General features: G+C 40.5%; 6 protein-coding genes across 8 annotated transcripts in view; 4 read left to right on the top strand and 2 right to left on the bottom strand.

Annotated features, from left to right (window-relative positions):
- Nucleotides 1-3,216: 3,216 nt before the first annotated feature.
- Nucleotides 3,217-17,577, top strand: kdm2ab (lysine (K)-specific demethylase 2Ab). Of its 2 annotated transcripts, XM_008283615.1 has the most exons (23): nt 3,217-3,404; nt 3,835-3,875; nt 5,304-5,442; nt 5,694-5,772; nt 5,906-5,952; nt 6,474-6,652; nt 6,953-7,059; nt 7,213-7,306; nt 7,935-8,088; nt 8,217-8,332; nt 10,199-10,325; nt 10,455-10,729; nt 10,844-10,921; nt 11,264-11,524; nt 11,652-11,780; nt 11,925-12,011; nt 12,162-12,386; nt 12,822-12,851; nt 13,119-14,167; nt 14,886-15,049; nt 15,272-15,418; nt 15,636-15,851; nt 15,978-17,577. In XM_008283615.1, exons 2-23 carry the CDS (start codon nt 3,840-3,842, stop codon nt 16,157-16,159), a joined length of 3,921 nt encoding a protein of 1,306 aa, XP_008281837.1. In that variant the 5' UTR covers nt 3,217-3,404; nt 3,835-3,839; the 3' UTR covers nt 16,160-17,577. The 2 variants fall into 2 exon arrangements, with proteins under 2 accessions (XP_008281837.1, XP_008281838.1); XM_008283616.1 differs by lacking the exons at nt 3,217-3,404; nt 3,835-3,875; nt 5,304-5,442; nt 5,694-5,772 and adding an exon at nt 3,641-3,646 and having other exon boundaries at nt 5,927-5,952.
- A 423-nt stretch (nt 17,578-18,000) lies between these two features.
- Nucleotides 18,001-26,661, top strand: ankrd13d (ankyrin repeat domain 13 family, member D). Its single transcript, XM_008283614.1, has 16 exons — nt 18,001-18,633; nt 18,736-18,871; nt 18,966-19,090; nt 19,362-19,407; nt 20,130-20,273; nt 20,591-20,780; nt 21,093-21,159; nt 21,599-21,680; nt 21,975-22,036; nt 22,151-22,281; nt 22,436-22,593; nt 23,151-23,264; nt 23,530-23,702; nt 24,086-24,165; nt 24,587-24,820; nt 26,122-26,661. The coding sequence occupies exons 1-16, from the start codon at nt 18,550-18,552 to the stop codon at nt 26,183-26,185; spliced, it is 1,890 nt and encodes a 629-aa protein (XP_008281836.1). The 5' UTR covers nt 18,001-18,549; the 3' UTR covers nt 26,186-26,661.
- A 1,503-nt stretch (nt 26,662-28,164) lies between these two features.
- LOC103358615 (signal-transducing adaptor protein 1) lies at nt 28,165-34,570 on the bottom strand. The gene is made up of 10 exons (XM_008283644.1): nt 34,349-34,570; nt 33,806-33,877; nt 32,403-32,519; nt 32,227-32,283; nt 30,902-31,101; nt 30,592-30,723; nt 30,246-30,315; nt 28,611-28,713; nt 28,368-28,535; nt 28,165-28,274 (listed from the first exon to the last, which is right to left on the bottom strand). Exons 1-10 carry the CDS (start codon nt 34,448-34,450, stop codon nt 28,165-28,167), a joined length of 1,131 nt encoding a protein of 376 aa, XP_008281866.1. The 5' UTR covers nt 34,451-34,570.
- A 3,801-nt stretch (nt 34,571-38,371) lies between these two features.
- On the bottom strand, nt 38,372-42,301 carry LOC103358614 (paired box protein Pax-5-like). The gene is made up of 8 exons (XM_008283643.1): nt 42,259-42,301; nt 41,938-42,103; nt 40,584-40,781; nt 40,458-40,498; nt 40,266-40,373; nt 38,877-39,020; nt 38,778-38,790; nt 38,372-38,480 (listed from the first exon to the last, which is right to left on the bottom strand). Exons 1-8 carry the CDS (start codon nt 42,299-42,301, stop codon nt 38,372-38,374), a joined length of 822 nt encoding a protein of 273 aa, XP_008281865.1.
- Nucleotides 42,302-43,687: 1,386 nt separating this feature from the next.
- LOC103358589 (zinc finger CCHC domain-containing protein 7-like) lies at nt 43,688-49,920 on the top strand. 2 transcript variants are annotated; one of them, XM_008283613.1, is made up of 8 exons: nt 43,688-44,482; nt 45,803-45,855; nt 46,142-46,249; nt 46,448-46,618; nt 46,865-46,900; nt 47,199-47,303; nt 47,654-47,771; nt 49,020-49,920. In XM_008283613.1, exons 1-8 carry the CDS (start codon nt 44,095-44,097, stop codon nt 49,511-49,513), a joined length of 1,473 nt encoding a protein of 490 aa, XP_008281835.1. In that variant the 5' UTR covers nt 43,688-44,094; the 3' UTR covers nt 49,514-49,920. The 2 variants fall into 2 exon arrangements, with proteins under 2 accessions (XP_008281835.1, XP_008281834.1); XM_008283612.1 differs by having other exon boundaries at nt 46,445-46,618.
- Nucleotides 49,921-50,497: 577 nt separating this feature from the next.
- The window catches only part of LOC103358588 (E3 ubiquitin-protein ligase RNF38-like), a 13,538-nt gene continuing 3,087 nt past the window's right edge, over nt 50,498-60,948 (top strand). Inside the window, exons 1-8 of the mRNA XM_008283611.1 lie at nt 50,498-51,877; nt 55,906-55,958; nt 56,145-56,326; nt 57,137-57,569; nt 58,726-58,866; nt 59,033-59,221; nt 60,487-60,648; nt 60,769-60,869. Coding sequence (XP_008281833.1) covers nt 51,592-51,877; nt 55,906-55,958; nt 56,145-56,326; nt 57,137-57,569; nt 58,726-58,866; nt 59,033-59,221; nt 60,487-60,648; nt 60,769-60,869 — 1,547 coding nt within the window. The 5' untranslated portion in view covers nt 50,498-51,591. The remainder of the gene's footprint in view (nt 51,878-55,905; nt 55,959-56,144; nt 56,327-57,136; nt 57,570-58,725; nt 58,867-59,032; nt 59,222-60,486; nt 60,649-60,768; nt 60,870-60,948) is intronic.

The raw sequence follows: 60,948 nt of genomic DNA, 5'->3' as shown, positions 1-60,948 counted from the left end.
CCAACCTCTGTGCCCCTGTGTTCTCCTTTTGCTTAATCATTTCCTCAAACCAGTGTCCGTAAATGTGAACAAATGTTTTGTGTTGGCTCCTTAAAGGCCTAATTTCTCTGACTGTTGTGTTGATTAATGTGCATTTTGGATTAAATCTCCAGAAAAAGATGATGATTACGTTGTGCTGTGCCATCATTGGGATCGTTGGGTTCTCCTATCTCTACAGCTTCTTCTCGTAAAAGGTTTTACACAGGTGAATACCTGCACCAGCCTTTTAACACTACTATACATGCTCTGCTTCCACACATATCTAAAAATTGTCCTTTTTTTTGTTGTCTATGTTGTTTCTAGAGATGCAGATTTCTCCAAGATGAAGACCATGTCCTGAGGTGCTCCCCTACATCTGTCCTGTGCACTTTCCCTTATATTAACTATTTGAATTCCATTTATTTTCTTGCTGTATGAAGTGTTCGAAAACGTGTTATAAATGTGTAGATTTTTCTCAGTTTGCTTGTTGGCAGCCAGATGGCTTTGACATGTGACTTCTAATCAGACTGAGCCGCTCTGGTTGACTGTGCTGCACCGCCTCCTGGTGGCGCATTTAAGAAACTGTCACATTTAGAGAAATACTAACTATCGGGACATTATTTCTAAGGATTCGTTTAAACTTATTAAAAATGAATGAGCTTTTTTTTTTTTCTTTTTTGTGCTATCCAGCTTTTAAAATGATTTGCTGGAAAAAAAAATCCAATCAAGTAGTGTTTTGTTTGTTGTCATCATTTTACTAAAACGTGTGTGCTTTTGTTGTGTGTGATCTGTGTGTATGCTGCTGGGACGCTCGCATCGATGGTCTTTTCTGCACCAGCGGCTGTCACTCGCTCACTGGCTGTCTGTCAAATCAGTAAAGCCTGTTATGTAATAAAAGATTTCTGTGTACCAACGCGTTGTGTCTGCTTCGCTTCCTGTGTGCCTGGAGGAACCCGCAGCCTCCTGATGTTGCTCTCTCAGCATCGACCGTGTTGAGCCTTTAACTCCTCTTGTGTCAAAACTGCAGTTTAACGTGTGACGATGCACGACAGAGCATCTCTGAGTGAGAAGCTTTCCTGACCTGGTTTCATCCCCCATCTCCTGTTCCTCCTCACCAGAGGCAGGCCCGGCCCAGCAGCGCTGCGAGGGGCGGAGTTTGCACAAGGGTGCGTTCGCTTTCTTGCTGCGGGTTTGGAGGATAATCAGGATTGGGAAGCATTAAGATAATAAAACTTTATTGAGCAGCACAGGAACAGACAATCTAGTGAGGATGCGGGTTAGAAAAAAAAAAAAAGGCTTATATGAATATTAAATCTAGAAAAGCTGTATACAGTAGGATGGATCAGTGTGGGTAAATGAAATGCATGCAAGAAAACATATTTATACAATTTTTTAAAAATATTTTTTATTTTAATTTTTTTTGCTTTTATACCAAATTAATATAATCAAGACTTATATAATATTGTTTATATGAAACCATAATAAATGCATTACAATAAAAAGCACAACATTACAATTTTGGCTTTTTAGTATGTCAACATTTTGATAGTTTGATTTATTTTAGGTAATGTTTCATAATTTATTTTTTTTATTGATGGCACTACATTTGTCACAATCAAAAGTTTTGTACGATTCCCTTGTATTGGTGTAAATTAACATCCTCATTTATTTTTTTTTGTTACCATCCTCTGTTTTTTCACTGGCTTGTAAAACACTTTTAACCTCGACTTGATTCGAGGAATGCAATATGATTAAAGATAAGACAAAATAAAATAATGCTCATTTTCAAAAATGAAGGGACATTGGTTGGAAAAATAAAAAATGAACAAGAAATATGCATGAGCACTGTTAATATTGTACAGTCTTCCATATGCAGAACTTCAAGTGTTGCACAGTTTCCACTGAATGTGGAAAGTAAAGATATTGTGTAAGACTATTTTATATAGGAAATTATTGATGTTGCAGAGAGTGCTATTGCATAGACTCCTCCATGAGTAGAACATACTGACAATACACATATTCATGTGTTTGGGGAAAAAATGCAAAGTTTGATTGACTGGTATGACAATACATTGGCAACACAGGAATAACAGTCGGAATGTAATGTTACACTGTCAGGTAAGCTGTATATTAAAATAATGCAACGTATGGCTTTAGAGGTGTAAGAATGAAAAGTTACGACATTTGTCCATGTCTCTATTTTAATTTGATTTCTTCAAGAAAAGATATAGTCAAGGATAACTTGAAAGCAATTATATAAAACAAATGTAAATTAAGCATAGTATAAGTATATAAGTATACTCATTTTATTATTGAGTTTATCACTTTTTCATGTTTTTATTTCATTGACATTTTATAATTCATTTATTATACAAAATAACCATCAAATATAATGTTTTATTCCATTGTTTTGGTAAACATTATTCCAGAAGGTGAAGGTTATTTTGTGGAACCTTCAGGAAACAAAACCTGAGATGGTTAATCTTTTTTTTTTTTTTTTTTTGGTTTGTTTTTCAGAAGACTCTCTGGGAACATTTCCTAAACTTGAATAGAATAGAATAGAATAGAATAGAATAGAATAGAATAGATCTTTATTGTCATTGTTAAACAACAACGAAAGGCAGTTTCGCAGCTCTTTAGGTTAGCAGCATACAATAAACCGAAATATAATATAATAAAATAAAAAATATTTAATAAAATGAAAATAAAATTGCACTGTGTACGTACAAAAATAAGAAAAAATTACTTTGTGTCAAAAATACTGCACTACTATTAAAATAGTTGTGCTGTAGTTGTTTAATTCCATTATTTCAATATTAAAACGTTATTACATACAAATACAAATACAACATAGGCAATTCTGCATAGGGAGTACTTTTGTTTCTTTTTTTTTCAAATGTTTTTGTACTTTGTAGTTTAGAATATTTATCCTTTGGGGATTTTATTGTTTACATGATATGAATATTTCTTGCACTACTGAAATAAAACTGAAGAAGAAGAACTCCACACTTCAGCCGTCACACAGGGCAAGACAAACCAAGTACACTTGTATGTTAATATATTCTAATCTTGTTTAAATAGCACATGATGTGTCCAATGAGAGCGGCTGTATGCTGATTTTTCCGGAGCAGTGGGGTAAGTGGGGGGTGGGTCACTGGCTTTTTCCTTTTTTTCGGTTTGTGTGTATGTGTGTGTGTTTTCAGACCAGCTGAAAATGGCGGCTCGGAGCGTCGAATCGTTCTAACTTTATCGCACAATAATAAACATAACAGTATACACAGCTGTTATCACATAACATGGGGAGAAACTTTACTGAGAGGCTCCAGACGCTGTAGTTGGGGAACGTTACTTTGACCACTACGTCTAAAAGGAGTTAAAACGCAGAGGTAATGATAAAGAAGCTTACAACTGCCGTATACAGGCTAACGCCAGCTAGCTAGCTAGCGTCAACGATAGCCGACGACTCATGAAAGGGATTGTGAACTGAGCTAGTTTACTGTAGCTGTTAAATCGCGTTACTGGATAGACGCATTGGTCGTGAATATTCCTGTTAAAATGCAGTCGCTCTTATCGGCACTTGTCTTCGTGCAATGACGCCGTAGCAACGTATATGTCTGTAATTTTGTGTGTGATGCTAACCTTAGCTTGCTGGCTAAAGCAACACTGTTGGCTAACGTTAGCGGGGCTATTTCGGTAGGCTCTGCTCTGAGAGAGGTGTGTTTCTGTCAGACAGGATTTAAAACACACCGAAACATTTCAGCAGACACTGGGTTATTGGTTAGTGCAACTTAACGCGAAACTTTGCTTCTCTTGTAGAGATTATGGATGATCCTCATACGCGATACAGCAAACGCCTGGTAAGTAACTTAACCAAACTGTTACCTCCAAGAACCACTTGTTTTATGTTTACAGTGCGACTGAGGGGAGATTTTCATCCTACTTGTGTGTTTGCATTTTAACCAACGCGAGGCAGTTTAATGTAAATGGTGGTGTTTGACTGGAAAGGCCCGCTTTCCTTTAGCACACTGTGTCACGGCAGTGGTCCTCTCTGTTTTGTGTGCCACAATAATAACGGCAATGAACCTGTCTAAAGACTGGGTTCAAGAGAGGGTCAAGTCCACTGTCTAACGTGACAGCATTTGTGCTGTGACCTTGCTTCACCTCCTTACAATCGTTTCCTCCTTGCTGTAAAGTAATAAAGCTTCCAGACTACAGTGTTTACTCAAAACAGTATCGATACCAGTGGTTTGTGGAGGCAGTGGATCATAAAATTAGTATAAAATGTGTTGTGATTTATTTAATAAGGATTTTTTTCCATTGTTGATTAAACTAAATTAATGGACTCGCCATAACTTAATTAAAACATACATTAAATGGTTGTATTTGTAGCTTAGAAAGTCTATTTTATGGCTTTATTGCTTTATATGAAAGCAACAGCATAGACTTCTTTAATATTGTTAAATTGGCTTGGTTGCAAATTAAAGGGTATGGTGCAGCCCCGTATTAGAAAAGTAGGAAGAGTTTAGATAATACTACATTTGTGATAAAGGGATGGGGGTGGGGTGATCCTGAGAGCAGGGGTGTTGTGCTTTATCCATCTGTCTGCTGCATAGGGTGAATGGCTGGAGGGGGGGTAAAAGGGGGCGGGGGGCAATGTGTAGAAGATTAACCCCCTACTATTGTTTGTTTCCCCACATTAACTTATTAGCATGCTTGGTGACTGATCAGTTTGGGGTTGATTTATTGTGAGTGTTATCCATGTCTAAGGTGAAAACATTAATTCTGTCACTGATGCCAGTTTTAGTTCCTTTAACTGCTGAGATATACGGGACATCTCCCACGGGTGGTACCGCCTGTCTAAGCCATTAGACTCCAGTAACACTTTAAAAATACATTAAGCAATGTTGCAAAGGCTTCTTGAATTTTTGCGTTTACATATGTTAAATTCAAAAGCTTGGTTGTGTTTCAAGGTCAGGCCCTGTGTGGTATTTGTATTTCTTCATATCAGGGTTAATTGTCCAAAAAAATTATGGATGATACTTGTTTTTTTCTTAGTTGTTAATGAATTATAGCACTCTTTTGAGAATTAAGAACTTTATTGGGTTTTCCTGTACGTCTGTTTAATAGTGTGATTGTGACATTAGCATTGCTGTCTGGCTGAGAAACTGCTATAACCCAACTTTTTATGACACTGAAGTACTATCAGTGTAGTAAAATTTCCAGTGTCTCTCCCTGCTCTTTACAAATCATATTGCTCATATCTAAAAACCTTCTTATGTCTTCAGCGTACAGGTACGCGGCGCCGCTACCAGGATGATGGAATCTCAGATGATGAAATTGAAGGGAAACGAATGTTTGACCTGGATGAGAAGTTGGAATGTGGGAGGTTTGGCTCTGACTTGGTCAAACACATGGATGGAAAAGGTAAGATTTCAGCTTGTATATAAAGAGATTTCTTTAATATTATTTCAACAAAGCTATACTTGACAGTGTCTAATGCCATGTATGATAAGACAAACTACTTTTACTCTGTGCTTCGTTGCATGATTCTAAGAATTTTAACACTGTGTTAATGAGATGAAAGTGCCTCTAATTAAGTTTAGTTGTTTCACTCTGAGGTTGTCTTCCCAAGTTGTTTTGTTTCTAACTGCATCATCATGTGTGTCTTCTTCTAGATTTTACCTTTGAATACATACAGAGGGAAGGGCTCAGGGACCCCATCATCTTTGAGAGAGCTGATGGCCTTGGCATACAGTAAGACATTTATTTTTATTGTTTATTCTCATAGCACATTTTAAAATCATGACAGATGCCATTGAACATGTTTGAATGTGTATGTACAGAAAAGAAAAGGAGAAAAATACAAAGAATTACCTCTCTCTTGCAGAATGCCAGACTCTGATTTTAGTGTGAGTGATGTCAAGTTGTTTGTTGGTAAGTTCCTATTTTATGCCTTTTCAAGTTAAATGGCTTTACTGTTTGTACACAAAATGTGACATGCCAGCAGTCTGCCGCTGGTAGAGTAGGACCAATGACTCAGTTGGATCGGTTGGCCTATTCACCATATTGGTGACTTTATCAGCTGATAATTTAGAAGAAATTGCAGAACAGAAATCCTAATCCGTGGGGATTTAGAAACAATAACACCATTACATACTTTGTCCACAAAAAACGATAAATAAATTAAGATTAATAAGTCTAAGATATCTGTGCCAGGATTGTTTATTCCTGTGTTTTATGTTAAATATAGTTATTGTCAGCTGGTATGTTGTCATCATTGTTTTTTTCTTAACTCCCAGATATCAGAAATTTGTATCAGGCTCAGTCAGACCACAGTTCATAGGCATATTGATTAGACATAGTGATAATTACACAGATTAACTATTTTTTAGGGCATTGAATTTAGATTTGGTTCAGTGATCTCAGTTTTTCAACACTTTATAATTGTCCTACAGGTAGTCGACGCATTGTAGATGTTATGGATGTGAACACCCAGAAGGGAATTGAGATGTCAATGGCTCAGTGGCGACGCTACTATGAGACTCCTCCATCAGAAAGAGAAAAACTCTACAATGTCATCAGCCTGGAGTTCAGCCACACGAGGCTCGAGAATCTAGTCAAGCGGCCGGCTTCGGTGAGAATGCATGCAACTACACAAGTCGAAGCTTTACAGCAACCAATGTGTAAATGTAGATAATGTCCTTTTAGAACTTTTACAGGCACTAGTACATGTTACAGAACATGTAAATCACAAAAAAAAAGCAAATAACTAGAAAATCCTAGTTTGCGTAATGCGGAAAGACCAGCTAGTTTTGTGTTTGCTGCTGTGATGACTTTAGAGCATTGGCTTGTTTGGAGTAATAACATTTTGTCTACATACAGAAAGTGGTAGCAGTTATCAGAAATAATCCTGTGTTTTATGTGTGTTTCACAGGTGGATCTTATTGACTGGGTGGACAACATGTGGCCCCGCCATCTCAAGGAGAGACAGAGAGACTCAACTAATGCCATTATAGACATGCATTACCCCAAAGTACAAAAGTGAGTGAACTAGACATCTCAGTAACATGTAACATTTGCTTTGCTATAGTTAAGATTCAATACTGAAACCATCATCTATATCATTTGCAAAGTCTCTTCATGTTTATATCTAAAATTCATACTTTATTTTCCCAACGTCCCAACCTCTCCCAGGTACTGTCTCATGAGTGTGCAGGGCTGCTTCACAGATTTCCACATTGACTTTGGAGGCACTTCAGTCTGGTACCACATTCTGCGAGGAGGAAAGGTCAGTCTCAGTGTCACGCCACATAAGAGCCAGTTTCCACCTGGCCATTACAAGCACCCAAGGTGGAAAGTGAGGAACAACCATTTATTTCAGTGCAGCTGTCAGAATAAATCTAAGTGTGGTCTTAGGCTAACACTCCATCGTACTTTTTCACTTCCTCTAAACATCCCTTAAATGCAAATGCAAATTAGTGCCTTGAGCATTTTTATGGTTACATTCCAGTTCCTTTTTATTGCTTGCACGTTTCCCTCAGTTGTGCTATTTGGAGGAGGGAATTGAGGAAACGCGTCTTTAGAAAATATAGATTTTCTTTTTGATGTTAGCCAAGATGTTTTAGGACAATTCTAAAATATGTCACATACAACATTAGTTTCAATGCATGACAATTTTCAGGTTTACCTGTCATGGAATGGAAATGATAACAGACAGTGTGAATGTGTTCACCTTTGAGATACATCAGGCTTCTCTCCTCTCTCTCTGACTGTATTATTATTCATGATACAATTACATGTAAAATAACTGATCGTGAAGAGAATAATCACTCTGATGAATCAGAACGTTTACGTATGGTGTTTTGGGTTAATCAGACCTCGAGTCGACATAAACTTACTCTCTGTGTGCCCTGCAGGTGTTCTGGCTGATTCCACCCACACCACAGAACCTGGAGATGTATGAGAACTGGGTTTTATCAGGAAAACAGGGCGACATCTTCTTGGGGGACAAGTGTCATGACTGTCAGAGGATAGAGCTGAAGCAGGGATATACCTTCATAATCCCATCAGGTCTGTTGCTTTAATATAGCAGTGACACTTTCACACACAGTTAAATGCACTCTCTACCCTTACCTATGAACCCTTCCACACACTTGACCATTACATTCCTCTAGCATCCTGTGTCTCATGTGTTGTAGGGTGGATCCATGCTGTGTACACCCCGGAGGACACATTGGTGTTTGGGGGGAACTTTCTCCATAGCTTTAACATCCCTATGCAGCTCAACATCTACAACATTGAGGATCGCACACGGGTGAGCAGCACCTTCATTCACTATTAACATTTTGTGTTACTACTGTATAAGCCCACCTGACACACATTGATGATTGTTTCAGATTTTATGCAAGGGAAAATTCCGTCATGTGGAAATGACTTACGATGGAAAGACTGTGATGACAGAAATATTTCTCAAAAGTCTGACTTTTAAATTTAAGAATGTTTAACCCCTGGTAGTTATTTTGTTTCTAATACCAAATCCACTGAAAACTAAGGATAATAAAAAAAAAGACAATCTGATTCCGGTGCTCTCTTTTTTTTCTTGATTTAAAAAAAAAACAACAACAACAACAACAAACAAAAAAAAACTCACAGAGGTTCTACTTACAGAGTAGGACCTGTTAGGCTAAGTTTTATGTAAGGTAACAAGAGACTAGAAGTTGTTGGGGCACTGAAAACTGAATCACACCCTACTGTAACTAGATTATTCACAGCTAATGACAACACCAAAATTTTCAAACAATTTTAGACACACAAAGAAAGGCTGCACGATTACACCTGAGTAATTATATAATGCAGTTTGTGTCTGAGTAGATTCTTAGCCATTCAGGTCATTGTAATCATGGTAGCTTCAGTACAAAAGCAACTGAACTTCTCTATTTCATCCAAGAGACTTCTTCAATTACACTTGTCTAGTCACCTACAGCTCACATGACTAATGGCTCATTATTGACCCAGGACTCAAGGTTTACGTGGTTGTAAAACTAAGTATCCCAACAACAATGACAATAAATGTGGAGCAGCCAATTTACACAACAATGGATAGAAAGCTGCCCAGTCAGGGGTGACTCAAGATATTCATGGTGGTGAAACTCTTTGAAGAGAGATCTCAGCACTACATTCTGGTGTTGTAGATCCCCCTACTCTGTTTAGAGATAGCTAGACCAGGGTCGTCAATGGGCTGTTGACCATGTAGCTGAAGGGGACTTTAAATGTCTGAAGCTCCTCATCAGACAGTTATAGCTAAATGCGCCTCTTGGATGAGAGGTGAAATGTATTCAAGAAGTTGAGAGAAAAGTCCAGTTGCTTTTTGCTCAAACTCCAAGAATAAGGGAGTTTAAGTAGTCCTGGTATAATGTATATCTCCTGTTTCTTTGGTGTGACAGCTGGAGTTTTTAGTCAGACCTAAGACCAATTCATGGTTTCTGCGTCCACATACACAGGCCATTTGGCAGATTGTAGACACGGCTCTGTTCGTACTTCAATTCAGACTTTGGGCTTCCTCTGATGAAAGCATGTACAAACAAAGCTCTCTCGAAGTCCAGCAGTCACTACTTTAATTATAGCTATTTTCATGATGAATTATAAAAGTGTGGATGACCAACAATCTCCTCATACAGTCTCCTCATAACAAACATTTTTTTTAAAATGTTTTTTTTACAGTCAGCACACTTGAAATGCAGTTGATCTGTGCAGTCACAAAATTTGGACTGCATGTGAATAACGACATTTATGTCAGGTGGAGTCTTGCGGAAAGCAGAAATTACCTGCTAAGCAGTAACACAAAATCAAGCCATTTCCAGAAAATACAACAGTCGTTTGAGACAACTCTGTTTATTTTTTTTAATTTAATTTAATTAAAAAAAAAAATTTTGCTGACACATGTCTAGCTGTGCTTGACAACAACACAGGCAAGTGTTTAACTTGCAACTGAGCTCACACCATGTTATCACCACTTCTTCCTGTGCAAGTTGTGACACATGCTTCTTATGGAGAAGAATTCCTGGGAAGCAGAAACACATGTATTTATGTGTAAAAGCCATAAAATAACTGCGGACACAGTATATACTTTAAACAGCAATACATCATTATTAAACAGTCTTTTTTTGTGCTTCTCCTCTAGGTGCCAGCAAAGTTCCGCTACCCATTTTACTATGAGATGTGCTGGTATGTCCTGGAAAGATACCTCTACTGTCTTACCAACATCTCCCACCTCACCCCTGAGTTCCAAAAATACTCTCTTGGCATAGGTAAGAATGAATCAGCAGGAGGCAACGTTGCTATCATCATTTTTTTTTTTTTAAACTATTTCTCACACAGACAAATGAATCAGTTGACACCGACATGAACATCAACCACTACACTTTTTTTCTTTTCAGGGCTGACTAGGGCTGACCTTGAAACCAGTGAGAACAACGGGAATGGCACCTCCAACGGATTTGAGAGTGACGCTGAAAATGAGGAGATCAAAGTAAAGGAAGAAGAAGTGAAAGAAGAACAGGCAGATCAAGTTCTCACACCTCAGCACGTGCTGACCCCCTTTGAGCTGGAGGGACTGTGGAACCTCATAGGGAAGCTGGAGGAGCTGCCGTCCCACAAAAAGTGTGTCCCTGTGGGGATTAGGAATGCTGCAGCACTGCTTGAGGACATGAAGGTAGGTGTTGCCAACATTCCTTATACAGAACTCTCACCGGTTACACTTTACTGAAACAGATATTTTACTTTTTTGTCTTCCTGCTTTCTGCCCCCCTCTCAACTTTTTCTTCAGGCTGTTCTGAAGGAGCGTGCCAGTGACAACCACAAGCTAGCCTACACTGGAGAGCCTATTGTCAAATGGCCTAAAAGGGTGAGCAGAGAGTAACTTCTAGCTTATTTTCAGCTATGTGGGAGTACCTAAGGACATAGCCCTGTGCAGATGTGATGATATCTGTTTGTAAGCAGATGTAGTGCATTTAGAATAAGTGCTTCAGTTAACTTTAACCTTATTTCTTGTTGTATTATTCTTGTAGTACACTGACTGTTAGTCAGATGGAATATATGGTATTGTTTGTAATGTTTAAATACCATATATTATTGAAGTAAATCGTTGTAAATGGTTAAGCATATTCATGGCTATAATGTGTTTGCAGGACAGGATCCTAACAATCTTTCTCTCTCTCTCTCCTGCTGATCTCCTTTTTTTTTACAGCCATCATGGTACCAGCCACCCACACCCCCTCCACCTGTTCTTTACCGTCCTCGCTTGGCCCCACCCCTCCACAAGCCTGTGGGTCAGAGGCCCAACAAACACACTTCCATCTCTGCCCTGAGGCGCAGACGAGTGAGATGCAAGCGCTGTGCTGCTTGCTGCAGGAAGGAGTGTGGCAACTGCCAATACTGCTATGACATGAGGAAGTTTGGTGGGCCTGGACGCATGAAGAAGGGCTGTATGATGAGACAGTGTCTAGCGGTAAGACATCATAACCATGACCGTATTTATATATGTAGCACCAAATAATGCTATCCATCTTTATCTGACCATTTTCTGTATCGACATTAGATCTAAAAATGTCCATACTGTTTTGTCCCTCCTCCAGCCTGCCCTGCCGAACACAGCACGATGTGCCATATGTGGAGAGGGAGAATTGGATGAATCAAATCCCAGTACTTACTCCCTCATGGAGTGCACTGTCTGTTCGCAGATAACCCATCGTCAGTGCGTTAAGGTGTGCCTGCCTTAGGTGTCATGAGAGTGTGATTTAAATATATTACACAGTTACTGCATTGGTTGTTTTGCTGTCGGCAAAGTTGTATTTGTAGGTCAGATTTGGTCACTGCTATTTCAGACTTCTAACTGTTCTCTGTTTCAGGAACCTGGTGAGGGGAAGATCAATCAGGACTTACCCAGCTGCTGGGAATGTCCTAAATGTTGCCAAGGCAAAGACTCAGGATCAGAGGTACTAAATGACAAATCTTCTTATTGCCTCAGTTTCTGTCTGTTGTTGTTCTCAGGACACGTTTTTCCTCGCACAGTTTCGTAATCACTGACTTGCAGTTGCGCTGTGGGTAATGTTAAAACCCAAATTAACATTACACCCATTTATCAGTCTTCCAGCGATGAGGAAAGTGGAGAGTCAGAGAGCTCAGCCTCATTGCCACAGTCCAAACTTGCATACCGGGAAGGCATCGGTGTAGTTGACGGAGCCAGAGGAGGGCGACGTAGCAGATCCCCAGTCAGACCCACAGCACCACCACCTTCCCAGAAACTACTACTGCAGCATCAACAGAACCGCAAAAGAGCAAGTGCACTGGAGCTCAGACTTAAAAAGAGGGTAAACTGGAGATGCTTTGAGTGTTTTGAATTTTCTAGTGTTTTTAATGACCCAGAGCACGTAGTGACAAAATGTTTGTTGGCTTGTGGGGAAAAAGATATTGATTTGTAGTTTTTCAACAATTCATCATGCATGTTTGTCCTAACAAGTAAAAGAAATCTAAATATTCTAAAATTCAGCCAGCACAACTGTACAATATCTATACAGAGTGCCCTTTTTTCCATATATACATTTATTTTTAGCTGTTTAAGTCACTAAAGATTTTAAAATTTTAGCATTACCTTGATGAAACTTATCGTCACCTGTAACGTGATTTGGCAGGTGCTACACAAAGTAATTGGCACCTACTCAGTCAACAGTAGATAAAAACTTATCTACGCTTGACTTTTCTTTATTTCATGTTTAATTTTTTGTCCCCTTTTGTGTCTATTGCAGATAAAACTGGAGCGGAGCAAAATCTTAGCAGTAAGCACTACACTTATTACCAATGTAATTCTGTATTGCATTTAAATAATTCCACGATTGATATGTAGTATTACTCCATGCACCTTGATTTGTCATATTTGCATTTCAATGAGATTGGAGTTTATAAAACATACATTTAGCACTGTGTATTTAAGATCAATGTATTTGTGATACAACTTTAAGCTGTAAAACGCAAGCTAATAGTAATTAGCACTGGATTTTATGTTTGAAACACGTGTTTTTTTTTTTCCTTTTTCCTTGAAATAGAAACAGTGTTCTCTAGACCGTTCCACCAGGCTGCTGGGCTCCAGGATGCTATCCAGGCTGCGCTCTCCAACGAGCAGACTACCTCAGGGCAGAGGCCGGGGCTCCACCTGGCCGAGTGGCGCTCCTTATCACAACACTCCAAGAGGGACTGGATCCTTCGAGCAGCAGCAGTCTTCCCTTGGTCTGGTACTTGAGCCCAAAGGAGAGCCTCGCAGAGGGAGAGGTAGAGGTGTGAGGCTGCGGGGAGGAGGAGCAGGAAGGGGCATCAGAGGTGGTAGAAGCCATGCAGAGTTGGAGGAGGAGAGTGAGGACAGCAGCAGCAGCAGCACCAACAGCAGCAGCAGTGACGATGACGAGGAAGAGGAGAGTGTGCAGAACAGTGGGAGGGGAGGGGATAAAGAGAACCAGCCGCAGTCGAGGCGAGGAGGACAAGCAGCCAAAGAAAGAGCAGAAGAAGGGAGCGAGGTGTCCAACCAAAACGGTGCAGAGGAGGAAGAGGAAGAGGAGGAGGAGGAGCTGGAGCAGGACAGTCAAACAGGGGACAAAGATGGAACATATCTTAAAGTGACACTCCAAAGGCCAACCAGGGCCAGGCGGGACCCATCAGCCATTGTTCCCAAATTAGAGGCTATCGCCCCTCAAACTGCCACTTCCACAATACACAACCAGACCAGAGCCCTTGTCAGACCCCCCATTAGAAATCGAGGCCCCTGTCCTGATCAGCACTCAAATAGGCACACACCACCACACACCCGCAGCGGACACACTGACTCTCGTGCTTCTCACCCAGAAAGACTGGAGGCCTCTAAAAGAACGAGACTGAGCAGGCCGGCTAAACTGAGCAATGGCGCTTCCTCTTCTTCAACATCGGAGCTTCCCCATCTCCGCATCCCTCTTTCTGCCCTGCAGGAAGGAGGGGGTGAGGCAGACAGGGAGAGCGTTGGAAATGGCCCGGGCTGCGAGAGGGAGGTGTGGGTGTCTGTCTTCCGCTACCTAAGTAGAGCAGATCTCTGCGTTTGCATGGCCGTCTGCAAGAACTGGTACAAATGGTAAGACCTCTGAACTGGTGTGTTTATTCAAAAAGGTCTGATGCTGAAAAATCTCTCATTAAGCCTTTAATCTCTCCTCATTCACAAGTGCTATGGAAAACATGCAAACAGGATTATCATTTCTGTCCCTTCTGCCCTGTAAAGTAACAAACATCACTGGCAGGGGATCACACCAACTGTAGCTAATTCACATTAATTCTATAAAGGCTGAAATATTACAACTTGGTTGTTCCCCTGCTAATGTATCCTCTGCAGCTGTTGTCTGTTTTCAGCCAAAGATTGTTTGTGAGCGAAAGGACACATCATGTCTTAACATCAGTGGACTGTATGCTTTGTAGTTTAGCTGATTGGTGGCAGTTCTCCAGTGAAATTATGGAGCTGATTGCTTTATCATATCAACATTTTAATATGATCAACTTAATAGCCCTGAATCAGTTCCTTTTGAGTAAGTACTTTAGACATTTTTGAACTAGATACTTTTACCTGTAAAAAGGTGTAAAAAGGTAGTATTCTCCAAATTACTCCAAATTATTTTAATTTGACTAATTGATTTAATACCGGATTTGAATGTATTAATATGCAATCAAACTCCCAGTCCCTAACTTTAAATGGTTTATTGATATACAGTAGTGTGTAGTGTCAGTGGGTTATATCTGTGAAAATAGATAACTAGATGAAAGGCTGTGTCCTTGATGTGCTTGATGTACTGTGTATACAGGTGTTTAGACAAGCGGCTTTGGGCGCGGATTGACCTGAGCATCAAGCGCACCGTTACTCCTCAGGCCCTGACAGGCATCATAAAGAGACAGCCAGTCACACTTGATCTCTCCTGGACCAACATCTCCAAAAAACAGCTCAACTGGCTTGTTGGCCGCCTGCCTGGTACACACACACACACACACGCACACACACGCACACACACAATCACTCACTTACTTCAACATGATTTTTATTCAATTTCAAAATGGCCAATATTCTACTTGGAAATAAATGCCACAGCATTAATACACAGTGAATCCTATAAGCTGATGCAATCAAAAGGTACATTTCTTTTATAAAAACGTATTTATGACATTAAACTCTGTATTCAAATTCATTTTGCAGGGCTGAAGGATCTGATGCTGGCAGGTTGCTCCTGGTCGTCTATTTCAGCTCTTTGCTCCTCTGGTTGCCCTCTCCTCCGTTCTCTGGACCTGCGGTATGCAGACGGGGTCAAAGACTCTCAGATCAGGGATCTTGTCACCCCTCCAGGTTAGGAAATCGTGAACTCAGATGGTTCAGATCGATGGCAAGATATGCATATTGTCATTTGTTAGTTTATACAGTAATTAAATGAATTCATGTTATTTTTCTCTGCTTTCTACTTCTTGCTTTTCTTTTTCTTTTTCTCATGTTTTACCCTTTCCTCATCAAACTCCTGCTAATTCTTTGCATTTGTTTTCTTTCATCAATGATACCTCTGGTCCAGGCTGTGACAATCGCAGCCAGTTAAGGACCATGCAGTGTTTGCGACTAGCAGGCCTGGACATCAGTGACTCCACTCTGCGTCTGGTGATCCGCCATATGCCCCATTTAACAAAACTGGATCTCTCCCACTGCAACAGCCTCACCGACAACTCCATCAATCTGCTTACTGCAGTGGGCTCGTCCACCCGAAACACACTTGCAGAACTCAACCTGGGAGGTGAGAGATTGTTGGAAACAGCTAATGGGCGAGACACTCATTTTCAGAAACGAAGAACATGCACATGCACACACACTGCATAAGTTAATTTTCACCAGAATGTAAGTGTCTGTGTTTCTTTCCCAGGCTGCAGTAAACTAACAGACGTGTGTCTGAAGTATCTCCGCCGCCTCTCTTGCATCTCGCTGCTCGACCTGCGAGGCTGTAAAGGCGTCTCCCGCAAGGCCTGTGAGGCCTTCATCTCCGAGCTGTCAGTCAACACGCTCTACTGCCTATCAGATGAAAAACTGATCCAGCGGATATCCTAAGCGCCTGCCTTCTCCCACTGCTGAGGCAAATCGAGATGCAAAAGCAATGGAGAGTGGATCCTGATGAGAATCTGGGCGACTCAATGGACACAGAGGCAGAGAAGCTCACATGCACCTGTGTCATGTAAAAGGAGGGGTGGGGTCTAAACTGGGGGGGCTTACTCACTCACTGGTGTTGGGAAAGGGTTGTCACAGCTGGAACAATGCTTCTTTTCAATTCATTTTTTTCCCATGTATCCAAAAAAAAAAAAAAAAGGACTCAGGAGCTTTTATGCTGTTTTTTTTTTTGACTTATTTTTTTTTTGTGGAAAAAGCACGTCTTTTGTTTTTATGTCGGGAGCGGGAAAACATGGGCAATTAATAAGCTGTATTAGACTGCACATCCTGGGGAAAACAAAAGTCCTCAACTCGTTTTTGGACAGATGCCAGGCTTGACTCCCATCACAAGCTCCTCCATCGAGCGAGAGATAAGCAAAGACTTTGAGTTTCATCCTTGGGATATAACTGCATTGTTCTATTTGGCTGATACCCCTTAAATTCTTATTTATCGTGTTACGCATTTGAACTTGCTTGATTTCAGCTGCATTTGGGTGCTTCAAGTAGATGGATTTTTTTTTTTTTTGTCAGGGAGAAAGTATTGTTTGATAATTTATGCTTCGTGCACAACAGCTATGCGTTGAGATTTCTTAAGACAACTGAAGGTGAAAGAACTTTCGCCGCAGACGAGCTACTGGAATGGCCTGTGTCACTGGCTTCGTAAGTCACTGGATGCATCAGAGGTCCAGTGGGTTACTTGGTAAGTATACATGAACATTGATGGCGTAGGAAGGTTAACGGACTGTGAGTAGGCAATCAACATGGCAACAAGACCTCACCCCAATAAAGGGCAGGTTGCATTAGGTGTAGGGGATAAACCAAGGATGAAGTGTCAGATAAATGGTGCATTTTCAAACAACAGTTAGACTTCAGGTGCTATTATTTCCAAACTCCTCTTGCTTTGTTTTTGTACAGAGACAACATTTAGAGCAAAAATATTCTAGGTGAAACTGCTCCCCACCCCCTCTTTGATACACTTTTTCTTTTCATGGATGAAAATGTGATTACTTTTCACTTGACTTTGTCAGATCCATTGTAGAGATGTATAATTTTGTTCGGGGGTTTGCTCAGTTCTTTGTTCCCTTACAGTGTTATGGCTCTGTTTTAAAGGTCTCCTCCCAGACTGCTGTCCTGGCCATATCCCTTAAAATGAATATAAGTATATAAATATATACTTTTGTGTAAATGTGTTGTTTTTGTTTTTTTCCTCTTTTAGATTATTAAAACGGGAATCCTGTAGCATTGTAATTATTTTCAGAAGCCTTTTTTTCACTATGTTATTTGTGTTATTTTTAAAGAAAAATAAAAAATGTTAAACAATGGGTAGCTGTCATGCATTTAGTTAACGTCCTCTCTGCTCCAATTGCATTGTTAGTATTGCCTTATTTTCCTGTTTATTTGCACCGTAAGACTACATCCAACATCGCTCCTCCCCGGCTCCACCCAGCGTGTCTCCATAACCTGGAAATAAAGCGAGACTAAATAAATAAATAACGGTGCTGCAGCTGTAAATACACTTGATTGTGGCAAAGCTGGAATTAGCCCCGGATCACAGCAGGCTGACAGATGTGCTCCGCTGCAGGAGTAGTTGGACAGGACCCGAGTGCTGTCGCCTGCAGCTGTCAGCATCGTGTCGGACGCCCTCAACTCGATTGACCTGGATGTGAAACTGGAATAAAGGCCGAGTCTTGCTTTATTTTGACAGACGGTTACAACCCAGCGATAGAAACAGGGGATGGTTGCTGCAGCAGCGGGGAAGCTAGCTAACTTTCACAGCCGGCGATTTCACCCATTTGTTTTCCTCCAAGAACGAATTAATTGTAAAAGAGAAAAAAACAAAACGATGAACAGACACTGAGATGCGTTTTTGGCCGGCTAAATTAGCTGTCTTCAATTGAGCAGAATGGAAAACAGGTGCCAAGAGGAGCGGGGAACAATGTTGTTATTAGCCAGTTAGCTAACGTTAGCCCTGCTAGCTGCTAGTTAACTACATCAAATTAGTGGGCTGAGTTAGCCTGGCTAACTCAGCCCACTAATTTCAATAAGCGACCACTATATTCTAGTTTGTTTGCTGTGTAACGTTAACTACTTCCGTAGATTTACTTAGTGGCAGGTTTCTCCAGTGACACGCCTCTTGCCTTTAGAGTTTACCATTTTTCTGCTGTAAACAAAGCTAGCTAGCTAGCCAGCTGTGCCGATCAGCGCAGAAATCGTTGCTACAGTCCGCTGTGGTGTCACTGCAATCTGTTGGCTGCACAACTCATAGCTTTACTACTGTCAAGCGGAGGACAACCATGGCTCAAGAAGCGTTTCCTTTGCATTTTCTGGTGTGGAACAATCAGTACCTGGAGCTTGATCGAGAGCTGCAGAAGAAGGAGGTAAGTGAGGAGACTCAGCTGATGCTTGATGGTGCTTTTACAGATGCGTTTGTTGTGTCGCACTGCATTGCGCTGATGCTGCTGGTGTGTTCGGTTCTGCAGCAGGATGTGGAGCGCCTGGATCCGAGGGGGCGCACCCCGCTGGAGCTGGCTGTGTGTCTGGGCCACCTGGAGTCCACCAGGGTGCTGCTCAGACACTCTGCAGACCCGACACACTGCAACGCACAGGGCTGGACCAGTGAGTGTTCTGATGTTACTCCCGGTTTCGTGTCCTCGGGCTGCTGAGGGAATGAGAAGCAGTTCCTGGCATTAAATGTGGATGTATGTTTCAGTCTTGCAGGAGGCTGTGAGCACCGGAGACCCAGAGCTGGTCCAGCTGGTGCTTCAGTACAGAGACTTCAAGCGTGCCACTGAGAGACTGGCGGGCATCCCAGAGCTTCTCAGCAAACTAAGACAGGTATTTGATTGGAGAATGTGAGCCCCTGCAGGTCTGACACCTGCTGAACTGAGACACACAACCGGATTCTTGACCGTTCCTGTTGAAGATTTAAGGAAATGTGCTTTCGCTGAGGACAAAGTTTAAGCATCCTGTCATTATGATCACTGTTTGCTTCTTGCGTATTCCCAGCAAGCCTCTGAATTTGTAAACTTAAGATACACAAATGTAAGATGCTCATGGAAGGCCTTTGTTTTTGTCTGAGTGGAGGATTTCTCTCTGTCTCTTGCAGGCTCGAGACTTTTATGTGGAGATGAAATGGGAGTTCACCAGTTGGGGTGAGTGTGTTTCATTGATGTGTTTTTTTCAGAGGTCAGTTTCAGCACCACAGCAGCTGGACAGCTCCCTCAGCAGCAGATGTCGCTCAGCAGACTTTGAAAGACGCGACTGTTAAAGCCACAGTGGCCTAATCACAAGACAGAGGAGGTCGATTTGAAAATGTAATGAAGTGCAGATGACTGAAACATTGCATAAAGTGTTACGTGAACCGTGTTTGACAGGACAACTCTGAAATGTAAAGCAGTCTGCTGTTTGAAGCAGAAGATGCTCAAAAGTTACTTACATGTTGCAGGTTAACATCTTAGCATCATCAACTAGTGTTTATCTTAAAGATCATAACATATGAACTGAACACTGTATGTTATTGCCTATTAATGTGTATTATTTATTATAGCTGAAGAATTGGAGAAACAAATGTACATTCTCCAGCCATTGTTACAAAACTAATGGTTACAATTGTAACATATTGTATTATTGTTGAATTAGTTTGTCTTCTGACTTGTTTCATAAAAGTTTTGATCAGTGAATCAATAATGAATCTAATTTTTTGTTGCCACTCTAATACAATAAGCTATAATGAAATTTGCCCGAGCAACATGCTATCCTCATTAATTCTGCTTTTCTCTTCACTGCACATTCCCTTCTTCGGTTACATCACTCTCCTGTCTGCTTTGTCACTTGTTTCTAAAAGGCATCTCCTCTTCTTCAATTCTCCTCTCAGTGCCCTTGGTGTCAAAGGTGTGTCCGAGCGATGTGTACCGAGTGTGGAAGAGCGGCTCGTGCCTGCGCGTGGACACCACCCTCCTGGGCTTTGAGCACATGACGTGGCTGAAAGGACGACGCAGCTATATTTTCAAGGGTGGAGGTGTGTGCCCTTTGCTCCTACAGCTGCCATCACATACGTACAACTAAGTGAACGGTTAAAGCTGATAGATGCTGAGCTCAGCCTGACAATGCAGAGCTTAGAGTGAATACAGTCTTCTCATGATTCCCAGTCAGGTACTTTACAGCCCTGCAGATTCACTTGTCTCATGACTTGACATCCTGCTCTCTAAGGCTAGTCATCATTTCTGCTGGAGGCTTTAATGTGTGTTTCCCGACTTCGTAACGAGGCCTGTAATGGTTTTCAGTCAGTCCATAATATTTTCATTTTCCTCCTGTGACGGTACCTTGTCCTCTTAGATGACGGGGCAGTGGTGATGGAGGTAGACCATGAGAAGCAGGTGGTGTACACGGAACCGCTCGTGTTGTCCCCTCGCGATGCCCCCTCGCTCCTCGCAGCCATGCAGCCGTCGCAAGAGAACACGGCCCAGAGACTCACGTCGCCCATCGTCTCCACGCACCTCAACACACGCAACATTGCCTTCGAGCGGTAACAAGCACACGCCGTTGTACAAATACGCAAACCAGAATGATTTTGTGACACTTAATCACACATCACACTCAATTTGTCTGTGTTTGCAAGCTAAGTATATGTCTCGTCTTGTTTTATGGAGCTGCTAACTCACCTAAAAGTATGTCAGCACAATTCATCCCTCATTATGTGTCCACAAACATGCATCACATCCCCATAGTTAACAATACATAAATATTGATAGTGTCTGCGCAATTAGAACACACTTTGTCTCATTGCATGTTTTTAGGAATAGGTCGGAAATCTGACTTTGTCTCGTTGCATTTTTAGGAATAAGTCTGGAATCTGGGGCTGGCGTTCTGAGAAGAGCGAAGTCGTCAGCGGGTATGAAGCCAAGGTAAGTGCCAACCTACTTCAAATGCTTTTACAGAGGTAAAAAGATCTATTTGAAGTTAGTTTTATACGTTATGTTATTGTTTGATATTTTCTGTGACTACAAATTACTTAGCATTGCCTAAATTGTCATGACAAAGATCAATGCTAAGATCATTCAATCAAACTTTACACAAACTTCAATCAATCTTCTAAATAAGAAACAATTGTTTGAATACATTTTTAATTAAATGTGTGATTTACAGATTGAAGAATGTGTCTGAATCTAAAGAGAGGTTTAGGTGTTTAGTCAGAGTTGTACTTTTGAGTTTGTAAATTGCTTTTTCTGAAGATGTGTGGACAACAAAATAGTGTGAGAAGTTACAGGCAAAATGCAGCAACTTTACTTAAGCAATGTGTACAAAGGTGTGTTTCAAGGAGTGCTTTTTCTTTGTTGCGTTTAGGTTTACAGTGCTACCAATGTGGAGCTGGTGACTCGGTCAAGGACAGAGCATCTATCAGACCAGGACAAGTCAAGAAGCAAAGGTGAAAACTCACGCAAGCGCACGCACAGAGAAAGTTGTAATTGTAAACTTTAAACTCTGTGCATGCACTGGGGAAGCGATATCTTGTCAAAAACAGTGTGACGGGGACTCTGGGTGTTTTGTTCTTTTACTCATGATACCAATTTGTCTATCACTTAGTGTATTATAAATTTATTCAATTTAGGCAAAATTGCTCTGGACATGTGTCATACTTTCCTTAAACAACCATATTGTGTAAAATGCATCAATTTGTGGAGCAGGCTGATGAAGATCTTGCTTCGTTTTTCCCACTCAGGCTCAAAGACTCCTCTGCAGTCTTTCCTGGGGATTGCTGAACAACACACAGCTCACAATGGGGTAAGAATCTCCACTGTGCCTCTGCATCACATCCACACACACACCACCCACACCACCTGCAGCTTCCTTTGATGAGCGCTGTCACTGACAACTCCCTTTCCATACTTCTGTCAGAGCAACGTGTCCCAGTGTGCCAGTCCTCACAACCCCACAGCCATTACAGCTGAGGAATACTTCAACCCGGAGTTCAACCTGAACGGCCGGGACATCGGGCGTCCCGTCGAGCTTACCAGCAAAGTCCAAAGGTAAGGTAGCGCCACGTCAACATAAAACTTCTCACATGTTCATCACCGCATCGGCAAATCCTAAATGAGCAGAACATTTGAGGAGCATTTTGGTCAAAAGGAGACTTAAACATTGTTTTCTTTCTTGCTTTCTGTTACTCTGCCTCCTTTCTAGGTTTAAAGCGACACTCTGGTTGAGTGAGACTCATCCTCTGTCTCTGGCCGAGCAGGTGACACCCATCATTGACCTAATGGCCATCTCTAATGCTCACTTTGCCAAGCTACGTGACTTTATCACCCTGCGCCTGCCGCCAGGCTTCCCTGTCAAGATAGGTGGGTGTGGTCCAGATATGTGGAGTTAGCGGGATGCCAGAGTGCATACGGAGCTCAAGCTTGCGTGTTTAAACAATGATTCCAGCACCAGAGCTGTTAGTCTGTAGCTGTAATTCTGTACTAAAGCTGTTGTGTTGCTTTGATGGCATGTTAGAACCCAACTAACTTGACTAGCGCTTTACTCTGGAGGTGGTTTTGTGCCTAATTTAAATTTTCTATCTTAAGTGTTCTATCACATTATGGATCAGTGAAGGAAAACTAGCCGATGAGTTGAGTAATTACAGTACAGACCACCCCAAATTCACGTCACAGCCCAGCACCATACCTGGGGTTACATCATTCTCTTTGGCAATTTGTCATTTTTATGTTTTTATCTATACTGGTGCTGCAGGAACAATCGATCATCTGTGTTGCAGAAAAATGTGGCAATTATTACATTTTGACCACTAGCATTTGAACATGGGTGAAGTTTTTTTTAAACAGAAATCCGTTATAAACCAACTGCTGCTTAGCCCACCAGATCTCCTGTCTAATTTCACTATCTTTCCGTTTTTCAGAGATTCCTCTGTTTCACGTGTTGAATGCCAGAGTGACGTTCAGTAACCTGTGCGGCTGTGACGAGCCGGTCAGCTCTGTGACGGTTCACAAACCAGAGAGCTCTGACGAAGCTGGTAACTACTGACTCATGCATACACATGTGTAAAATGAATAACATTTTTAGTACCTGGTATCTTTAAATGGCAAAAAATTCAACTATCATTTAGTTTCTTACATTAACCTCTAATAAACAGAAATCTAAAGCTCACAGTTTTACAACACTAAAAGGGTCAACTAGCTAATTACAGCAGGGATCCAACTGTACCATTGCTCACTGAGGAGATAATTAACAAAACGCAAAATAATGCCACTAATATTATGCATCGTATCTTATCTCAGGTCAGTCTCCCCCTCCCTTCCACTGTGAGGTGGACCCCTCAGTGTTTGAGCCCCCTCCAGACTACACCACCCTCGGTCCCGGCCGCAGCGAGCCAATGAGGGACGAGGATGACAACCTGCTGCAGTTCGCCATCCAGCAGAGCCTCCTGGACGCTGGCACAGAGAGCGACCAGGTCAGAGCGAGGCCTGATGGTTAACCAGTCACAGACTGAAACAGTTCAGTCAGTGTCGTGTCAGGCATCAGACTTTGGTCCAGATGAGGATCAAATTCTGCTCTATGTTATTTGTTATATCTAATTTTTTCAATCTTTGAAATGTTTTTTTTTCTTTGCTTTTATCTTTACTGATAAAACACCTCTGAGGTTAAATCCTCACATTATGTGTAAAAATGTGAAATATCACTTCTGTTGTTCATTGAAAAAATATCCTCACAGCAACTAAGGGAATATACAGTTATTACAGGCTACGTTTTACACATTTGTAAAATTAATGCCACAGTCTTTATATATTTCCCTTAAGTCTAAAGCCAGTTCTAATGGTAATTCCTGCTTTTTAGGTGACCATCTGGGAGGCTCTGACCAACAGCCGCCCGGTACCCCAGTCTCCTCTGTATGAGGAAGACTCTCAGCTAGAGAGGTAAGCAGACCCTCAGACTTTATTTGTCTTACTTCCTTACTTTATAGGGATGTTCACGCTGCTCAAACTGGTGAGATGACTGCAGTTTGACTTAACTGTCAATAGAATTTATCAGTTATATTAGATTGATCAGAATTTATTCTCAATAGGACCATTTGCAGTTGTTAGGGTTGTAAAATCTTCAGGAAGTTTAAGCCATGCCTTTTTGTATCTCTTTCTATTCGTGTAAATCTCTGGCCTGGGAAGTAATTTAATTAAAGATCTCTAAATAGAGTCCAGTGATTAGCGTCTTCTTTCTCTTTCTCTTGAGAACAGCAATTCCCATTCATCCTGTAATGAAGCCCAGCAGTGAAACGAGCTTGTCTTTGTTTAATAGTACTTGACTTGAAGTCTTAATATCCTCGTCGCTTTCTCCCCTCAGGGCGATCCAGGAGTCCCTGTCCATCTCACTGGCGAGCAGAGAGGGAGAAGACATGGCGGACCCCAGCCAGCCCTCCTCTGTCTCCCCGTTGGACCCCACCGCCAACTCTCCGCTCTCCTACAGCACAGTGACTGATCCGCGGTTGTCTGGACACTTCGGCGTGGCAACCAGCTTTGACGAGCAGCTGCGTATTGCTATGGAGCTGTCGTGCAGAGAGCAGGAGGAGATAGACAGGTAAGGCTGGACACAAGCATTAGTTCACGTCAGGAAGAATCAACTTACTGCCTCTACTGTCTCTTTGCTGCTTCTTTGTCCTTTGTTATTTCAACTGAGTGTGCACACAGGGAATTGTGCAGCATGACAAACAACATGTGCAACACTTTGGGGTTTCTCCCAACAGCCAAAGTGGAGGATAGAATCTTGTGGCATCGACTGTTCATGTTGTTCGCGGTGCCCATTTTTGTGTAGCGTATGTTGTCGTAAGAGGAAATCAGAGAGACCGATTTGTTCAATTTTGCAAACTTGAAACATAAAACTGCAAAACAAAGTTCAAATATTTTTGAGGTAATTTTTTTATCCTCAACCCTTTAATGTGTGTCCTGTGTTAAATATTGGGAAATTAAGATAAATCCACAGGGAATCTTCCCCTCAAATATACTTCCTTTTCCTGAAAGAAAGACCTGCAAGTAAGCAGCCTTTTTGGCACGTTTGTGTCTGTTTTCTGAAACCTGTCTTATGTCGTGAAACAAAGACTTCTTGTCCAAATCTCATTAATGCAACCCCACAAATATCATAGCCAAACGCTAAAGTGCTTATAACAGTAATACAACTGTATTTGCTTGTTACCTCTAGCTAGTTTCATTATTTTGATGCTAATGGCAGCTTACAGTTCATCAGTCTATAAAAGTCTTTTTGGAAGACAGTTAATAAATGAACATGCAAACAACTCAGATGGAAAAACGTTTGTATCAGATGATAGGTCTGAAGTCCAGGATTCATGCTCCCGGGTTTAGTGCTCTGAAACAACACAATGGAATTGCTGTGTTCAACAGATTTTGGGTCGGTCAGTGATTGAAAGGTTGGTGGTTCGATTCCACCCTGTAATCTGTGTCATGGTCGTTACGTTCTGGGGAAAGACACTTCACCCACCTTGCCTGGTGGGAATGCGTATGAATTGTTTGTGGTGGTGGTCGGAGGGCAGAATGGCAGCCACGCCTCTGTCAGTCTGCCCCAGGGCAGCTGTGGCTACAATCGTAGCTACCACCACCGGAATGAATGAGTGTGAATGAATAATTGACAGTGTAAAGAGACTTTGAGTGTCTAGAAAAGCATTATATAGATCTGATCAATTATTATTTTTTATTATTGCCAGGTCACACAGTAAAATCCTCAAGTCAACACTTTAAAGACGGTCATGTGGCCCCATATAACCACTCAGAAGATGACATAAGAGAATATATTTCTGGGAAACAGGCATCGTAAAATGACTGGACTGTCATTGTTCTGGCCAATTCTTTCTTACTTTTCTTACGTAGGAAGCAAAAGGAGGAAGAGGAGGAGCTGGAGAGGATCCTGCAGCTGTCACTCACCGAAAAGTAATGTAACAGCAGCAGCGGAGGCAGCTCTACATCGGGGAACAATCATCTTAATTTATTATGTTTCTTTCTTTCTTTTTAAAAAAAAAAAACAAAAACCTATGATGTTAAGTTATTACAGATATTTTATTTGTCTTTCTCACGCGAAGGCTGCTGCAATAGAGTGTCAAGGACCTGCATATAAGAAATGTGAAGTAGGGGATAATGAAGAGATGAAACAGGTACTCTGAAACACACTATAGTGAAGGAGACAAAAGGGAGAGAGTCTTTGTCTTTTTTATTGAATATTTTTCACAGTCTTGCTGTCTTTATTGAGTGATGAATGATCCTTAAACTTTAAATCTATAACATGATCCGTGATAATGATGAAAAACAAGAAAATACAGTCTTAATGGAATAACTTATAAAATATGATTATAACATTTGAAACATTTATGTTGGCTTACTCTTACGTGTGAAAAATAAAGAATAATAATCATACTGGATCGTGCTTTTTTTTCTTTACTGATGGAGAAAAACAGGTAACACAGCAATACACACTCCGACTCATGATAATCTGTTCTATTCCTGATCGATTACCTGAGCATGTATACGCACAGTAGATGAACCTTCCTCGGCTCATCTGCTCTATGTGACGACGGAGAGATTTTATCGTCTCTCACTTTTTCTTTGTTGATTTTTTTTCCCCTTTTGACGTCTAATAGCAGCTGATTGAGACTACATGTAGAATTAAGACCTTTTAATACAAAGCACTCCTTCAATCTTAGAAAGAAACACAGTTTTGTGTGCTTGCAGGTCCTGTGATGTGCACAATAACCAGCTGTCACATTCAATTTCATACTTTTAAACCACAAACACTGAGTGAAAAAGACTAAAAACAGACATCACATGTAGATGAAACTAAATCTGCAACAGTGGAATATTTTTTTGTGGCTGATCGATTGTTTTCTTAAATGTGAGTGCTTCTTTGTTGGGCTGTCTTTGAGCTTATTATTGATTTTTTTTTAAAAGCATCACTTTGGTCCCTTGGAAATTGTTATTTTCTAACTTCTAAATCAATAAATTAAGAAAATAATTGTGAGCCGCAGATGGAATTTAAATCATATTGACACTGGGTCATAACATTGTCCATAACAAAGTGCTCCTAAGCTCTTGTCTGCGTCATCATTTAGACACAAAAATGTGGTATTGTGAAACATGATTAAACAGTGATAGCTTGATGCAGTTTTGTGTAAATATTCTTCCATTAAGACCATGACAAAGACACAACAAGGAATTTCAGTGTTAATGCTACGCTGTTGCAATGTGAAAATCTCTCCAATTTTAAAGTTGTGCAACTAAAGTAATCTGGTCAATTTAACAACTGTCTCCCAACTTTGGTCCAGACTGAAATGAGACACCTTGTGGATACATTTTCATTAAATTTTTGCCACAGAAAGTGAATTCTAATTACTTTGACTAACCCATTTCATGTCCTCCAGCACCAAAGCTTCCCCTTATTCAGTGAAATATTTCAACATGTCCTCAATATATTGGCTTTTTTTTTTTTTTAATTTGCACAGAGTCTCAGATTCTTTCTTCTCTAACTTCCCATCAGGTGCCACCAACAGACTGTAGTTTCTGAATAAATGCATCAAAATGCTATGTTAAGTATTAAGGAACGTGAAACAAGCTCAAGCAACATCATTGTCTACTACTAAACACACAGAGCAGTATGCTGTTATGTCGGCTACACCCCACATCTCTGTTTATATATAGATGTACAGATGCAGTCCTCCAAAAGAACCTGCACCCACATAACTTGAGATCTCTGTCTTGAGATAATGAGAACTTGTTTGTTTTCTAATTTATTTGCTACATATTTTTAACGTTGTTCGGAGCACATTTGGGAGATTTCTACAGCAACTTGTACAGGCAGATTTAACTCATATCTGCTGGGAACCCATGTGATCTCTGAGCTGTATTTAAAAGTTTCACATGAAGTTAGCAGAAACTGTGTTCATTTGTTTGATTTTCTTCCTCCCGGCCAGAATTACTGTAGATGTTTTGTCTCCGTTTCTGTACAGCTCGCCGAAGCTCATCGTCCAAGTGACCTAGATGAGGCCATGACAAACGTTCATTTAGACTTGACTTTATTGGCTGGTCACACAAACCTGATGTAATGTGAAATCATTGTTCGTTCTCACTGATCTTTGGGCTGACATCGTCAGGATTCACATATTCACCCTCCTCCGGTTTGACTGGAGGAGACTGAAGCTCCTCTGTGGTCTGTAAACGCAGCGTTGGTGCTACTTGCGCCTTGGGTACTTCTTTAGCTGTAGGCAAAGTGATGCACTTTGGAGCAGGTGACGCTTCTGTTAAAGACAAAACAGACATTTGTTAGGAGCTGCGTACTCATGCTTTACTTTCTCTATGAGCAGCGTTCTCACCGATGCGAGTGTCGTAGGCCTGAGATGTAACATAGGGATGAAGACGGTGCTCTGTCTTTTCAAGGAAGTATTTGAGTACATCGTTCAAGGAGGAAGCCGTCACCTGCAGCGAAGGGAGACAAGGTGTGATCATTTTAGTGACAGTTTCTTGATTTGATTTCTGTTTGCATACATTTACAGTAAGGTTTCACTGCAGTGCCCATACTGATGGTTAAGGTCATTCTATAATCCTGCTCTGTAGCCGCTGGTCATAATCATGGATCTTTTCAGTTTTCTTGTCATATTACATAAAGGTTGTCCTGACCTTTATCCAAGCTGACGCTGCAGGTGTTTGGGCATAAACAAGGTTAATATCTGACTTAGATGCTTCTATAAAAGACGTGATGCTGGACATCACAGTAAACTGAGATGATCTTAAAATGTTCAGGCTACTTCAAATTTCACACAATGGCAATATTAACAGAGTGTTAGTATTATTGGGTTTTTAATGTGTGACTTGATAATAATCCTCTATAATGCTGCTGGAATGGAGAGTCTCACTAGATACAACATTACAGCAGGATATGTTGCCATCACACTCAAAATTTAGTTTGGTTTAAACAGAAAAAAACTGTTGTCAGACATGCACACAAGATCCAGAAGGACCCCTCACATGCTTTACACATTTCAGACTTTGAACTACTACCTTCAGGTAGGCGTTACAGAACCTGCAAATAAAAGAGCAACAAATCAACTTTTATTCCTGCTTCTGTCACACTGTTCAGCAAACAATGGCTCGATCCAAACCCTTGATGTGTCCGGCCCACGCATTTTAACAACACGACTGATCTCTGGATTTTATGTCGTGCTGGTACGTTTTTATCAGCTTTACACAAAGTGCAGTTCCTCTTGCAAGTACAATGTACATGTGTGTTTGGATGTGTGGGTTTATGTGTGTGATTTAGACAGGATTGTTTTAATACATGGTTTTATATAAGTATGAGTTTTTTCTGTGCCTAGTTGTGTATTTTTTTGTTTTATTCCCATGCTGTCTGTAGTTGTACGGAACTGCAAAATTTTCACTACTGTTAAATTCCCCTTTCGGGACAATAGAGTATTTCTCATCTCAATATAGAGATCACATTGTATTCTACTGTACTTTGTTGTCGCCTCTTTCATGACATGTGGTGGATTACATGCTGAAACAATATTAACATGAATCAAAGTGCTTGTGCATGTTGTCACTGCTGTGCTCAAAACCTCCGGTTAGATTCTTATTTTGCCATTATTTGAATAACTAATAACTTTAAAATGTTTTGTCTTGCTCAATCTAAAGAACAGTTTGATCTTTGGAAGATAGTCTGATACATTACAGTGAGGATGATCTTACAGACTGCTGACACGCTGGAAACAGAGCGTTTACATATTTCTGTTGCATAGTTTCACCAACTTTTCAACATACTGATACATGCAGTGCTCGCGGTGGAATTTGTGCAAAACCTTGATAATAGCTAAGAAGGATCTATAATTTTCATTGCAGGGTATGAATAATTTGTGCTCCAGATTTAATTTTCTATCAGTATTGAGCCTCAAACACTGAAGGATTATTGCTCGTAGTTTTCCTGTTGGTTAAAAGCTGTGATCTGTGGAACTTACTGGTGTGTCCAGTTCAATCACAAACCCTGAGTTTGTGTGCGTCAATCTGTAGTTCTTTATGACGGGCCCGCTGAAACACATATTATGAAATATACATTATTTGGGTAATAATGAGACACTCTTGGGTTAAAAGTCACATTTCTGTTTCTTTTCTTGTGCATCCTTTGTGTGGTTCAGATTGCTATAGTGTAGATTATTTTGCAAATGAAAAATTCCATATAAATTTGTATTAGTTAGCCTTAAATTGATTGTCAAGTATTTCCTGGTGGACTCTTCTCTTCCTGTAGATATATGTATCAGAATAAAATAAAGAGCAACCAAAAAACCACTAGATGAATGGTCAGACCTGGGTGTCGGCTGTCTGAGGGTCAGGGCGTAGTTGTTGGTCAGGGTGGACGGGCGGAGGATGATGCTTCCATACTCCGGGTTCGCCTTCAGCATCTGCTCGGCCTCCTGTCGAGTCACATCGAAGAAACATCTGCGGGATTTCAATTAAAAAACAAACACTTTATTCTCTATAAAAGTATCAACAGTGCAGATATGTTGGTACAGACAGGCAGAGACAATGTGAATGTGCCAGACAGTCACTGTTTTTATTGTCACAATAATAATAATAATAATAAAAAAGTTCCTTGTAGTGCTTCAGTTTAACTTACGAAGGAAGCTCAGTGGTCGACTTGTCTTTGGGTGGTGAAGTGGAGTCATTGTTTGAATCTAGGGACTTCAGGAACATTGGTCGAGGTGGAAGGGTTGGGCCGCGACACAGTTTAGGATTTCTTTTCCTTTCCTGACTCAGAGTCTCTTTCAGCTGCATCATCTGGCCTGGCAGCAGCTGCAGATTCTTAGGAATATCCTTCTGCAGGTAAATCAAGCGCATCGCATCAAATTCAAATAATCTGTACTTAGTTAGGAGTTAAATCCTGGTGTACTCCTGTGACTTCCACAGAAAAATGATCAAAAGTATCACCTCTCCCTGCACGAACATGAATTTGAACATACACTTCCATTAAAGGAAAAGAGAAAATAAGAGAAAATATGCGATTGTTTAGTTTAGGTGCAGGTTTTTTTTTTTTTTTTTTAAATCAGTACCTCAAACCCTGTAAAATATGAAGTTATTTTACCTTTAATCTTTGTGAAAGATTAAGTTAAACAAAAACAATTCATTCTTCCACCAAAATGACGTGTGTTGTCTTAAATAATGTCGTTCTACACAAATAACTACCATCTTTTACAAAAACCCTTGCCATCATTTGATTGATTTATATTTAGACATTCTCCCCCCTTTGTTGTTTGAACATTTTTTTTCCATTTAGAGGGAAGTTTGTCTTTCAAAGCAAACTCTTTGCTTTATAAGATAAAACAAATAGTCTTTCAAAGGGAGGCCAAATTATTGCCTCATTATTGACCAGGAAGTCTTGGTCTCTTTTGTTTGTATTACGTAAAGCCAAGACATTGTTCAAAAGAACACACAGTGACATCTTGTAAAACCACCAAGTTGTGGTGTCAGACTACTCAGATAGAAACTGAACTGCTGCCTTTTGTAGAACTATTTTTTTTATTACTTTCACTTTTTTTTTTATCTAGCTATTTGCTCTTTGCTCTTATATTTATTCCAGATCTTTTTTTATTGTATGCACTCAAAAGCACTTTTATGATGATGATTGATGATTTTCTAAAAGTGTAGCAGAGAGCTTTATGCAACAGAAACATCATTCTAGTGCACTGTTTTTATGCATGTGTGCTTGAATGACAATATCTATCTATCTATCTATCTATCTATCTATCTATCTATCTATCTATCTATCTATCTATCTATCTATCTATCTATCTATCTATCTATCTATCTATCGGAGCAGATTTGAAGCCAAACAATTGGGGATTTTTTATTTTTTATTTTTATTTTTTTTACAAAAACTCAGCAAAGTCCTGAACAATTAGCAGCAACTGTACCGAACATGTTACCAGATGTGTGTTTGCTTACTTTTCCCACTGTCAGGATGAAACCCCTCCACACCTCTGCTGTGTCAGGATTGTCCAACTGCACCGTCACATGCACGACACACACAAATATGTGAAAGGAAAAGATTAATCCATCTGCTTTGAAGAACATCTGTGAACATCTGTGGTCTATGTCAGTCAGGTTTTAGTGCAACAGACCTTCAGCTGCACCTTCTCTGAGCTCAGACTGAGGGTGAAGATGGTCGGCTCCTTCTTTTTATAAAAAGTGTCTAACTCCACGGACTTCAGCTGCTCCAGGTCCAGCATCTCAGTGTACTAACAAACAATCAGATGGACACTTGATTACCAAAACATAGGAGTTGTTAGTTCTCTAAATACTGCCTTATTGCTTTTCAACTGTGCTGCTTTTGTGCCTAATTCTTGGCACTGAACACTCCCAGAAGTAGAAGAGCGTTCAGGGGTTCGTCACCGTTGCCAGTACGGAGAAACCTGGTTGTTCTGGGAGCCGCTCAGAAAGGGTTTTCAAGGGACTATTTTGTGGTTTGGGGTTCTATTTTGAACTCATTGTGACTATCATTAACATTATAGTGTTTGTGGGGCTGCAAAGTGGATCAGTGGTTAGCACTGTTGCCTCGCAGCAAGAAGGTTGCTGGTTCGCGTCCTGTGGGGACACCCAGGATCTTTAGGCGTGGAGTTTGCATGTTCTCCCCGTGCAGCGTGGGTTCTCACATGGTCCAAAAACATGTTGAGGTTAATTGGTAATTCTAAATTGTCCGTAGGTGTGAATGTGAGTGTGCTTGGTCGTCTGTCTCTAAGTGTGGCCCTGTGATAGACTGGAGACCTGTCCAGGGTGTCCCCTGTCTTCACCCTAAGTCAGCTGGGATAGACTCCAGCCCCCCATGACCCTAGTGAGGATTAAGCGGTGTATAGATAATGGATGGATGGATTATAGTGTTTGCTTCAAACATAACAAAAAAAATGTATTGGACAATATTATAGGTGTTCCTGAATAAACTGGAGAGACTTTTTCCCATTTTGGCAAGCAGGGAGCTTGGTGTTATTATTTAGTCATTTGCACACAATTCTGTTGGCAGGAAGTTAGACAAGATTTCTTGTCCTCCTAATTTGCCCAAATATGCAAAAGCAGTCTCTAAAACTTGTATTCAGTAACATCTGCAATATTGTTCTAATGAACTGTATGATTTAATGCCAAAAAATGTAACTAAAATATTTTCTTAGCATGTTTTTCAGTTGTTAGTGAAAAACACTGTTATAATACTGTCAAACATGTTATCCCTAATCATTAAATGAAGTGTTTATATTACATACACAATGGCATTTGCATTGCAGACAATTACAATAAAACGTTTTGCAACATAAATGTAAAGTGTCAGTTAGGTCTACAGCAAACTGTACAAAAGAGTCCTACAGAAACCTAAAGGTTCCCCCAAGAACCCCCAAACAAGCAAAGTTCCTTAAATATCCCCACAGGTCCTTGATCCTGTCCTTATTTGAAGACAGCACATTTTCACATATTTTCAACGAAACACAGTTTAATTAATTCTACACACATTTTCATTTAAAGGAAACTGTTTGCTTACTGTATCCTGCGTGTCATCTTTGTACAGAAACAGCGTCGCTCCACGGATTTCTCCGTAGTACTCCTTGAAATCCTGAAAGTCACGTGTTATTTTCAATTTCTGCCTTTGATACATTTCAAAATTTGTCTTCACACAGTGACGAAAGGTAATTCTGCACATATTTATTTTGGTTCAAACTTGAGGTACTTTTACTTTACTTATTTGCATTCTTACCCTACCTCTGCTACTTTACTCTTGTCTAAAATCTTTAGTTATCAGCTACTTTGCAGACTAAAGCTACAAAACACATGACCACATATTACTAACTGTAAATCATCATTTAATTAGAATGCATAGTTAAGGCTAAAAGACCCACCAGTGTTAAAAGGTAGTTAAAGTTTGCTTCATCTCAACCAAATACATCATTAGAATAATACAACGCTGTTCATGCATCACTATAAACTTATTTTATGTACTTGTTGATAACACTTCTAGGAATAGTTTGAAGGCTTTTCACTTTTATCTATATGAACTCCTCCACAGCTCACACCATCTCCATCTCACCTTCTCTTTGTTCTGTTTCTTCAGCAGGTGTCCAGCGTGGTAGAGAGGCAGAGCTGTGATCGTCTCCCTCCTTTTGTGAACAACTCTGATGTGCGCAGACATTCTCCAGAACTCAGTCAAACTTCTTCGCTTCTTCTGGCCTGACTTTCTTGAGCTGCGACTCAGTTACGTCCGTTTGTCCAACAGTGTAGTCATTAACTCAGAGTAAAGAGTTGAGTCCTGAGAGGGATTTGTTCTCCTTTGTTTCCTTGTGTAGTTCTCGAAGCGGTGATGAATCACTGCTGAGTCTTTGGTATATCTGAGACTATTGGTCTATAAACCTGCAGTGATAAACTTGTCACCCTCTTTTCCTTGAGTTTGAGTGCTGTTTTGTCTCTGAGAACAAGGAAATGCAGCAGTGATTTATAAAGAAGGAAGTAGTTAAGAAAAAAAAAAATCCCAAAACAAATCTGCTTTTGTACTTTGAACCCGGGCATTACTCCGGAGAGACGACTTCACACTGCACACTCAGCAGCAATAAAGGCACACAGATAGTCATGTTTCCTCACTTCAGAGGACACTAAACTGACGCTACATTTATGTTTTGGAGACTTTCTCTAAGTCTGAATACTCGCATCACACTTAACTTCACCTTTAACCCTTAGGCTAAAATTTTATTGATGTTATGGGATTTGCTATTTGTCCTTGAATAGGAGACGACTGTGTCTGTGCAAAGAGATTTATGTCCCCACAACATGAGGAATACACCAACACACACACACACACACACACACACACACTTTTTCTAAGCTAAAACTCACTCTTAAAGTGTAAACTGGATTAATTATTTGCATTTAACCCATGTGGGCAGATAAGCAGCTCAGTATCAGTATGGACTGATATAATGAACAAACACAGCTTGTAGGCCAACATTCAAATACAGTTCAGACTTCTTGATGACTTCAATTGTAAAAATTACTTATATTATTAAAAATGTTGTACACACTGAATACACATGCACATACACATGCGCGCACAGACACACATTATTACTATTTGATCTGTTCAAATTGCAAAGAGAATAAAAAAAAGAACGAAAATAAAAATAGATTTCTAAAAATATATTTTTAAAAAATTAAAATAAATAACAATAATAAAATAATAATAATAAAATAATACATATATAAAAACGTAACTACTGTGGTAATATAACCCAAAATGTGATGTCCACGTTTGTGGACGCCAGGTCTTAAGCAGTAAACTTACAAACCAAATTTAAGAAAAAGATTTAAACTGGCAGAAGATTGGATTAGTCTTCATTTTCTTTTTTGTATTTGTGCATTTACTTTCATTACTTTGAACATAGCAGATGGAGTTAAGTTCTTGCATGATATTTTCTACAGTGTGAAGTGTTTCTAATGGAGGCTTGTGAAGCTGGAATATACACATTTATCACAAGTAGCTTTAGTAGTTAGTAGTATTTAGTATTCATTTATTTATTTTAGTAATTTAGTATTTTTTGTAAAAGCCACAAAAGCAACAGGTTGCTGTTTCCTGCAGTGCAGTTCTCAGTGATGTCCTCAGTCACCACCAAAGGTTTTGCATGGATCATACCAGCTGTATAGCAGAAGTATGTAGATATTTTACTTGTTGCAACACCACCTGCACCAACCATAATAGTGGGTTGTAAAAACAGTGGCATTAAATCTTCCAGTGGGAGACACTGGCAGCTGCAGTAGCTGCTAACAGGAGGCTGACAAGAAGAGCAGGTTTTCTAACATCACGTCATCGGCGTCACAGTGGCACGAAAGAGGCACTTTTCTGAACTAAAGTTTAGCCAAATATCAAACAGTTTCTCTGTCAGTTTTATACAAAATAGTTCTGAAAACAGTCGATGCTATAACTTGTCGACGGTGTGTATAGAAACACAACATGTGTCGTCTTCTAGGAGGAATGACTCAGCACATGGAACTTTTTAATGATGCTTAAAGTCAGTTTGTTTGCCCTCCACGGTTTTATTTTCCTCTTTGTCAGAAATGTTTCATTTTGGTTTCACATTTGAGGCCACTTAAATAACCTAAAAATAACATTAGCCAAAATAATGCATGGCCATATAAACCGAGTAATTTAAGTAATTAAAAACCATCTTAGTGATTATCTCAAGAAGCTGCACTGTGCAGCATTCAGCAGAAACCTGAGTTAGGGTACGAGAGAGAAGGTTAGAATGGCTGATAATGAAAGCTCAACCAACACACCTCAGTGATATTACATTTATTCAGTTTTAAGAATTACTGCAGTCCATAATTTTGTCATTTTCGTTATCCATCCTGTAAGATGAATTTGCTCTGAGTTGTGCTTCTTCCTTTGTTCCACATTAAAAGGACTTTTTGTGGGGTTGAAGCCCCTTAATGCACATTTGTGATTCGTGACTTTGGAATACATAAATAAAACAGATTAGGCTTAAGACACTGAGAGGCCTGGCTCATGTTTCCCTGAACACTGCCTGAGGCGTTTGTTCAGGCCGGTGTAGATTTTGTTGTATGGATCTAATCTTTCATTCAGTCTCATTTCAGGTGTCTGGGTTCACACTTATGCCACTATTCTCCTGGAAGTCACAGCTGGTCTCATTATGTCCACAAGAGTATCGGTTGTGCAAAACTCAAGCCTAAAAACAACTGATTATTTGGGGGTTTCCTAGAAGGATGAGCTGCCAGCTCAGTTTTATTGCTTGGTGAAAGTGAATCTGCTTTCTTGTCTGTAGTCTTTACGATCTGCAGCTTAAAAGTGACGCCTCAGTTTCTGGAATTGTTGGTAATGAGCACTGAGCAGGGACATAGTACAGGAACTCTTCACACATGTATGGCACAGTCAGTTTACATGTAAGTCTCATACAAGCACTGCCACCTACTGGTGCCACATGTCCAAACCATCTCTCACTGTAGCTCTGTTCCTTTCAGCAAAAACCTTTTTGACAATACCAGTAAACTTTACATTCTAACTGAAACTCTTCAAGTTATTGCACCTAAAATAATATGTTTGTACTTTATTTAGTAATTTAATAAAAACAAAGCTGCAACTTTTAAGTGTTTCCATTACTGATTAACATGTTGATTAATTCCTCAAGAGTGGTTTGCTCTAGCCCTGCGATAGACTGGTGACCTGTCCAGGGTGTCCCCTGCCTTCGCCCTAAGATGGCTGGGATAGACTCCAGCCCCCCCGCGACCCTAGTGAGGATTAAGCGGTGTATAGATAATGGATGGATGGATGGTTTGCTCTATAAAATGTGGGACAAAGTGAAAAATGTCAATTAATGTTTCCCCAAATCTCTTTACTGCCACTGAAAAGTAATGAAGCCAGAAAATATGAAGATTTAAGAAGTTATAATCAGAGAATTTAAATGTATTTTTCTTAAAACAAAACAAAACAAACGTAAATTAATTCATCAAAATGATTGGCGAAAAATGTAATAGATTACAAATAGTGAATAAAATATCCATCTAAATATCAATGACAGTCATTCATTCAGTTTACAAAAGTGTCAATCTCTTCCTCTGTGCTGTAATTCTACTCTTCTTCTTCTACCTAATCTCTATAAAGGACAACTTTGGGGTTTTTCTCTCATCTGCTGACCTTATTCAGGTTTCTCCCATTTTTCCCTCATAAACATTTTTACCTTTTCAGCCCAAACTGAGAACTTAAAGACAGAAATATTGCATTTTATACAGGCTGTAATTTTCAGCCTCAGAGGCAAAATCAATGTGCCATTAGTGGGACGCCTGTTGACATGAAGAGAAAGTGAGAAGTTGTTTTGCTCATAGCTTTTAATAATATATGCACAGATATCAGCAGAACATTTCAGCATCTTGTATTCTGTGTGTGCACATGTGCCTGTATGAAGATATACACAGTAAAAAAAAAACATTTGGCACCATGCGTCTGTTCTCTACGTGCCTCCTGCAGACTGATGTCCGTTGCGCGCCAGATTTCTTTCTCAGTGGTTTTCTTTGACCCTGCTGGTCCCTTTAGCGGCTCCCAGCTTCTCCTTTAATCCCTCATGCTGGAGGGGAAGGCCGGGGAGACGCTCACAAAGGAGAGGAAACGGTCGCTGTTCTCCATCATGGGGCCCCTAATGATGCTCCCCCTCAAGCACTGGCTGAGGAGAAAATGGCCACAGGGGTGACAGGGATGGGGGATAATACGCTGGACTGATGAAGCTCTAGTAGGCCTCTGAGACAACAGCATGTGGACGCTCCAATTTATGTAAATAAAACATGAAAGGTGAGGCATGTCTTTTCAGTTTTATTTCAGTGTGTTGGTGGTTATGATTCTGCCTTGATGTCAGTAATAAATACAATTTTAGTTCATCTAGTTTTGACGTCATTTGGGTTTTTTTTTTGGCAATAACAGGATGATTCCTTTTGTGGTCTTTTGCTGCCTTGTTCAGCTGTACTGACATGAAGGCCCTAAACAGGAGGACAGATAAGAAAACAGACACATCAAACCAGAACTTATATTACAGATAAGTGATCATATTTTGATTCAGACTAACCTAACAGATTTGGATTATGACTAGCTGGCAGGCTGGGGTGAAAGGTCAGGCTGGAGGTCGAGGTGAGGCAGGGGTCAGACTGTCCCCAGGCATCATAACAGGGACATGGCTGGTTGTGGTTCGCGCCGCAGGAGACGTCCCCTTCTGGAAAAACAAAACATCTTCAGCCCAGGTTCTGTTTTATTTCTCCTTCCTACCTCCATTCCTATCTTTACTTGTTCTAATTAGAAGAATGATAAAGTGGCATGCATGCGTTTCCAGGGGTAACTATGCATATTTATCTGTCTCCTATTCTAATGCCTGCAGTGATGGAGGAGAGGAGGTGTAAGCGAGCCTGTAATGAGAGGCCAAGGTGAGGGGGAGGCGGGGGGGGAGGCAGGGAGTCTGCTGGCTGAGAGGACAGAAGCCTGGGGAGGAGAGGTGGGCCTCCTGCTGCGGGAGTCGTCTCAGCCAGACTAATATTAACACAGGACCACCGGCTTCACACATCAGTCTGCTGTGTGGTCTGGAAACAGCAGAGAATCTATGGCTAGATCCTTGCTTGTGTTGCATCTACTCTCAGACGTACGTTGCTTTGGATAACAGCATCTGCTAAATGAAATTGTAGAATTGTAGCGAATCTGCTGTAATCTCTGTGTCTGCTCTGTGAATGCATCTAGTGTGAAATCTTACATTAACAGACATTCATTAGAAGTTCACTTGATTTTTTTTTTTTGCACACAACTTGTTTCAGAAATGCTCTTGCAAAAAAGTCATTTTCTTGTTTTAAATGTGGTAGTATTTTTTTTTCCTGCTTTAAAAAAATAATTTCTAAAAGAAAATCCTGCAAACAGTGAAACAGAAAAGCATGAATTCAGAATTACTGACATCACCCTGCAGCTTTTCTGACATAAATACAATCAGATGAGAAGATTTTAAAACTAAATATGAAAATATATGAAAGAACAAGCATCACAAGTTATTATGAGGTTGGCTCCACAACATGCTCACTCCAAGATAACTGCAGTTATGTGACAATTCCTTGCAACATGTAAATTTACTTCGATAATCCAACAATGTGTATGCATGAAAAGTGAAAGATTAAGATGATAGTTTGCAGAAAAACATGCAATATTTTTGCATGTGGTGTTGCAAGACACCATGGGCAAGAAAAATGGAGGTGCTGCTAACAGAAGGCAAAAATCAGATAATTAGTTGTGGACATAAGAGCTTGGAGAATTCAATTCTTTATAATGTCTTTGAAGAAACATTTGATTTCTGTTTGTTACGTGTGTTGCAGTAGAGTCACAGCAAGCAGAAGAAGTCTATCAATGAGAAAACAGTTGTACAGTTACATACCAGCACATTTAAACACACTCAAATACTGATCACACTCACAGAGCATTTTACCTTGTTTATGTCTACTGCTGTGTTTTCTGATTCCCAGAATCCCGCTGATAGAAAAGCTGGACTCAGAGGAACAAGCTGCTCCCATGGCAACAGATGCTGCTGATGACACTGCAGGGACAGAGGTCAGAGTCAGGAAACATTTGTGAGTGGAAGACAGATTGTGAGAGAGGAGAAGGAACAGAAACAGCTCACCAGTTTCATTAGACTCACACTGGACTTTGTTCCTAATGATCCTGTAAGGAAAGAGAGAGCTCATTCAATGCTTATCATGAAGATCTGTGTAGTCAAGTACACCTGTACACATGAGATCTTTGATACCTGTTGATGGAGCTGATGCTGGGCACACTGCTGTGGTCACACACTCGCTCCAGCACCAGCCTGTCTCGGATCTCCCAGGCGAACATAGTGGGGTGTTCGTGTTTCAGATGCAGGATTCTTTGCACGACTCTGGGAGTGGCCACTTTGGGCTTAGAGCCCCCAATCATTCCTGGTTTGATGCTTCCTGTTTCATTGTACCTGAATGAACAGCATTGATATCAGTCAGGATGGTTCATATTTTACCTGAGGTTGTATTACCAGACCAAGCAGGCAAATACCCAGGAGTCACTGAAGCCCAACATACTTTGATCACCTGCCAATTAAAAAAATTTATTAAAAAATGCACCACATGATTACAGTCTTAGCAATGGCAGGTCCTCTCTCCTCCATCTTTTGTTCAGGATATTAAGCTCAAATATGTATTAAATAATTAACTTCCAGGATGTGGGAGTACTATTCACTCACAGGATATGTAACTCCAACGAGCAAATTAATATTTATCTTCACAATTAAAAGGCAGTCTGACAATTATTCTTTTTGACTGCTTTTTTTTAGTCAGTATAATTTCTGGAAATATTGAATATTGGTCATCATTGCTCCCTGTTGCTTAAGCTAACATACTGCTTTGTCTTGTTTTGTCTGACAAAGAGCTTACGATGGCAAAGAAATAATGGACTTTATACTGTAAACAGTGAAATGAATAAAAATTCAACAACAAATCTTTGTCACAAAACAATGAAAACAAACTATAAAAATCTGGCAGCAACCAGAATAAATATGTATATATGTATACATTTTAAAAAAAAATAGTAATTATGAAATAGTAGTTTGACTATATGTTATCTGTAATTTAACAAAACAATGGATACTGTTAAATATCAGTTTTTACCATTATAATTTACTATTTTCAAGCTTTAATATGTATAATTTCTCTTTCAAATAATGGATAAAAATATCTGTAAAATAATGATGACAATGGCTGATTTACATACATATAAAATGAATATAATTTTTACAGTCAAACATTGTAAAACAACAAATGACCATGTCTGAAATTACAGTTTTCTGATGTGGATGCTATTTAGAGTTTTGACTTCTTTCTTTCTTTCTTTCTTTCTTTCTTTCTTTCTTTCTTTCTTTCTACAGTTAACGTGGTCATCAAAATCTTATGTTTTAATTATCAGTAATGTGCCAAAAAAACAGAAAAAATATTAATTGAATTATTCAACTTGAACAGTGTCAGAAGCAACAACAGGAGCCAAATGTGGCATCCAAAATCTGCATCAATGCAAACGTCTCCATCTATCAGTCAATAGAAGAATATCAATAAGGAGCGTGAGTCAAGTCCACTCACCTGGACAGTATTTTGCTGACACAGCCGTGACTGACTCGCAGGCGGCGGGAGATCTCACAGGGACGAACCCCCCGCTGCGCCAGCTCCACGATGCCCTGCCTCACCACGTGCGGTAACGGGCGCCCGTTAATGAAGACACCGCCGAGCTGGTTCACGCCACCGTGTCCTGCGCACCGGAGCGGACCAAAGACACACCAATCAAAAGGCATGGCTGCATTCACGCGTAATTTACCGCGCACTCCACCTAATTCAGTGTTAATGGAAGAGGAACAACTTTTTCTGCGCACTGGAAGCACCTCATTAGGAAACGTCGTTACTTACGGTGCGTAACGGCCAGAGGAACCTGTCCAAAACGCACCTCCATCACACACTATTGTCTGAATCTGAGAAAGTCTGTAGTCCTATTGAATATCTCGACGTTGGTTGGAACAAAGTGTGGTTATTTTCGAGGACGCAGCATTTCCACTTCATTTACAAAAAAAACCCAACAAGAAAGTTGTGTGTCTCTGCTAGTTTCAGCACCAGAGCAGAGATTGTGGCGGTACGAGCTCCTGAGCGCACATGAAGGCGCTCAGCTGGAGGCGCAACAGTTTCTTCATGTGAGAAGAACCGCAGCCAGGATCTTAGAAATACACAAAGTCACGAGTTCGCATTAGTGTGGACCCCTCACTGCGAAAAAAAAAAGAAAAACCACCGTGGAAGCCTGGATACAAGAATCAGAAAAAAAATAGGCTAAAAAAAGAGTAAATGCTCAAAAACTTACAAACAACAACAAAAAAGAAAACAACAAAAATACAGATTTTTGATGTGAACACTATTTACAGTTTTGGCCTGTTTTTTGTTGTTGTTTGTTTGTTTTTCTGTGATTTTACAAGATATTATCTGTAATATACCAAAACATTAAAAATTCTTTGAAATGACAACTTAAACATTATTCACCATTTTCAAGTCCTTAAATAAATAAATAAAGAAAAATAAATAATTGTGTCCTTAAAATAATGGCAAGCATCTATAAAATAATGACCTAAATATAGTAAAACAAAAAGAAAATTCTGTAATTTTATACAAAGAAGTTGTTTTTAAAAAAACCCGCTTATTTTCTGAAGATTTTATAGAAATTAATGTTAGAATTTTGTAAAAAAAAAAATTATATATATACATATATAGAGAAAAAGGGACATGTCTGCATTATTATTGTTACTGTTGTTGTTGTTACTGTTGTTGCTGTTGTTGTGTTGTTGTTTTTCAAGTCCAACAATTTCCCTGAGATTTGCACCAAAGGGATCAATAAAGTTCTACTCTAATCTATTCTTTTATTATATGTAATTCTATTAATAATATATATAGAATAAAAACGCACCTGAATAACACAGTGATGGTAACACATTTAGAATTGTTGTTAGCAGACTATGACATCTGTTCGTCGTTACGACAGTAACGTTTCCTAATCACTCGTTGAGGGTAATGGTCCGATGTAACCTAGTGTGTACATTTACTTAGAAGTCGTTGCTACGGGAACAGCTTGGAGCTAAATTGTACTCATTCTTGTTATTGGACAAATAGTTTGATCTAACTGGTGACTGACATATGTTTACCAATGATTTAAAAAGTGCCTTTGTTATAAGCAGCCACAATGCATCGGTAGGACTCGGCTCCTGACTACGTGCTGTTTGAACTCCGGGTACAGTTTTTGTTGTCCAACGCTTTCCGGAAATGCCGGTTAAAGTGCTGAAAACACAAACAGGCATGGAGGGAACAACTTCTGTCTCCGCTGAACCGAGGACGCATTCTGTATTACTTGATAAAAGAATCGAGGTATAGTAAAATAAAACGGTAAACGACAAGACATCGCCTTTGTAGCCGGTATTTAACTCGGTTGTATGTTGCTATATGGTTAGCTGAATTGCTAACTGCCTCGTCTACTGTAGCGCTAGTGGACGCTAGCATAGCGCCCGTTAGCCTCAACCCACGTGTCAAAAGTATTTTTAATGTTTACATACCCACGGCGTTATTTCAAGTTTTTGTAAAGAAATCCCCCTGTCCAGCCGGTGGCACTCTTTTATAAAATGTTCTCGTAAATGACTCATTAGCCGCCGCTTTTTGGTAGCGGTGCGGAAAGCTGCCGTTGGGCGGTGCTGTTCAGCTGCAGGTTGTACTATGGACTTTACTCAGGAAAATGAAGTTAACGATGGTGTGGAAGGCGCCAGAGACGACCCTTTCTTCATTGAGGACTGCACCGGTCCAGATGGCGAAGGAGAAATTCAGCTCCGATGCCAGAAACTTCACACAAGCTGCAAACAAGCTGCACGGCTCAGCAGGGAAGGCTCGCCTCCGCTGCTCCTGGCCTTCTCCGGCTCCTCTGGAAGGAGTCTGCAGGATGCCAGCGTTGCTTTTAATGTTGACTTGCTGGAGGAGGAAGAGGAGGACAGTGATCAGTCCATAGAGGACTGGATGATCCTGGAAGAAGGGGAGCAGGCGGGAGACTCAAGCATCCAGCTCAACCTGAACTACTTGAAGAGCTCTGAGGATGACTGTGGAGTTGAAGGTTAGACTATCCTTCATCAGCCACTTGCTGAACGCTGTTTTACTCTCTTCCATCTTAAAAAATCGCAGTAGTTTTCATGTTAGTGCAAGGGTTTTTATTTATTTATTTATTTATTTATTAGAAGTTGCAATATGGGCATCAGGAATCAAAAAGTCAAAACTGAGTCCAGTAAAAGGCTGTTAGGCTTCACCTCTGTGTTTGGTGGGTGTTTCCCTATCACTGCTTAACAATGGGTACACAGGAGGTTGAGCTTCTTTTGAATTTAATGTGATTAAACAAGGTATTGCCACAACTGTGGAATTCTATTTGCTTGTTACTGCATGATTAGATTTGCACTTGTCATATTTAGCACTTAAATGAGTGATCATAATCCAGCAAAAATCAAGGAAAGTTACCAATTGCTTTTATTTATTCAGGAAGTAATTGTGGATATATCTTATCTTTAGTTAAAATTGGATGTTGTTGATTAAAGGGCATTTTTAATATGTTTGATTTTAGTTGTCACACCCTCATTTTGTTACTGCTGCAGTACAAAAAACAACAACACTAAACACATATTACAAAGACTAAAGATGATGTTGACTCTACAACAGGTGATACTTCCACTGCTTATTTAGGCAATTTTTTACTTATATCGCTGGCCACCTGTAAGGGTTACTTTTTTTTTATTCTTCAAAAAGGATTCCTTTCCAACAAAACAGAACAGCTTTTGAGCTGTAATGCATCATAGACTGGGCAGTAGAGTTGTAGTTTAGATAATCATTAAGCATGTTAATGTTCTAACTTTCAACATGGGATTGAGACAGAAAAGTGCAGAAAATAAAGATGAGTTCAGCTAGAAATACATTTCCATAAATAATGGACAATGAGTTATGGCGATTTCTGTGAATAGGTGGGACTGCAGTTTTATTTTGAAAGTCATACAGAGATAGTTTGTTCCATATGCTGCACTAAGTTTCTTTTTTTTTTTTTTTAGAAACACTCTGCTTCACATTAACAAAGATATTCATTTACACCAAAGGCCTTCACTGCACAACCACTTCATCTTATCATGCCAGCTTGGGGCTCTGTTGAAGCAGACAGGTATTAGGTTTTCTTTACACATAGGTACTCTAGGAAGAAAAAGTCCCACGAGCTATAACCTTGACAAGACTGAATGCCTTGAAAAGACTTCATTTACTGGGCTTTTTTCCAAGAGCTGTTAGAAGTTTGTAACTAGAGTTCAAGAACTATTTCTATGAGCAACTCAGTTATATCTTTCATTGTGTACCGCATTAGTGTCTTTGTAACAACGTCGTTCTTGGTCATTCTCTCCATCAGATGAAGGTATGGAGTCGGTCAAAGATATCTGGGCTGTATCAGAGAAAGACAAGGTACGTTTTGATTAGAGGCTGACTGATACTGAATTGCTATTGATTAAAGGATAGATTTTAATAAATGTGGTTGTGTGTGTGTGTGTGTGTGTTTGTGTGTGTGACTATATGACTCCCCACCACCATAGGCTTGGGTATGTGTACTGTAATACTATAATACCAATCTGTTCAATAGATGAAAAAAACAACTTTTTTTCTGTAGTCTAATATTGTAGTGTGGAGTATTTGTTGACATAAATATCCTTTAAAAATGTCTGTCATGTCCTTCTCCTTTCGTCTTATCTAGTATGGTGATGATCAGTCTGTAGCCAGCCGCTATTTTGTGCCTGGTCAGTCTCTGATCTGTCACATCTGCAACAAGACGGGACACCTTGCCAAAAGCTGCTTCCAGAAAGTAAAGCAACACACTCACCTATCCCTTTTCCACTGATGCCTTCAGAGGTTGATTGACAAGATCATAGCACCCATCCTAATATCTTTAAAAAAAAAAAAAAAAAAACCTATCCCTTTTCCACTGATGCCTTCAGAGGTTGATTGACAAGATCATTACACCCATCCTAACATCTTAAAAAAAAAAAAACCTTTTCAGAAGAAACGCCCCCCATGTGTCCTTTGTGGGATCCAGGGCCACCTCCAGAGGGACTGTCCAGGCCGCCCCTGCCACAGCTGTGGGCTGCCTTCACATGGCCTCAGGCCCTGTGAAATACCTCCTGTGTGGAAGCAACACTGCCAGCGTTGCGGAATCACAGGGCACCTCTCTGATGTGAGTTTGTCTATTAGTTCCCAGGTCTGACGAATTTGTGTTGGAGAATGTCTTGCTGTGTCGAAGGAAACTTTGACAACATTTGTCAACTGTTTGTTGACAGGTTTTGTAGCCTCAGGTGTGTGCAGTGTTGTTTTATTGCTGCAAAAAGTTTCTCCTCTCCTGTGGAGTAGCAAAATGTTTTTTTTTTCTGTATTTTGCTCAGAAGACTAATTTCCTGTTCTCTGTTTTCTGGGTTTTCCTCAGGCCTGCCCTGATACCTGGAGACAATACCACTTTACAGTGAGTTAAAGTTTTGACTTGACTGCATTTTGCAAGTTCTTTACTGAGCAAAATGTGTAATACCTGAAAAAGAACAGGTCTGTCTGGCACATGTGTATATGATTTAGTTCAAAATGAGACAATAACATTGATCTAAACGGTGAAGCAGGTGGCAGGAGCGCTGTTAAATCAGGTGTTTTTTGTTGTTGATTTTTTTACTTACAAACTTATTGGATTTGTGTTGACAAAGCATTCATGAAATTAATAAATACAAATTTTCTATGATTAAAAATGTTTGTTATTTGACCTTTCGTTTTAGATAAGGTTAGAGGTTCCCCTCAAACCACGGACGGTCCACAACCTCAGACATAAGAGTCGCCGTGTTTATTGTTACAACTGCTCCAAAAAAGGACATTATGGCTATGTAAGTGGTAAATGAAAGGGATCTTTCCACTACTTTTACTGTCTCCCCTGGCCTTTTTTGTCAGCCTATATTTTCTGTATAGGGCTTAATCTCTTCTCCCTCTGAATTCTCTTTCTTTTTCTTTAGCTCATATCTCATTGCCTTTATCTTCTATTTTTACACCTCTGTCCAACATCCTGCTGTTTCTTAAATTTCCTTTGCATCCAGCCTTTGTTCTGTCTCTGACAATCACGTTCTTGTTCTTTGTTTCTCTCTAATAGCACCGTTGTCTGCTGTCCTGTATCCATCCTTTCACTTTTTTATTATTCTTGCCTCACCTGTGTCTGTGTCTGTGTCTCTGTTTGTATCAGGAGTGCAGTAGCAGGAGGATGGTCAGTGGCACTTTTCCTTCACTGCCTTATGTTTGCCACTATGACACCATAGATGACATTCTCCAGTGTCATACCAGAAAGCAGAAAGAAGCCAAAGGTAGTATATACATTATTGTTGTACACACAATGATGGAAACATTTGCATAACACAATTTTTGTTTGTTTTTTTAATGTCTGCCTATTTTCATTTATTGATATTTTTAAAGGAAGGATTTGCAACTTAATCTTAGTTGATTTGAAAAACATCTAATCTCCCAAGATTCACCCTTCACAGATACAGCATAATGAAACTAATACTTTAAAGGTCCCATATGGTAAAAATGTATTTTATTGTGTTTTGTGGTTGTTACAAATTTGGAGTTGTAAAAGTAAAAGCTTTCAATATATGAAGATGTTTAATTCTGCTATTCCTCAGGCCCCCTGTCAACTAAGTAGCCTCCCAACATTACAAGCTAGTAAGAATTTAGAGCTGCTATGTTGTAACTGAGGACCCAACAGTTGTCTAGCTCAAACTTTGCATAGTCCTGCCTTTCCACTGTCTACTGCTTCCAGGTGAGCCATTCCAAAAAAAAGCAGCTGTTTCACAGTCCATCAAATTTATTTACTTTCTAGAGCTGCTTCTGCTAACTCTAAAAGGTCTCAGCCACAAGCAAAGCTCCCCAAATTTTCTGCATTTGGCTGCAAGAGTGAACGTAACAGTCTTCATGCACCCCCAGCATTTAAGAAACTGAGGTTCCAGTGGATTACTTTTGTTCATGACACCACAACATCAGGGAAATCCTTAGGGGTAGTGCACTGTGTGGTAAATGTGGCTAATGTTATCATTCGATTGTCCGCCGCTGTTTACATCCGTCTGTTTTTCTCCTGCTCTCTGGGCTCAGATGCGCGAAACATTGAATATTATTACTTAATAGGGTTGTTATGGTGAATGTGTTAGTCGATCTATTTACACGTCCTGCAGACACAGAGCCGTATTAGCATTCACTGTTTTCACTCAACAAAGGTAAACACAATAGTTGGTCTGTTTTTAGCTCTGGTTTTGTCTCTATCAGCTCTTGAACAAAATATGTTCCCTCAGCTGCTAAGTGTACTACAATGTTCACCATGTAAGCAAAGGGATGAACTTAATGATGCTAAAATGCTCCATAGAGACAAAGAAAACTGCAAAGTTGGTGGATAACACTCTGTGTGCTTTACTCAGTGAGCAACCCTTTCACATTGCATTTTACCTAATATATAACTGTGATTAGTGCCATATCCTCTACTAATAATATAATATTCTCTTACAAAAGATCACATTGAACATAAAGGATGTCTTATGCATCAATGTTGGTTGTGTTTTTAGAGCTTGTGAATGCTGGATCCCTGCTTCCATCAGACCCAGAACACTTGTCTGAAAAAACCAGGGAGAGTGGCGAGGAGAATCTGTCAGTTCACGGGAGGAGCAGGACTAAACGGGAGGCATGCAGCCAGGCTGGAAGGAGGAAGACTTGGCCAGAAAGGCGCAGAGAGAGACGTGAGGTGAAGCAACTGAGGAGGAAGGCCCAGGCCATACGGGAAGGAGGACTTCTGGGAAGGTCCCATCGTAACTCTAGTGATGAAGTCTGTCACACAGACCCCTTCAGATACACTTTCCATAGTCACATGCAATCCACACCTACACAGACGAAGGGGAAGAGCGAGATAAGTGGCAGAAAGAGCAGGAAGAGCAGAGAGGCCGAGAGATGGAAGAAAAGAGGTGGGATGAAACGTGGTGATTTGTTTTCCTATGTTGACTTGGACATTGGAAGTGAAAACCTTTTTTCTCCGAAGCAAAGAGTACGTCACAGAAGAAAATGAACTGTAAATAAAAATTTTAAATAATTTTTTTGTGAAATGTAACTTATTAACATAAAACGTGTTTGGTCTCATGGTCTTTTAATCCATCTACTTAATGTCAGTACTAGACACTGTAGGATATCACAAAAAGTTGAAAGATACTCTTTAACTTCATACAATACACTTATGGATATTAAGTGTATTGTATGAATGCAGTTTAACTTGGTTTACATCCTTTAATACATCCTTTGCAAATTTTGTGTCTGTACAGTTTGTAATACATTTTGAATGTTTTTACAACATATGTGTAATTTTTTGACTCAGATGTATCTTGCTGTGGGGGTGGCTTGTCATCATCCTAAATATAATGCCCGTTTTACAGTAACATCTCATTTTCTGCATTAAAATATTTGATTTGGTCAAAAGCACAGAGGTTTTATTGCCCTTTGTAAAGATGAACATGGATAATTTAAAGAACGCCAGAGAATCTCACCTCATTTAAACGTTCGTGTTCAAGATACCAGATTACTGTGTGACGTTTGATACGTTAAAATACAAGAAGAGGGATTTATGTGTATATAGTATATTAGTAAATATCCGTGTATTTAGAGCACATCTACCTGAGAAGCCGTATGAAGACAGCGGCTTTCAAAGCCTTGTCTCATAGTATTTCTGCTATGAAGCTACTGAATTATTAATGAGCGGAGCAGCTGCCTGGGGTTTGCCAGACAGAAGTAGTCAACTCTGATAACAAGCTGCTACTTAAAATCGTCCTTGACCGATTCCAGTTAAATAAATCTCAGTGTGACGGCTATTGTGCGCATTTCAGCATTTACTAACTTGTGAATTTCTGTGATTTGCTTGCACAACGAGCACGGAGTCGCCTTCTGACGAGCTACTTATTTCTCTGTTATCGACTAACGGTGACTTGACAGAGATGTGAAACTCCCATTGATTGATCTCCACCACACTCCCCGCTGACCAGAGAAAACACTCGATAGCGAATGCGAGAGGGGATTTAAATTAGACAAATACTGTCCATCGTCTTTGACGGACAGGATAGCTATCTGCCTTCTCATGCGGCCAGAGGTAATCCGCTATTAGCACTGTTTGACGACGAGCCGAACGTTGAGACAGTGCGACGTTAGCTAGCTTGTAATGTCGGCACTGTTGGACTTGTTTTCCCCTCTAGACCCCGCTTCCTGTTAGCCTTGGGCTAGCTGGAAAATAGAAATTATGCTAATGAACGAGCAGGTATAGTTAGCCAACGCAAAGGGGTGTAACTTTACCACTTACAGTAGGGTAGCCGTTGCAGTTTAGTCGTAATTTATTCGCGAACCTATGTTATAACTTTATTTTACCACCAGTTATCGGGGCAGTTGGTTTCCTTTAGTTTGCTAACGCTCGACAGCTAGCCATCTTGCTCGTGTTGACGGATTTAAGTATTTAACTTGCCTAGCTTTTGGTGGCACAGAGCAAGCGATAATAACTTCAGTTGATTGTTAATGTCGGAGTCGGACTCGTATAGGACCTAATTGCGTGCGACCAATGCCTATAAAATACTTTATTTTACTGTGTGAAAGCCTGACAGTGTTCACTGTGAAAAGACAATAGAGAAGCAGCGACTTGTTCAGCCGTTGTTCTGGTAACGAGGACACCGCTGATAACTAAGTAGAGAGAAAATAGCATTTAGGTTAGTGTACTGTTATACGGCATGCTGGTGTAGTAGCAGATTTTTTTTTTGAATAATTACTTAGGTTCATAAGTGGGAAGAATAGAAAAAAACGGTTTGCGTTAAGTTGACCCGTGCAGATAGCTCGGGGGAGAGTGGATGGAGTCGATGCAGATGGTGCTTGTGCGACATATGAGGGCTGCGCTTCCCTGAACCTGCTGCCTCCATGTACCTCATCTCATTACATTAAAACAAAAGCTTTAAATGCCTCGGAAAACACTCGGTCGTCACCAGAGGTAATTAGGTGGGTATAGAGACGCTGACAAGTGGTCTGAAGAGCGAGGCTGCTGTCCGTCCTTTTCTCTGGACGTCCATCTCAGCCTACCTTCATCACATCCATCCACCGCCGCCCTCCTCATTTCCAGCCATGGACCCTCCGAGGACTCGGTCTCGGTCTCGGTCTGGCTTCTATCATTTCGCCATGAACGGCAGCGTTGGAAGCAACGGCAGCGGTAACGCGGTCGGTAACGGGAGCCTGATGAACGCCAGCGGAGGAGGGGTGAGCTACCCGCAGCAGAGCAACCCCGGCTGGGCGCCGCACCACGGAGGTCGCAGCTACCCGGAGAGCCAGCAGCAGCACACCCCGGGGAGCTACCTGTCCGCAGGGGCGCAGCGCCACTCTTCGCACGGAGCTCACAGACACCCTGGGGCCGGTAAGCAGGCTTAAATAAACTGGGCCTGCAGCCCGGCTAGATGCATCATTACACACAGTCACACAGTATACACCCCCTGAGGGATGCAGGCAGACCACTCACGGCTTATCAGGCTTTGAGACATTTAACCAAAAGCCTTGGTGCTTTCACTGCCAGCTGTTGCATGACAGGTCAGCTATATGTTGTCAGGCTTGTTGTAGAGAAAGCTCTGCTTTAGATGCTTGACTGGCGTGGACTCAGGTAAATAGGGCATGGGAAGGTTCATTAACTTTGTCTTGTATGTCATTGACTGGCTTCATTCTCAGTGTGCAAATTATCTTTGCCTTTTGTAGGAATTTAGCACTGCAGAATTTTCATTATATAGGATAGTCTATGGTTGTGCTGAAGGCCTGCAAGTCACATTATGTTGAGCAATAAAGAAATGAACACTACAGGTTATTAATGAAGTAATTTAAATTAGAACTACGGTTACATAGAGGGATGTGTTCAGCACTAAAGTAGACACTGAATAAAGCAATTCTATTTATAAGTTGCTTAGTGGAAATTTTGTGGATTCAAATTGTGTTGGCCATAGAGCGGTGTGTTCATTTATCAGATCAGAGACGGATGCATTTGCCCAGTGGCTGAGACATCCCACATACTCTTCTTCAGTCTCTACAAGATGTATGTATGAGAGGAGTCTGATTAAAAAACAGTTTGGAGCCTTGAAATAAGCCTTGGAATTGTTTGACATGAAATCCCTTTCTTGATAGTGATTTTATCTTTTGCTTTCAGATTGCTCACTGCTGTGATTCAGGCTGGCATAGTACATTTTCCCTTGTAATTCACCCTCAGCTCATTAATCTACAAGCCTTAACATTGTTTAACTTGCATATCAGCCTGTGTAAAGCTTGGTATTGTCCCAAAATAGTAAAACAGGTCTTTCTTTAGTGGCTCAGGGCAGCATAGAATAAAGATTAATGTTATCATTTCCAAAGAAGAAAAACTTAACTATTGAGTTGTGCTGGCACATTTCTTCACTTTGTCAAGCCAATATATTCTTATTGCCTAGTATCAATAAAGCATGTATTCAATTGGATTTTTCTGCTCTCAACAACAGTGGTTCCTCACCCAACCCAAACTCACAAAGAAGACAATAAAAGGTCCACCAAATGTTTGAAATGGAAAAAGAAATTGAATGTTCGACTGCTCCAGAGCTTTCTTTTTTATTGTTGTCAGCACTGACACCACTCTTGAGTGTTTAACAGGTTTCCATGGCTGACCTTTGGAGAGTAAGTGGGGAAATCTTCTGTAATGCCACAATGGATTCCCTCAAAGCTTAAAAAAGTGCAGTGAATGAATGAAAGCAGACTTCTAATGGGTCTCTGTCGTAATAGCAGAACTGTTGCCAAACACCCAAAATAAGCCACACAAAGAGGACACTCACAGAAACACATGCTTCCAAAATTGAGACAGTGCAGCAGGGTTTGTGTGATTGACTTAAACAATGTATTTCCTATGTGTGTGAGCCGTCTCCCTCTTCTTAGCAGCTGCACATGCCTCATCTTTGGTGGCTGGGGGTCTGTGTGAGCGAAATAAGACTGCATATGTTTAAGTGCGTTACAGATTTCTTGTTTGTCGATGCTTGTTTGTTTTTGTACTTGTCACTGTATTACGCCTCTTGGCATCACTTCATGCAGTATGTGTCAGGGTTGGACTTTGGGGGTGTTAAGATGTGTCCCACTGTCTTACCTCTTGTTTTTTTTAAAATCCTTTTATACTCCCCCAGTTTCAGGCATGTTGTCACCCAGTGTAGCTTTAATAGTGAGTGTTGCAACCCACAACCTGCCAGCATTACAACTCGATGGCAGCCAGTTTTTAACATATCTTCATTAATATTATTACATGAGATCGTTGCAGATTATGTGGATAAAATGGATTGTTTCTCTAATTACAGCTTGTCTCTTCTAAGTAATGGTTCAAGTTTTAGTATCTCCGCTAAAGAACATGAGCAAATTGCTTCTTGATGACAGCCGATACTCTAAGTTCACTACCCTGCCAGACTCGATTGTGTGTGGTGAAAGAATCGGTGTCAGTCTTCCCCAGCAGCCATGCTCGGAGGAAATAAGGTTGTGTCTGCTCGCCAGCAGAACCCGTCCAGTCTGGCTCACTATCCCCTCTCCTATGGCCCCTGGGATGAATCAGCATTGACAGACCTAGTTCTCCATAAAACACATGGGTGTATAAGGCCCAGGACCCTATAAGCTCTAAAGAAAAAAAGGGATGGTAAGATGAATAAAAATGGTTTGCTGGTGTGCTGGCCCTACTGTTGGGTAGTCAGTCAACCGCCCGTCCCTCTGTTCTCCGCAGCCACTAGCAGGGCGTCTTTGAGCTGTCATTATCGGCAGACTTCACATGGCTCTGGAGTGGCGTCGCAAAGACAAGAAAGGGGTAGGGGGGTGCTTTCAGATCTGTTGTTTCTGAGGAGGCAGAAGGGGCTGTTTGGATGAGGGAGGCATAGAGGAAGAAAAAGAAAGGGATGAGGGGAGGAGTTTTCCCCCCTCTTTTTGGTGATTAAAGGTTTTTTTGGGGGGGACTGCTTAAAGGAAACTCTTGTCAGCTGAGTTCAAGGACATCCTTCTTAAGCTGCTGAAATGTCTGTGTGCACATGTTGAATCCAGACTGCACATGTGGACTGTCAGATAAACAGATGGTAGAGCACTGTGTTTCATCTGAGATTATGTTTATGGCATTACTGCTTTATACAGTGATGTTATTTTTCTCTGTTTCTAGTATTTTTATTTTTTATTTTTTTGCATATTAATCCCATTCATATCATTAAGGAATCTGTTTTATATGATGGTCTGTTGAGCTTAGGAGAGAGATTTTTAGTGCTTGTTTCCCCACCACAAGGAAATTAAGAAATGTGGGAAGAAACACTGTACTTTTTGTTGTTGTGGAGATAATAGTGGCTGACTGACTTGCTTAAGGACACTTCAGTATTGTGGAATCTTGCTAACACATAGACTTAAAGGCAAATGTTTTTTTTTCCCCATGGGAACTAATCTACACTTCAGTTTATGGGACAGTGCTAGAGTCACAATTAACAATTATTTTCACTGTTGTCAAATTTGAGATTGTTTGAATATTTCCTTTTTATTATATACCAGGAAATTGGGAAATGTCTCATGCAAATTCCTAATAATATGTCTTTTAAATTGCATCTTGTGTCTGACCAACAGACAGCCCCAAACCAAAACACACACATTCAGTTTACTCCAACACAAGGAAAAGCAGCAAATCCTCACATTTGATCATCTGAAACCAACACATTTTCTGGCATTTTTGCTTGATTACAAATGCCCTGATTATCAAACCTGATGCCAGTCTCTCAGTCAGTTGTTGCACCTCTACATAGTACATCGTGGCAACTTTGAGAAGAGTCATAGTGACGAGCTGATGACTGGAGTAAAAGTTCTTTAAAAATAAAAAGGTATATGCGCAAACCCAACTAGATGCTGTTTGTGTGTTGTATGCGCTCGATTCTGGTTGTGTGTCTCTTTTTGTGTGTGTCTGCACAGGCTTTTCATGGTAGATCAGAGGGAGTGATTTATCTGTGAAAGCCAGAGAAGATGAGTCCAGTGTGACATCTTCCAGAGATGGCTTCCTTTCTCTTCTGCTTGTTTAAAGCAGGAAATTCAAAAGCCTGTTACGAAGAAAACCCCTCGCTGAGGACACGCGGCTGTAACTGTTTGTGTAACAAGATGTCAGATGCACATTTTTGTTATCGCTGTCGGACTTGGTGGTGTTAAGTCTGTAGAGCTGCTCAAGCAAATCAGCCAGGCTTCATCGAGATAATGTCCTTTTTTTGGCATCCAGCGTGTTCTTAGAATGGAAAATAAAATCAAAGACAACCAGCTGCCTGTGTGTGTTGGTGTTGTATTTTTGTTGGCTTAGCAAGCGTATGTCCATGTGTCTTGTGATGTTGGTGTTTTCCTCAGTCCTATCTTATCTGATTATGTTTTTTTTTCTTCCTCTGTGGCCTGCAGGAGGAGTGCTACATTTTCATCCAGATAATGTGTGCAGTGAGGATCGGGACAAAGTAAGTATGAAACATGACCATTGCCTGTTGCCTCTGCTGTGCTTTTGGTTTGAATAGAATTTGTGCTTCATTGTTTTGTCTTTCTTATTAATCCCCCCCTCCCTTTGTCTGTCCTCTTTTTGTTTTTTTTTTCCCCCCAATCAACCATCGCCATGGTTCCCTCTCCTCCCTCACCTCTGTGTGCAGATGGAAGACAGTCCAAGCCCGAAAAGGCAACGTCTTTCCCAGCAGTCCATGTTAGATCTAAGCTCCGCCCCTCCCTCTACTCCTTCCTCCCCCATTCGCCCCTGGGAGCTGCCTCCTAGTCGCAGACCACACCCCCACTACATGCCAGAGAGATGCCACACACCCGTACGAAACCGTCGCAGGTATGACTCAAATACATGGATGAATACACACAAATACATGTAACTCCTATCTTCTTAAATAATCTGGTAATTGCTCTGCCTATGATAGATAAAAAATAATGACAAATTACATGATTACAAATTCATATTTTGAAATTGCTGTCAATAAAATTGAAAGATGTTTAGAGAAAAATGATATGAAACAAAGATGAGGATTTGTGAAACTGTAATCGAAAATAATTAGTCTTTTAATGTGACAGATTACTCATTAATTTATTAGTCTATCAAGATTTTTATGTTTTTTCTTCACTGATGCTGCTGTTTAGGCTCTAGTGGAACTGAAATCGATCAGAAACAATTAGCTACTGTTCACCAAATTTCTCTACAGCAAGATTTTATTAAACTTTTGCTGTTTTTTCATGGTTTTTTTGTAAATGTGAACTGAACGTACTGGATGAATACATTTGAAGATGTCACCTGGGCTTCATAAAACTGACTATTTTCTGGCATTGTCTTGTATATTTGACAAATTAATTAAAAAAGATAATTGAATATTTTTTTAATTATTAACTATTAACTGAACTACCTGAATTAAAGATGAATTTCAAAAAATCTGTAAAAAATGTCTTAGTCTGCTTGTTGACAGGTTTTATTTCATTTCTTTAGTTAAAATGCATTGTCTTATAGCTTTTTTGTCAGCATTAAGGATTAAAGAAATTTGTTGTCAAGCATTTTTTTGTAGGTGGGAGCTCTAGTATATTTCATAACGCAGATGACAACATAGCTCCTTCTGCCTCTTCTTTAGTTCTTTTCTTCTTTCTTCCACCTCAGCCCTCCAATGAGACGCCAGCGTGGACGGAGAGATCGCCTGACACGCCACCACCATCACGCCCACAACAACCACCACCACTACAACGGCAACAACAATCACCACCACCATCATCACCCCAACGCCCACCATCATCACCACCACCACCTGCACTCCCACCACGGCCCGTCGCCAGGCCATCAGGATGAAAACTACCGACATCCAGCTCCTCCTCAGGGTTACCCACCCTACAGCCAGCAACCTCCCAGAGGGCCTGGGCCCGGGCCCGAAGAACGCCCAGGTTACCATCCCCCAAACCCCTCCCCGAGACCTCTACACCAGTCACCCAACCTGTCTCCCAGGCTGCTGCACCCTGCGGCACATCCACATCCACAGCACCCACACCCCCACCCGTCCCAGCAACAGAGCAGCGTGGTGCTGGACCTCCATGAGCAGGTAGGTGGTATAATGTGGCCGTTTTGTTTGGGTATATTGGAGAAAATAAAATGGTACAGCACTTTAGAAAGGACTCAAATGATCCCAGTATCACTGACGGAGTGATTCTCTAAGGTGGTCGTACTCCTCTGCATTTTTGTCTTGTTTTTATTCTGCTTAAGACACTTGCAGACACGTCTTCTCGAAACAATGCACTGAAAATGAAAGCCAGCTGCTTGTGTGTATATTAGCTTATTTGCTGCTGAAGAAGATGACTAAGGACTAATGAATGATCTAATTTTAGTTTGATGAATTACTGTGATCTATTTGAACTAGAAAACTGCAAATATACTTTCTGCCATTTATCAAGGGAAACTAATCCATGCAAGTAAAAGATTCAGTTGGTTAATATGGGCCTGTCTATTAGGATGTCTGGCTGGTATGCTTTTTTTCCAGTGGGGGAAGATTCAGGAAAATAGGTTTTTAAATTGGCTGGAGCGGAGGAAAGTTTATTGGCAAAATGGAAGCTTTATCCTTTAGAAATCGTGGTGTGTATCATCAATCTTTTCAGAAAGTCAAATACTTTTGAAAGCACATGTCTAATATTTAACAAATAGTTTATGGCTCTTACTAAAGGTGGTCTTACTATAATATGTATGCGTAGCAGAGTGAAACGCATTACTCCGATAATTGGATTTGATGGAAACGGTGTACAGATGTAGAGAAAATTTAAAATCGGTCACAGGACTAATTTTTATCTGCAGTTCATTTCCAGGTAAAATAGTGTGTCAAGGTGTTTGACCTCAATCAATTAAATGTCACTTAAATTTAAATTATAGTTAAACTCGGAATTCATATCCACATATTAGTGCAAATTTCAATGCAGAAAGGCATAGCTCTTTTCTTCAGCGTTCTTCCGTAACTGCATCCCCTCATAAGCATTACCACTATGTCTGTTCATGAACACTTCATCACCTTAGCACATGCCTGTGTTCGGACAATCCTCAACATCAAATATATATATGTGTGTTGTCAACACTAATGCATGTGGTTTTGAAATGTTGTGTTTGCAACCTGGACAATGTGGATTAAGTCTTGTAACTCCAGCTGCTCAGCTTTAAATCCCAGTCTCTGTGCATAACGTTTTGAACCTTGCCCCTATGATCTCCACATTTAGGGTTCAGCTCCAGTGTCATATCCTGTATCTCCTCCGGGAGCGCCGCCAGGCCTCCCCCCTCGCTCTGCCCCACAGCAGATACCAGCATGCTCAGTGGTCTTCAGTGGACAGCACTATCCCGTCTGCAGTGTCCCTCCTCCGGTGAGTGGAATTCTTTGAGATCACACCACATCTAGTTTGGTCAGAATGTTTTCTACAGTTTAAATTTGCTGTTACTAGTTTCCTTTATATGATAATTTCAAAATGTTTTTTGCAACGTGTCCGCCAAAATGAAATCTTACTGTTCCTCTGTGTCTCTCGCTGTTAGGTCCTTCAGACTTGCTCTGTGCAGCACTTACCCATGCCCTACCCATTCCCATCACTGCTGTCCAGTGACCCGGCCTTTCTGCTGCCCCCTCCTCACCTCACCCACCCCCCCACACACCTCTCCCATCATCCACCTCACTTGCCGCAGCCAGGACAGTTTGGACCCTATCCAGCACAGCAGGCCCGATCGGTGAGTGGGAATTCACATGTTGTACGTGTTGAAACCATTGTGAATTGGTATTAAATGTATCTTTTGTGAATATAGTATAATATGCCCCTTTAGTTCTTTTATTCTGAATTGACAGGATTTGTGCATCACTAAGAAAACATTCTGACACTTGCACAAAGTTTTCTCTTGAGAAGCCAGTGTGACAGTCAGCATCTTTCAGGGAAGCTTTCAACGTTCCTCCTGCCATATAAAAAATTCAGCAGTAAAGGTGTTTTACAATGTTAAAGCAAAATAGAAGATGCATATTTTAAACATTTGAGTTTAAGCAGTTTGTGCTGTTCTCGTTTAGTGCCTGCCAGTCCCTGGAAACGCTAATTTTTACTAATAAAGCAGGACACGTATTTGAATAGTGTTTTCTTTTAATAGGTAAACTCCACCATTGAAAGCTAGATCAAGGTGGTCTTGCAGTTAAAGAAAACAATAGTTGGATGCTTTTTGAGATCCAATATTACCCCAGGGCTAAACTAAATGTGTAAACTATGCAGATTGGAGCGCTTGCTCCATCCCTGTGCTTCCACTTTAATCAAAGAAAGTGACCACACCAGGCGTGTGTGTGTGCGCAGCAGAGATCCACGCTGCAAACATAAAAATTGGCCAGTGTTCTATTCATGTTGTCCATGAGGTGTGTCCAGCCCTTTTACAAGGAAATTGATCATAAAGTATTCATACTTCGGAGTCTTTATCACCCTGGCGATATTTAGTTGCCAGTAGCTACCAACAGACAGTTGCTTAGTAGTCGGACTCCCCGGATGTAGATTGCACTTATGAGTCTACCATTGGCCAATTGCTGAAGTCCGCTTTGTCCTTCCCTACCACGATGTGTATGTTGCCGTTTTCTTTGCAAAGGGAAAGAACAACAACAACCACCTCCGGCCCACCAAACCTACCACACTGAAAATTTCTAATTTTGCGGAGATTTTGAATTGTGCAGTAGTTTTGTTTTCTTTATTTCTTTTTGTGGGTTAGATGCAATTAATTATTAACTGCTTATTGAAGCTTGAACTGAACACAAAGCAGATGCAGAGAAAATGAAATTTATTTGGATTTCAGTAACATATTAGTGTTTTAAAGCACTTCATGGTATTTTTTTAAGGGTTGCTAATTCTCTCTCCACCCCACTTATGAATTGCTCTTGTTGCTGTTGTTACATGAACCAGTAACACAGAGAGTATGTTGCTCCCTCACATTCTGTTGATTTTTCACAAATTTCTCCTTTCCCTTCCCAGCCTTTACAGAGGATAGAGAATGATGTAGAGCTACTTGGAGAACATCTGTCTTTGGGTGCTGGGCTCCACTATCCCCCTGCCACCCACCCTGCCCTCACCCCACACTCCACACAGCTCCATTTCCTCTCCCATGACCCCCTGCCACAGGAGTTCTTTGGAGTGGTGAGCATGTGCAATAAATGTCTAAAATATGTGTGTTTCAACCTACAGAGTGCTGTGAAAAATACAAACAGGAAACTGTGTAAATTGTCTAATATGTATGTGTTGTCACCTGCCCACTAGTCGTATCCAAACTTCATTCCTCGGCGTCTCCCGGGGCGACGGTACCGCTCACAACAGCTGCCACCTTCGCCTTACCACCCCAGCCTCCTGCCTTACTTCCTGTAAGTGGATCACTAAATTAACTTATTTGGAACAAAAATGGTTAGAACTCTTGTTTTGGCAGATGATTTTATTATTGAA

The sequence above is a fragment of the Stegastes partitus genome, unplaced genomic scaffold (genome assembly GCF_000690725.1).
Source record: "Stegastes partitus isolate 25-593 unplaced genomic scaffold, Stegastes_partitus-1.0.2 Scaffold321, whole genome shotgun sequence".
Classification (NCBI taxonomy): domain Eukaryota; kingdom Metazoa; phylum Chordata; class Actinopteri; family Pomacentridae; genus Stegastes; species Stegastes partitus.
The sequence above is the reverse complement of the archived record's forward strand: the minus strand, read 5'-3'. Positions and strand labels throughout refer to the sequence as shown.

What these genes read in the sequence shown, in the direction of transcription:
- kdm2ab (XM_008283615.1), top strand. Translation starts at nt 3,840, where the DNA reads ATGGATGATCCTCATACGCGATACAGCAAACGCCTG. An exon ending in TGATGTCAAGTTGTTTGTTG is followed by an intron (nt 5,953 to 6,473) that starts GTAAGTTCCTAT and finishes ATTGTCCTACAG; the next exon opens with GTAGTCGACGCATTGTAGAT. An exon ending in CACTGCTTGAGGACATGAAG is followed by an intron (nt 10,730 to 10,843) that starts GTAGGTGTTGCC and finishes CTTTTTCTTCAG; the next exon opens with GCTGTTCTGAAGGAGCGTGC.
- ankrd13d (XM_008283614.1), top strand. Translation starts at nt 18,550, where the DNA reads ATGGCTCAAGAAGCGTTTCCTTTGCATTTTCTGGTGTGGAACAATCAG. An exon ending in CGCAACATTGCCTTCGAGCG is followed by an intron (nt 20,781 to 21,092) that starts GTAACAAGCACA and finishes TTGCATTTTTAG; the next exon opens with GAATAAGTCTGGAATCTGGG. An exon ending in CTGGCACAGAGAGCGACCAG is followed by an intron (nt 23,703 to 24,085) that starts GTCAGAGCGAGG and finishes CCTGCTTTTTAG; the next exon opens with GTGACCATCTGGGAGGCTCT.
- LOC103358615 (XM_008283644.1), bottom strand. Translation starts at nt 34,450, where the DNA reads ATGTCTGCGCACATCAGAGTTGTTCACAAAAGGAGGGAGACGATCACA. An exon ending in TCGACCACTGAGCTTCCTTC is followed by an intron (nt 30,724 to 30,901) that starts GTAAGTTAAACT and finishes GAAATCCCGCAG; the next exon opens with ATGTTTCTTCGATGTGACTC. An exon ending in CTCAGACAGCCGACACCCAG is followed by an intron (nt 30,316 to 30,591) that starts GTCTGACCATTC and finishes TATGTGTTTCAG; the next exon opens with CGGGCCCGTCATAAAGAACT.
- LOC103358614 (XM_008283643.1), bottom strand. Translation starts at nt 42,301, where the DNA reads ATGGAGGTGCGTTTTGGACAGGTTCCTCTGGCCGTTACGCACC. An exon ending in TCCTCTGGCCGTTACGCACC is followed by an intron (nt 42,104 to 42,258) that starts GTAAGTAACGAC and finishes TCCGGTGCGCAG; the next exon opens with GACACGGTGGCGTGAACCAG. An exon ending in GTGTGAGTCTAATGAAACTG is followed by an intron (nt 40,374 to 40,457) that starts GTGAGCTGTTTC and finishes CTGTCCCTGCAG; the next exon opens with TGTCATCAGCAGCATCTGTT.
- LOC103358589 (XM_008283612.1), top strand. Translation starts at nt 44,095, where the DNA reads ATGGACTTTACTCAGGAAAATGAAGTTAACGATGGTGTGGAAGGCGCC. An exon ending in CTGTATCAGAGAAAGACAAG is followed by an intron (nt 45,856 to 46,141) that starts GTACGTTTTGAT and finishes CGTCTTATCTAG; the next exon opens with TATGGTGATGATCAGTCTGT. An exon ending in AAAGCAGAAAGAAGCCAAAG is followed by an intron (nt 47,772 to 49,019) that starts GTAGTATATACA and finishes TTGTGTTTTTAG; the next exon opens with AGCTTGTGAATGCTGGATCC.